Raw genomic sequence first — 60,948 nt, 5'->3', positions numbered from 1 at the left:
AAGGCACTTCACAAAAGAAGAGATATAAACAACCAACAACTACTTGAAAAGGTGCTCAACTTATTTGTCAAAATGGAAATGCAAACTGAAACCACAATGAACTACTACGATACACCCACCAGAAAGACTTTTTACATCAAATTTTGGTGATGTTGTAGACCAACTGGAACTCTTGTTGGTGGGAATGTAAAAGGGTACCACCACTTTGGGAAAAGGTCCGACGGTTTCTTTTAAAAATAAACAGGCACCAGCCCTGTGATCCAGGAATTCCACTCTATTTATTCAAGAGAAATAAAAACATATATTCACCAAAAAATGTGTACAAGGATATCCATAGCAGCTTCAAATCATGATAGCAAAAAGTTGATAGGTAAGTGATGGTATAATATCATGGAATGCTACTCAACAAAAAAAAGGAATTATACACAACATCATGGATGATCCTTCAAAACATCATGTTGTTGGAAAGAAGTCAAAAACAAAGAGTTCACAATGCATGATTCCATTTATATAAAGTTCTAAAATAAGTAAAACTAAGCTATGGTGAAAAAATCAGAATAGTAGTTGCCTCTGGAGATTGGTGGGGGGTGGGTATTGACTGGGGAGAAGAGGGGAAATTTTTCTGGAATGATGGTAACGTTCCACATCTTGCCAGAGATTTGAGTCACATAGATGGATACAATGTTAAAATTCTTGAATAGCATACTCAAGATCTGTGCATTTCAATCTATGTAAATTTTACCTAGAAAATCTATAAATATTGAACTCTGGTTAATTATATAAATGCTTAAGTGCTTCAAGGTGAAGTATACTGATGTCTTCAATTTACTCTGAAATGCATAAAAAATAGATTGATGGATGCATAAAGGAATACAGATATGTGGTGAAGCAAATATGGCCAAATGTTAATTGTGGATCTAGTGAGTGGATATAGGATTGCTCACAGTAAAACTCATTCAACCTTCCTGTATGTTAGAAAATTTTTGTAATAAAATGTTACAGAGAATATGAAGACTAGAGGATATCTGGGGAAGATAACTTTTTCTAAACTTAGAAAGCCATTTTATCCTATACTAGTGTTTCTCAGAGGGTGGTCTTTGCCTTACCCATGGAAGGAACTCACCTAATGAAGTTTAAGAACAAATGTTCTATATCCCTATCCCGCAGGATTTCACTCCACACCCAGAGCTTCAAATGCTACTTCATCACCAACTCCCAAATCTTGATCTTTCTTAAGCTCCAATTCCTTTTGGGCTGGGAATTGCCACCGGTCTCATAGGTAACTTCAACTTACCAAATCCCACATCGGACTCATTCTCCTACCATTTCCCAATCTCACTCTCCTCCCCTACCCATCATTCTGTCAGGAAAAGGCATCCTTCTGCCCATCTGAGCAAACCAGAGACCCTGGGGGTCATCCTAGACCCCTCTTTCACTTCCATTATTTCAGGTGTCATTACACTGGCTCACTGACTTGGCTTCTAAAACATCTGTCACATCACTCTTTGCACCATAAGCTGCCTTAGTTCAGCTATCATGCTGCTTTACCTTTTGAGCCTTCTCCATGACGGGAGGACCTCAAATTACTACAGGCAGCGACAAGGGCTGTGGGGGAGGCATTATGACAAATAGACAGAGGCTAAGTAATGTGCCCAAGGGCACACAGCTGGGAGGTGCCGAAGTGAGAATCTGAACGCAGTAATCTGGCTCCAGAGTCTGTTTAAACCATTACTCAGTATAAACAAAAACGGGGTTTTTCTTTTTTTGTGATGAGAGTCAGCTACACCTCTGTTACTAGAGTAACACTAGCTGCTGTAACAGATAAATCCCCAGGTCTCAAAAGTTTACTATAACAAAAATTCCTCCCATTATAATGCTCTATCTTCAAAGCAGTGATAGAAAACCCAGGCTCCTTCTGTGTGATTCTGCCATCTTCATCATTCTCCAGTGTATTTAGCCAGACGGCAAAAGAGCTCATAGGATTACGTGAGATGTTTTTACAGACCTGGTCTGGGAATGGCAAAGGTTACTTTTCACCAAGTGTGCCCCCAGCTGTGTGCCCTAGAGGAAAAGGAAATGGAGGTGGTTAAGTACCTAAGAGTTTTTGTCAAAATCTAATTGCTCTTAATTTTGATTTACTCAAGAAAGATTGAGCATCGATTCTATACTTCAATTTATGCTGGCATATTATGCTTTTCAAAAAATATATATCCATAGCCAGGCAGTGCACAAAATTTAGAATCTCCTCCTTCTCAAAAAGGCAAGAATATACAATTGGAGTCATATATTTACATATGTATATATATATATATATGTACAGATATAAACTTGGGAATTATTAAAACACAATACATAATCTACATCTTATTCACAAATTGGTTAAAAATCTTTTACATGTTCAAAAGTAAGCCAAAAACTAAAACAAACTCAACCCTACCCAAAATGGTGTCAAAATACTTGGAAGTACCCTCATTGATTCACATTTGGTATTACTAGAAATTAAATCAGATTTTCTAAATCCTTTTAGATTTTTAAAACTTAAAAAAAACTTAATAAAAAACAACAACAAAAAAACCCCTCCATGATGAAACCTTCTAGAGGAAAAAAAAATTCTCCAGAGAAGCTAAAAATGGGTTTTATATGGGTTATGTCCACCCCATTAGTATATATTTTAGGTAAGTGACATGGAATCGGCTCCTGGAGAAATGGAATTTCAGGTAATTTTTGCTTGTTTCCCTTTAAAATGACTTCTATAAAATATGGCAATGACTTTTTAAAGCTACCACTTATCAACCACCACATGGCAGGTTCTGCACAGAGTGCCCTCTGTGCATTATCTTATTTCAACCTCATACCCTTAAGTACTTACTAAAGCGGCTGGGCCTTTTTCCCATCATAAAATGGACACAGAGATAAAAATCAGAACAGTCTAAAGCCAAAAATGTACTGGTTTCTAATTTCTACCAACCTCAAGGTGAGCTACCAAAGGATAAGGAAAACAAAAATCTAGAAATAAGCCTATGACAACGTTTGGAAAATTGACCCGTTTTAATTTTTTAAAAACAAAAAACACAACACAACATCCAATTATTTTTACCATCTACAATTCAGTTATATCCAAACATTCTAAAACCAAACAGAGTGCCCTGGCCAGAAGCAGGGGCTGAAGACGTGACGCTGAAGACACACGAAGGTGAATGCTAGAGGTGACAGTCCCAGCTAGCTGCAGGTCACAGGTCTTCCAACACGCGCCAGTGCCTTTCGGCTCAGTTTGCTCACGTGTTTTACAGGAAGCTCTTTAAAATAATTTCATCCCAGACACCAGATTTTTTCAATAATACGCAGCTCCATAACATTTGTGTTTCCATCCAATTGACGGGAATAAAAAGCAATTTTTGTTTTTGTCTTGTTTTGGTAGCGCAGAGAGGTAAAACTATCCGCCAGATTCCTTTAGTAATGAGGAAAGGAGAGGTAAGAAAAGATCTGGGCTGTGCTGGGTGCTGGTTCCTACTGTCTCTTTAATGTTGACTTCTGAAGTGTTAAATCACACTCATGCCACTACAATGATTAGTACTAGTAATCTTTTTGCAGATGATAAAAAGGAAAAATACCCAATGGACATAAAAATGGTCAAAAAGATTTTACTGCAGGTCAATTTTTTCCCCCAAAAAAAGATACAAAATGAACATACAATTGGGATGGTAACTCCGTTAGACATTCCAATTCACCCAGTTGCTTGTTCGCCACAGAAGTAAGGAGAACAGGCATTAAGTTTGATTAGTAATGTTATAGTAGTAACCAGATGTGTTAATGGCAGCTTATTTGAGGTCCATCAATCCTTGGAATACGTGTAGGGAAGCACGGCTGTCGTTCTCTGACTGCCCACATCTGAACACATTCAGCTACCATGGAAACTACAAAGGAAGGAAAAATATATTTATTCCAAGATTCATGTACTGGGATTTTTAAGCGCCCTTTCTTCTGTAAAGCCCCGGAGTGGTGATAATGTGCTAGGGACTGCTGTGTTTGCCGGCATGAGCGCCCATCCTCTGAGGGTCCTGAGAAGGATAGTGGATTGGTCCTGGAGCCCTCATGAAAGGAGGGGGTGGTCCCATTGGGTGGAACATGTGTGGCCCAAAACCTGCAGATGGGAGAGGACAAATTTGTTAGGCTTGCAGTTTCCTTGACAACCTTTCAAACCTCTGAATCTTTCTAAGGTCAAAACCACCTACACAGAAACCAAGCTAGCTGACAAGGGGCTTCAGAAAATGTCAGTTCACAGACTTGCTTAGGAACGTCTACCTGTAGTACTTCCTTGGTTTTAGAAACCTGTCCCCTCACACCAGGTTAAAAGAAAACTCCACGGGACTCAAGGTATCTGCTAGTATGTCATCTGAACCTTTGCTATCTATCGAACACGCCACTCCTACTGGCCAGGATTCAATCAGGATTTGCGAGGGGAGGAAGATATCAGGCGGAGGCAAGACCCTGTCACCACCAACATCAACGCTTTATCCTAGAATGGAGGGTGTTCAAAAACCAGGACTTTGTTAAAGAGAATGGGGACTCTGCCACAGGAGAAATGGCCACTTGTGATTTACCTACATTTTTCACATTGTCACTAACAGCTTCTAGAGCAGCACGATACAAAGTGCTGGTCCTGGAACTGTTTATTACTGCCCCCCCACCCCCAAAGATAATGCCATATGTAACTTGAGCCAAAGTTTAACTTAATTACAAGACCAAGCACCCTGTTTAGTTCATCTGACACATTTTTTTAACAAAACTCTCTTAATGACTTTATATCCTGGCACAAGCTCTGTATCTTACAGACAGGTAATGAATGCTTTGTACAGTGACACACATGCACTTTAAGCAATGGCACTCTAGGACATTAGTTAGGATTTAGTTTAGAACAGGGGACAAACTGATGATAGATAACTATAATCCAGTAACTCCCATTCTGATTATATATATACTCAGATCTTTAGCTCTGGCGACTTTCCTCTCCTCGGCAGGCCAAGAAAAAAAAGATCAGGGACCCTAACAAATCAGGTTTACTTGCAGACTTCTATGGGGGAAATTAAAAGGCTTTGGACATGATAATGAGGTGTGAAGACAGGACTCTCACAAGGATTTTTCTGGGCTAAGTTAGACCTATCTGCTGAGAAGGACGATGGATGTTACCTGGGGGTGGGGGCGGGGCAATACCAGGGGGTGGTGGCAGTGCAATGTTCACCACAGCTGGAGGACCACTCGGGGGGAGGTTGAAGTAGTTGGCAGAGGCTTCTTCTTCTGCTGCAGGAGGAGGAGGAAGAGCTGGAGAACAGAAAAGAGCCAACAGTTGGAGGGAAGACAACAGTGCAACACTGTTTCCCCTCCTGTAAGTCCTGGGCTCCTACTGACAGAAAAGGGCTGCTGCAGGAGCCAGAGACCCAGCCAGCTGGTCTCTCCTCACACTGAGGAACATTAGGGCAGTGTGAGCATCTGAAGTCATCCAGCTACCGGGGGGGGGGGGGGGGGGGGGGCGGGTAGCAGAAAGTCTGCACTCACCTCCTGGCAGTCCTGGAACGGGCTCAAGCTTGATCCCAGAGTCTGTGGTTCCATCCTTCTCTTTTTCTTTTCCTCTGGCTGCTTGGGACCTGGGAGAGACATACACAAACACACAATGTCAGCACTTGGTCCCACCTTCTCTCACACGTCTGCTTCTCATTTTCTTAGTCAAGCAGAGATGCTTCGCTCCTTGCCTCCTCTTTGGCAAACACTCCTTCCCCATAAAGGCCACAGTGCAGAGTGGATAAAAGCAAATGTTTTAAAGCCAGAAAGACCTGGATCCAAAATCTGCTGGAAATGTTGTATGGACGAGAAGAGGCTACCTCTGTGTGTTTGGCATAGTGCTGACTTAGCACACCGGAAGCACTTGGTCTGGGGCGCTGCTTTTAGTGATCTCCTTCCTGCTTCCAAGCCGGAAACCTATCCTCCCTTTGAACTTTCAGGGCATTTCACCTGAGTCTCTCTTACACAATCATCACTTTCAAAAACTTGAATTAGCTTTTCTTCTCCATTGGACAACCGGCCTCTAGAGGGCAGAATCTAGGTCTAATGCATTTGTAAACTCTCAAATCCACTTTTCATACCCTGGCGTCACAGTTGGCCTATAATAGCTGGTCATAAAAAACACGAACCTTCAAAGGAGTAGATTACTACATCAAAACCCTGAATGAATTTCCAAAGCAGGATCTTCCCAACATCCACAAGATTGAAGTGTTAGAAAATGAAAAATTCTTTTTAACAGTCCTACTGATTTATATCTATTCACCAAAAACATACTAGTCCCCAGATAATGGAACACTTTCTTGAAAATCTCAATAAAAAAATGTTGAGTCTAATTCTCACCTTCCCCATTTCACGTTGAGTCTACGGCCATTGACAATCAACTTATTAAAAGACTTCTCTGCAGCCACTTCTGCAGCCTGCCTCGTGGCAAACTGGATGAATGCACACTGCTGTCTTTGCACGACAGTGATCGTCCGAATTTCCCCAAACTGGTAGAAGTGATTTCTGAAGGGATACAGGCAGAGAAACAGGAGAGTTAATGATATACTCCCAGGAGGCTGTGGTGGATTATTCACTCTTCCGCTGACTCACGAAGCAGGTGGCCCCATGGTTATCTGTCTAACCACCTGCAGGTAGACCCCCCAATACCCTGCCCTACTGTGGGTGCTACTTACTGAAAGAGAGTAAGAAAAATAATGAGTAAATAAAGGTTTACAAACATCTCAGAGGTTTTTCCCATGGAGGAAAAAGGGGTCCAGCAGGTTCCTTAGGGACCTAAGCCCTACATAAGGGTCTGGCAAACTATAGCCCCCATGGCCCATGAACCAAGAACATTCAAAACATTTTTTCAAGATTGTGAAACAACAACGATGACAATGACGACAAAATAAAAGGGAGGAGGAGGAGCACGGAAACGTCTGCCAACTGCAGGGATGGTCTAGCTCTCTCAGACCAGGTTTAATGGAGAAGGTTATGGAAGGCATGTTATATACTATAAGAGACTCTTCTTCATTTATCTCTTTGCAAGAGGTAATTTCCATCACTATCTATCCAGATGTTTCATCTAGCCAAGCAAAATACAAGTCAAGGATAATACAAATACACCAAATAGAAATCTCTTCAAAAGGTCAACAATTTAAACTGTAAGAGCTTTCTAACTGCCAAGTTCTCCCTCCTTGACATAATTAATCATACCTGGATATGTGCCATATTTTAAAAATTCTAATTGGCTATTATAGGTCAAATAGAATCTCACATAGGGGAGCCTGGGTGGCTCAGTCAGTTAAGCGTCTGACTCTTGATTTAGGCTTAGGTCGTGATCTCAAGGTCGTGAGATCGAGCCCCGTGTCAGTGATATGCTGAGCATGGAGCCTGCTTAAGATTCTCTCTCTCCCTCTCTGCCCCTCATCCCCCTGCTCCCTGCTCACGTGCCCTCTCTCCAAAAAAAAAAAAAAAAAAAAGAATCTCACGTAATCATTACTATACGCAAGGATCAAGCAAGCACTGTTGATGAACACTACCACTTTGGCTTCAGAAAAGATAATTTTATAAAAATTCTAGTTGGCACAATACTAACTATAGAGTGGCTAAAGAACAATGTACTTTGTACAGAATTATCATGCTTGCTGTGTTTTTGCTAAAAAAGTATTCCAGGACAGTTAAAAGCAGAAAGAGCTCATAAAATTTTATCTACAAACCTTAGATCAGTCTCAGTAATGGTATCACCCAGACCACCAACATACAGTGTGGTGATAGTCTTGTCCTCTGGTGGGTCCAGACGAGGCATTGTTGAAGCCCGCTTTAGAAGCTTATCTGCCACAGGGTCATTGATACCATAATATCGGTCTTTAATGTTCTGATCAGCAAGGGGGTCATCTGGATCTGTTGGCTTCTCATGTCTATGGTTCAGGAAAGAACAGCACATAAAGGTGAAACAAAGGAAAAGAATTTACAGGTATCACCCAACAGTAGCTACATACACATACCCGGAAATGCCTTCTGAACTAGAAACCATGGCCATACCAAAACATAAGTATCAAGACAGAGCTAATACCAAAGGATTTACTGTATCACACAAAGACTTGCCAGCCTCCTAAAAGCCATTTAAATGGCCGTCTAAGCACATGAAAAAGTGCTCAATATCGCTCGGCATCAGGGAAATCCAAATCAAAACCTCAATGAGATACCACCTCACACCAGTCAGAATGGCTAAAATTAACAAGTCAGGAAACGACAGATGTTGGCGGGGATGCGGAGAAAGGGGAACCCTCCTACACTGTTGGTGGGAATGCAAGCTGGTGCAGCCACTCTGGAAAACTGTATGGAGGTTCCTCAAAAAGTTGAAAATAGAGCTACCATATGATCCAGCAATTGCACTACTGGGTATTTACCCCAAAGATACAAAAGTAGGGATCCGAAGGGGTACGTGCACCCCGATGTTTATAGCAGCAATGTCCACAATAGCCAAACTGTGGAAAGAGCCAAGATGTCCATCGACAGATGAATGGATAAAGAAGATGTGGTGTATATATACAATGGAATATTATGCAGCCATCAAAAGGAATGAGATCTTGCCATTTGCAACGACGTGGATGGAACTGGAGGGTATTATGTTGAGTGAAATAAGTCAAATAGAGAAAGACATGTATCATATGATCTCACTGATATGAGGAATTCTTAATTGTAGGAAACAAACTGAGGGTTGCTGGAGTGGGGGGTGGGGTGGGAGGGATGGGGTGACTGGGTGATAGACACTGGGGAGGGTATGTGCTCTGGTAAGCGCTGTGAATTGTGCAAGACTGTTGAATCTCAGATCTGTACCTCTGAAACAAATAATGCAATATATGTTAAGAAAAAAAAAGAAGAAGAAGGTAGCGGGAGGGGAAGAATGAAGCGGGGGAAATCGGAGGGGTAGACGAACCATGAGAGACGATGGACTCTGAAAAACAAACAGGGTTCTAGAGGGGAGGGGGGTGGGAGGATGGGTTAGCCTGGTGGTGGGTATTGAGGAGGGCACATTCTGCATGGAGCACTGGGTGTTATGCACAAACAATGAATCATGGAACACTTCATCTAAAATTAATGATGTAGGGCGCCTGGGTGGCTCAGACGGTTAAGCGTCTGCCTTCGGCTCAGGTCATGATCCCAGGGTCCTGGGATTGAGTCCCGCATCGGGCTCTCTGCTCCTTGGGAGCCTGCTTCTCCCTCTGCCTCTCTCTCTCTCTCTGTCTCTCATGAATAAATAAATAAAAATAAAATCTTTAAAAAAAAATAAAATAAAATAAAATTAATGATGTAATGTATGGGGATTAACATAAGAAAAATAAATAAATAAATAAATAAATAAATAAATAAATAAATAAATAAAATCTTAAAAAAAAAGAAAAAAAAGAAAAGAAAATAAATGGCCGTCTAAGGTAACAGGGTTTTTTTAATCAAGAAATGCTTTTGGCACAATCCACTCCAAAACAAGAAGTAACCAAAACATGGTTCCCCTTCTCTCGGTCAATGGTTCTTAATGTATCTGAGGTCTTGCATGCCACTGAGAGTCTCATTAAAGCTAATGGACCAGCCCCAGAAAAAAGGATAGATAATTTTTTTTTTGTGGGTGTGGGGTTAACCAACCCCAAGTCAGGAACTCCTAGTCCAGGGGCGCCTGGGTGGCGCAGTTGCTAAGCGTCTGCCTTCGGCTCAGGTCATGATCCCAGGGTCCTGGGATCGAGCCCCGCATTGGGCTCCCTGCTCCGCGGGAAGCCTGCTACTCCCTCTCCCACTCCCCCTGCCTGTGTTCCTGCTCTCGCTATCTCTCTATGTCAAATAAATAAGTAAAATCTTAAAAAAAAAAAAAAAAAAAAAAAAACCAACTCCTAGTCCAGATGCTCGGCAGTCTTGACTGAAACATACTCACACACCCTTTAGAGGCCTGGCCTTCACTGGACTTCAACCATACATTGAGATTCAAGCTAGTTATACCATGACAGTGATGACTTACCTTTAGAGTCAACATCTGCATTATATGGCATAACAACTTAGTTTCCCAAGGCCTGGTTATGAGTAAAAGTCCCATTACAAATAAAAACAACAATTTCAACAAGCTCTTCTAAATGTAATAGCCCTAAGACATGACATCTATCATACTAGTTGTATAAACTTGTAGATTTTAAATCAGAAATAGTTTAAACTAGCACCTCCCATTTCTTAAATGACTAATTATCTGAAAGCCGATAATGAAAGTGCCAATTCAGTTCTTGCCTGTATGGACACTCCTCTCCTCTCTTACATTCTCCTTTTACCCAGAAGGAGCAAATGTGGGGTCGATTCCTCTTATAGTAGGGTGTGGTCCGGGCTAGCTTGAGCAACATGTCACTGGTGGAGGTGGCTTTCCCCAACATGCCAACCGGCCGCGTTCCATCAGAGTTAGAAATCTATAGAGGGATGACACATTCCAAAGATAAATTGTATAGACCCTGTGTCAAACCACTAGGATTCTACCAAATATAAAATTACATCAAGAAAGTGGCAGCATACTTCTCTCTCCATATTCTGTGTGTAGTACTCTTTGTTGACATCTGACTTTGGCATGTCATCCTTAAAAGACAATCCTGCATCACGAACCTGGATGGGCAGCCCTGGTACAAAGGAAAAGAGGAAAAAACCTCAAGATATATTTTAAAACAAATCCATACCAAACCTGCACATGGAATACAACATCATTATTCCCTTCTCCAGCTTCCTAGGTATTGGAGGCTTTATTTTTATTCAAAATCTTTATTACCATCAGGCCAAAACTACCACAGAGTATCCTATGAAACTGTCCAAATTCCTGACCTGTCATGAAAGTTGAAATCAATGTTTTAGAACATATTTTAGATGAACGACGTTTGGTTACAGTCAAACTTGACCTGTAATTAATAAATAATAGCTTAAATAATAAATAATAGCTTTTACTAGAACAGCATTTATTTAAATAAGTGTAAAAAGTGGGTTTTTTTTTTTTAAGTACGTATGTATGTTATTTATTTATTTGACAGAGAGAGAGAGAGCACGCACGCACGCACGTGCACAAGCAGGCAGAAGGAGAGGGAGAAGCAGGCTCCCAACTGAGCAGGGAGCCAGATGTGGAGCTCGATCCCAGGACCCCAGGATCATGACCTGAGCCAAAGGCAGACACTTAACTGACTGAGCCACCCAGATGCCCCAAAAGTGAGTTATTTTTTAAGCCTGTCTTATAGATCCTCTGGATAGTCACAAGCATGTAAGGATCACAGTATTCTAGAACCAGAACACTTCTTTTAACAAATATATAAATAATATTAAACAATATGTGACCAGGACTTCGATTAGCAGCTATCTTTCTGAACTTAACATATATATAAACTTATATTTTCCCTTTTATTGTATAGTAGAAATTCTTGTTGAAAAATTATTTTTCTCATTAACAAAAAGTCACTTTTAGTTAAAAAAAAAAAAAATCACTCTCAAAAGCAGTTACCCTTAAAATCGTAGCAGTTACAGTACACCAGTCCTAAAAACACAGTTGAGACAAAAATCTAAAATATAATTAGCCAATGCTTCTGGTAGGGATTGTGGGAAAGAGCTCTGAATCTTGAAAGAAGCCCAAGGCAAAGCAATTACCTATCATAGGAACGATGTCTTTCCCTCACTTTGGCTATAGGGATGTAAATGAGAGAGATTTGGGCTAGTTCTGATTAATCCCCAACTTTTCGTTAAGTTCTTCCTGTTACTCAGAAGAGCTCTAGAATGGCCTAGTATGATTCTCCTCTTCTAGGAAAAGTAGAGCACAGTAGGCCCTCCAAAGTGGGGTCAGAACCAGAGATAGGGTGAGAAATGGGAAAGAAAAAGATTGGTTTGTTGTCTAGGGCACGGGCACCTACATGCTTTCAGACACGTTAGACAGGGCAAACATACCGTACTCCAGGTCCAAGAGGCAGGTCTGACAGACATTCTTCAATTTACTGCAGGTTTGGCACACTTCAGTTTTCTTGAAACGCATGCGGACCCCGGGGCACCAACGAAACACCGTGAATGGTCTGGCACAGATCTGGGAAAACAAAATAAGAGCCAAAGAGTGTTAATAGTTCTGATCTGGACAATTAAGGCCAGGAGATTTAATAACAATGGGAGATTGAAAGAAAAGATCCTTGAATCTAGGGTTTAAAAGAGACCTTAGCAATTATGTAGTCTAAATACCATCTGATGTTTCAATCCCATTTATAACACCCTTCTCCAGGAGTTAAAAAATTCACATAGTACAGAAATGAAATATTAAAGAGTCGAAGTCCTCCCCACACTAGAGATAACCACCACCAATAATATGACCATTAATCTTTTTGAGGGGGCAATGGGGAGTGCCATATACTCCTTTAAGAATCTTATGCCAGGGGCGCCTGGGTGGCTCAGATGGTTAAGCGTCTGCCTTCGGCTCAGGTCATGATCCCAGGGTCCTGGGATAGAGCCCCACATCGGGCTCCTGGCTCAGCCGGGAGTCTGCTTCTCCCTCTCCCTCTGCCTCTCCCACTGCTCATGCTCTCTCTCTCTGTATCTCTGTGTCTCAAATGAATAAATAAAATCTTAAAAAAAAGAATCTTATGCCAGCTATGACCTTCCTCCTCTGCTAAAATCCTTATGTGCATTGTCAGACAACACTCAGTATATCCTCTCAGAGGGTTCAAAGCCCATCCACAGACACCAGGTTAAGAACCTTTACATTAAAGGGCTCACTTTCTTACCTCTCACACTGAACAGTTAACAGTCAATGAGTATATAAATGATATATGAAAGTCTGTGTAGCACTGACTTTTATTGGAGAACCTCAAAGCCCAGCAAGTTGAAAAGAAAAGAAAAATAAAATTAAATCATTATTCTTTAACAGACATACTTACTTTACATTCCTTCCCATACTTTTCTTTGGTCTGAAACAGAAAAAATAGAAAAGAGCAAGTTACAGAAAAACAAAAACTAGGTGTCTGCTCCTTCCATAAAGACAACCCAAGAAATGTGTCTGTAGATCCCCGGCATCCCAATAAGGTGGTGGTGATGGATCACTATTGGAGGTGCGAGAGAGGAGATATAGTCTACCAGCTACTATGAATCATAACCTCTTAAGAATCTTATGGCTCTAAGTTAATATGTATCTTTCCATTGCCACAATTCTTAGGCTCACTTCTGGCTCCCAAGTTCTCTCCCTAGGAATTAAAATTCCTAACAGTTTCCACAGTCCTCAAATCACGGAGGACATAGCTCTGGCCAGCCCATTTTACAAAAGTTAGTCAGGGGTAACTACTATAGACCCATCTTGTCAGATACTCTATATAGAGTCAATCAAGATCTCCGAGATCGATCACAACATAGCCCTATTCTAATTATTAAATGTTAATTACTGATTATTTTACCCTCATTTATAAGGATGGGGTTACCTTACACTAAAGAGACTAGAGGTGCAGTGGCCAAAAGGCATTTGATTAGGAGTCAGGACACTTAATCTAGTCCTGGTTCTCCTCCTACCTTGCTAAGGTTCCTGGAGTCAGCATATCTGAATTTAAATCCAAGCTCCACTCCTTACTTGCCATATTGAAAAGACCTAACTGTCTCTGCCTCTGGTTAACAGACCTGACTGTTAGATAAATAAATGCTCAACAAATATTAGCTGTTATATTAGGACTCCTACATCGCAGGACTGCTGCTGAGTTCCAAAGACAGAATAAGCATGACAGTCCTTTGCAAATCGTCCTATGCTTTGGGTTAGTAAAGGAGCATCAATACTTTGGCTTGGCTAAGAGAAGCAATTCACGGACAGCGTGCAAATACCACAACAATGACAGAACCTGAATAAACTCCCTTTTCACACGCGATCACTCACCATTCGGATATATGGGTTTTCTCCAAGACACGTCTGGCACAGAATGGGGAAGTCCTGGTGAAAATGGGAAATCTGGTTGAGAGCCAGGCTCCGAAGACCCTGCCATCTCTGCCACGCTCTTGGGGACGGGGGGGTGGGGGGGGGACAGGGTAGGGCAGGAACCCGACGTCCAGCACGGGCCGGGTCGCGTGAGGGGGCGCTGTCTGCACTTCCGGCAGGTGGCGGGAGGAAAGACCAGCTCGAAGTGAGTGGAGAGGGCAGGGGTGGGAAGCGGGCTGGTCCGGGACCCTGGCTAAGCCCCCTCCCTCCAAGCCCGGAGGAGGAGGGCCGCCCTCCAGCCTCCCGCTCTGGCGGAGCTAGGCCGCAGCGCCGGCTCCTGCCCGGAATTCCCTCGGCCGCTCCACAACCACGGCCCTGCCTGCCCGAAGGAGGCCCGTCTCCGCCGCCTCTCTCTGTCCTCCTCCGGCAGGCATACTCACCGCATCCTCCCAGTTCTGCCTGTTGTAGGTGTTGGAACCCAGAGAGGTCGCCATCTTGAGAGCGTCTGGAGGCACCGGTGGCTTCCGAGTTGGGAAAGAGGACCGCCACAATCCCGTCAGACCCCGAGGCTGGCTCCCCGCCCGTTGACGTCTTATTTATGCGTCGTGGGCGCCCTTGGGGGCGGTCCTTGTGCGTCGTGACGTCACCTGGAATTTCTTCGCTTGACAATTGGGAGTTAGTGGGTTGAAACCTGGTTCTCTCTTCGAGTTGGTCCCTGTTTGGGAAGAAAAGCCACAAGTACAGTTGATTTATTTTAAAATGGAGCAAAAAAATAAAGGAACAAGTAAGGAATGAGGGACTGGGATTAAAACAGCGTTTGCCCCCATGGAGCGCTTATTATGCCTAATGGTGAGCGAACGTCTTGCTGTGCCAGTATCTTAATTCTCACAATTTCTCTGTAAGGTTGCCAGCTTTAGCAAACAAAAACGCAGAACGTCTAGTTAAAGTTGAAGTTCAGATAAACAACAAACCATATTTTAGTATAAATATGTCCCAAACATATTTATACTAAAAAGTGACTCGTTTATTTGAAAGTCGAATTTAGCTGGATGTCCTATATTTTATCTGGTAACCACTACCCTCTAGGCAAGTATGATTGTCCCTTTTTTTTAACAGAAAAGGAAACAAGTTTAGAGAAATTAAGTAACTTCTTGTCGTGTAGCTAAAAATGAAGTCACAAATCCATATTGTTACATGTATCAGTAATTTGTTCCTTTCTATTACTGAGAATTCTAATGTACCAAGGGGATTTAAAAAAATCCATATTCCCAGTTGATAGACATTTGAGTTGTTCCAGATTTCGTGACTATAAATAAAGCCATTATAACATTCACATACATGTTGTATGGACATACGTTTTCATTTTAAATACAAGAGTGGGATTACTTGATCAAATGGTAAGTATTTATTTTCCTGGATGAGAAAGTTATTGGATTTATCTGAGCTTCTTCAATCTATGGTTTGTTACGTTTTTGAAAAAGATTTTATTTTTTCTTAGTGGCGGGGAGGAGTAGAGGGAGAGAGAATCTTAAGCAAGCTCCATGCCCAGCGCAGAGCTGGACGCAGGGCTCGATCTTACAGCCCTGCGATCAAGACCTGAGTTGAAGTCAAGAGTCAGACGCTTAACCAACTGAGCCACCCAGGCACCCCTTCTTTATTTTTTATTTTTAAGTAAACTTTATGCCCAGCCTGGGGCTCGAAACTGGAACCCCAAGATTGAGTCACATGCTCTACTGACTGAACCAGCCAGGTGCCCCTATGGTCTGTTATCTTTTGCAAATTCTTTTTTTTTTTTTTTATAGTTTTAAAAATTTTTATTTAAGTAATCTCTACACCCTACATGGGGCTCAAACTCACGACCCCGAGATCAAGTTGCATGCTCTTCTGACTGAGCCAGCCAGGTACCCGTTTTGCAAACTCTTAGACATCATTTCTTTAAATATTCTTCTGCCTAATTTCTTCTCCATCTGGGACTCCAATTATACATGTCAGTCATTGTTCCATAGATCTTGAATACTGTGTGGTTCCACTCTTTTTCCTCAGCTATGATGAGTCTACTGATGAGACCATAGAGGATATTCTTCATTTCTGATCCTGTGTTTTTTATTTCAATTTGTCCCTTTCTTATAGTTTCTGCCTCTCTGCTGAAATGTTCATACATATTATCCGTATTTTTTACTAGATTTTTCAACATGTTAATCAGAGTTTAAGTCCCCATCTGATAGTTCCAACATCTGGGGCATATCTGTATATGGTCTTACTTTGCCTATGAAAAATGAGTTGTTTTTTCTTGCTTCTTTGTGTAACTCAAATTTTTTATTTAATACCAGTCATTGCTATGTAACAGTAGACTGAAGTAGACAAGTATTAATGCTTGGAAATGGGCAGATCTGTTCAGTCAGGCTATTTGTGTGGGATTTGGTCAGTCCAGTCAGAAACTGAGCTGGGTTTGAGTTTTGTTGTTGCTATGGTTGCCTTCAGTGCATTACAGATTTTATATCCTCTAGCATTACTTTGTGCTTTAGGATGGGGCTGAAGAACTTTTCTCAAGCGTTCATATTTCATCCTTAGCTTTCAGCTGTCCTGCACACCTGAACCATAGTGGTAAGTCTCTATGGTCTTGCCTATCCCCCAGCAGCTGTTATTTGTTATTAGTTATTAGCTCCTTGCTAGGTTGGTAGTTGGGAATGGGTTGGGGGTTCTTTGTTTCAGTTCAGCCTCAGTCTTCAGTAGGTCCTTTGTGGCCAGGCCTTGGGAATGGATTTTTCTCAACATTCTTGCCCCTCCTGTCTGTGGCAGCCAAACCATGACTTGTGTTCATAGCCGGCCTTGTGGGGGAGAGTTTCCTGTCCTTCCCATAGTGGTAGAACTTTAATGGTATTGATTGGTATGGAATCCTGGGGCTCAGGACTGAGTCTTGTCCCCCACCCCCAAGAGTAGAGGTTTTTTCTTACCAGGTCCCAGCAGCAATGGGTCTTTACCTGTGCCCTGGGGAGACATGATTTTCTGTTGTTCCCTGAGTGGCTTAGGCCTTTTTTACTCCTTATGAGGGAAGAGCCTGGACAGGAGGAGGCAAGCTCTCCTGCCTTTCCCACAGTAGCAGCAGATCTCTCCCGCATGCCTCCAAACCAAGGAAGCTCTGTAGAGCTCCAGCATCCTCCTCTCCCTGCAGGTCTTTCTCATGAATACCTGGTGGAAGTTTTAGAAAGGGCTTGTGAGTGCATGCAAACTCCCTTAGTGTCTTAGGCTCCCAGGGATTTTATACTGTCTTGTTAGCCCAAGTTTGGCCTTTTTAACAGTTAAGATTTTCATTGATTTTCTCTTACCTGTCATATGATGGTCAACACTTCTTCCTCTCATGCTGTGCTACAGGTGAGTCAGTCTACAAGTCTGATCTCTCCTTGGAAGGGTCTGTCCCTCCTTGAAATTCAGGCTATTTGGCTGCTTTGCCACATCAGCTCTCTGACAGATACCATAAAAGTTATGATTTTATCATCTATCCACCTTTTCTTTTTGAGCAGGGAGTGAGTGACACTCTTTCCAGATATCTACATCATTGGCAGAAGTGAACTCCTGAGTGACCTCATTTTGAAATACAGTTTAAGAGGAACACTTTTATCACTTCTGTAAATGGAAAATTAATATCACATATTTAGATGTAGCCTTAAAAACAAGTACAGTAAAAATGAAACAGTATTTTTTAATAATCAGCTACCGTTGTCTGCCAAAGGCTCTGAACTGGATGCCTAGGTTTTAAAAAAAAGAGGAAGTGTTAGATGTTACAAATGTTGAGTATTGATACTTTTTCCTTAACAGAAAGATAGGGCTATAAAGCATGAGGAAACTATTTCCCCTGGCTGATTCCATGTTATTTAATGTTACTTTCATTTAATACTTGAAGTCATCTTGTGTAGATGCCTCACACTGTGAAATATATTTCAATATATATGTCCCTGATCACCAGAAAATGAGGATAAACAAAGTTAAGTATTGCCACTGAGCAAGAGACTCAGCTCTGAGTTTTGTCTAGGCTGCTCTTTCAGTGGAATAAAGGGGAGACAGATGACAAAGGGTCCTGAATTTGTCTCTGAAAGAGTCTGCAATCCAGTAACTGGGCTACATGCATACAAAACCCCATAAAGAAAGAGGTAAATGCCCTGGAGAGATACAGTGCTGTGGCTCAAGGTCATGTCTAGATGGAAGTAAGGGAGATGGGAAGGGAGAGCAGGGAAGTAATTCTGGAGGAGGTGCAGAAGGAAGGAGTATTCTAGGTAGAGAAAACACCAGAACAAGAAAGCTCAAGGCAAGTGAGATATTTGGCTTATGACAAAAAAGAGGCTTATGTATATTAAAAAAAAAAAAAAAAAAAAGGCACCTGGGGTGGCTCAGTTGGTTAAGCGTCTGCCTTTGGCTCAGGTCATGATCCCAGGGTCCCAGGATCGAGCCCTGCACTGGGCTCCCTGCTCAGAGGGGAGTCTGCTTCTCCCTCTGCCCCTCACCCCACTTGTGCTCTCTTCTCTCAAATAAATCTTTTTTAAAAATAAAGCTAAAAGATCAACAGCTACATACATAAGGGAAAGGGTGACATTAACTTATTTAACAAATATCGGGTGCCTACTATCTGTCAGGTATTCTAGCCTCTGCAGATAACAGCAACTTAAAAAAAAAAAAAAAGGCAAAATCCCTGCACTATAAGGCTTATATTCTAGTGTGATGTGTCAGAAAATAAAGTATATATTATACTGGTGTTTAGTGCTATGGAAAAAAAAGAACATAGCCAAGGAGGATAGAGAATTGCTTAAGGGAGGGCAGGTTTTTTTTTTTTTTAAGATTTGGAGAGAGACACACACAGAGATAGCGAGAAAGAGCATGAGCACAGAGGAGAGGGAGAAGCAGACTCCCGACTCCCGCTGAGCAGGGAGGAGAGGGCAGTTTTAACACTCCTATACAGGGTGGTCAGGGAAAGCCTCACTAAGAAGGAAATATTTGAGCAAAGGCCTGAGTGTGACGACGGTGTGCGTTATACAGGTATCTGGGAGTTTTCTAAGCAGATGGAACAGCTAGTGCAAAGGCCCCGAGAAGACGCCTGCCGGGGTAACTAAAGAATAGCAGACTCGTGTAGCCGCAGTGGATGGAGCATGGGGAAGTGATAGATGAATTCAGGGAAGCAGCAGCAGGGGGTGGGTTTCATATCACGTAGGACCTCGTTAGTCATTGTAAGGAGTTCGTATTTGGCTTTGCTCTTGAGCAAGCTAAAAAGCCTAGGAGTCTGAAGTGGGAAAATGCCTTATTCATTCTGGCTGCTGTGTTGAACGTTGACTCAAGGGTGGGGTGAGGGCCAGGGTGCTTTCCAGACCAGTTTGGATGCTACTGCAATAACCTCGGGGTCTACAGAGTCTATAGTGATTTGGCCCAGGATAGTAATGGTAGAGAGGGTGTGAGGTGGTCACAGTTTGAAGACAGAGCGGATAGGATTTGCTGACTTACTGCACGGGGCATGTAAAGAGTCAAGGTTGATGCCAAGGTTTTTGTTGTGAGCAACTGAAAGGATACAGTTGTCATTTAGCTAAGGATGAATGCAGGAGAGGCAGATGTGGTGAGAGAAAGCCCACTGTGGTTTTAAACTTTCAGAGACTATTCTAGAGTTGGTATGTAAATTTATTTGAGAGAGTGTGCACTCGGGGGAAGGGGCAGAGGGAGAGAGAGAGAGAGACTCTTAAACAGGCTCATGCTGTGCATGCTCTCACACAGGGCTTGATCTCATGCCCCTGAGATCATGACCTGAGCCGAAATCAAGTCGGTCGTGTAACTGACTGAGCCACCCAGGTGCCCCGGTATGTAAATTTGATAGATGATCTGAAAACGGTGAGATCACTAAGAGTGAGCAGAGAGAAAAGTGTAAGAAATGAGATCTGGCACACTCCTTATGGAAGAAAAGTTGCCATTAACGTAGAAGCAAAACCAGGAGCTTTGTGTTCTGGAAACCAAGTCAAGAAAGGTTTTCAAGAAGGGAGAGATCAGCTGCCAGATGTTACTGAGTGATTAAGCACATAAGGACTGAGAATCAGCCATGTATTTAAGTGTGGATTGCCGGAGAACTTGACGGGAGCAATTTTGGTGATAAGCTGGAGTGACAGCCTGAGTGGAACAGGTTCAGGTGAGAACAGGAGAGGAACTCAAAGGTTTTGAAGGAGTTTTGCTGTAAAGGGAGTAGAGATATGGGGTGGCAGCTGAAGGAGGGGTGTGAGGTCAGTTTCTAAGTGGAGAGAAATCCTAGCATGCTAATGGAAAGATGCAGGAGGGTGGAGGGAGAGCTGCAGAAGTGATACCCTTGAACAGGTGAGAGGATGCGACCAGCTGCGCTAGATGGTGGGGCCAGCGCCAGAAAGGAGTGTCAACAGATCATCTACAGGCCCAGGAGGGAAGGAGGAGTGCCAGGAGGAATGGGGGCGGGGGGAGGGGGCGCTTACCTGTCAGGCATGGGCCATTTTAGGTATCTGAAAAGGTATCTTTGGGAGCAATGACCCAGGATAAAAGCTGACAGAGACCTAACAACATAACATTTATGTAACAGTTCTGTGAATATGTTTATACAGAGCCCAAGCATCATCTACCTCTATGTTATAGTGAACTAACTTGATAGGAGGTTTCAGCTTAGTTCATTTAAAGAAATGGAAGAGGGAGCACACCCCACTGACTCTCCTACTAAGTCTCTTCACTCCAAGCCAGTCTTGACTCTGAGCCATGCTATTCCATTCAGTCCTCATGAAAGCAAATGAAAGACACACTCAAGCTTTGTCTGCTTTATTTCACTACATTAAGTTAAGCTATAAGGCAAAACAGGAACCTGTAAATTCATAAAGATCAAGGAGAGCCTCTCATTCCCAAAAGGGACCAAAAATGATGTTTCTTCACAAGTATGCATGACATTTATTTAGCTCATTACACCTATAAGCACTTTGAACAAAAGAAACCTCGGTGGGTTAATCAAACCACAAATACAAATTAACTTAGCTTTATATTTCCAAAACTGTAGTTTCTAGTGCTAATGACATCTCACTCACCTGCAGTGGTGCACACTGCCTATGCATTGACAATCTTGCACCTGATCTAATATAAAAATGCAACAGATAAAATTCCAAAGTCACCACCTGCAGGTGTTGAACCGTTTCTACTAATACACAGAATACTGGATTGCACTGAAATCTTGAGGAAACATTAAAACAATGGCTCTGTTATTTCTTCAAGTTAATTTGGCTTGTGAAGAAAAAAAAATTCTATGACCAAAAGTATTTTTGTGTTTCTGTGTCACATGGGGGTGATGAGACCCATTACTTCAACGTTATTACTTTGGGGAACAAATATTAGCTACATGCCGTAAACGCACAATATGCACGCAAACGTGTAAACACAGGAAGCCATTCTCTCCTTTGACGTTTGGGTCCTCCACTGGCAAATGGGGAGCAATGGCTTCAGAGTAGGCTCTAGCAGGTAGTGAAATAAAAACCAACACTCTGTGGGGTCACAAAAAATTAAACTATTTCTCTAGTCTTTGTCATTACACAAGCCCCTGCCACAACTCCTAAGAGGCTAAACCTTACTTATTATTGTCATAATATTAGAGATATGTGTATTTTTTTCTTATACTGCAGCATATATATTACTCTGTGGAGCATTGTTTCATAAAGTCAGCTTGACCTTTCGAGTACAATTTAGTGTCTTTCAAAGGCTTCCTAAATATTTTTATCTTCCAGAGGGAGCTAATAAGTTACTACGTCCTGTTTGTATTCTAGATTACTACATATCTTAATTTTTTTTAAACTAAAGGCTTGAACTTAAAAAACAAAACCAGGATAAACAGGAAATTTCTCTTTTCCCCAAAAATGTGTTGGCTGCTTGCTAACAATACATTTATAGAAAATGTGGTGTAGAAGGTGGTCTACTTGGTCAAGTCTCATTTTAGAAAACGTCACAGAAATTAAGGTTAGCAAGCCAACTCCAGGATACCAAAAGAAAACAGCATGTGTGCTGTCAGGCAAGTATTCTGGGGTACTAGATGAACTTTTTTATGGTTTACAGCAAAACAGCCTTATTCGACACACCATATGATAAAAGTCTTAAAACTCAGGAAGGGGAAAGGTTCTTTATCTTAATATCCAGTTTGGGATTCAAGAGATTGTAACTGCTACTTCCCCCTTCAAATCAATGGAAAGAACATCAGTTTGGATCATGCTAAAAATCTGACCTTTAAAATGTTTTCTGCATTCCAGAAGTGAACTTGTCTACCAAGTTTTCTTTGGCCTCTTTCCAGGTGCCAAGTATTTAGAACAACTTATTGAGTTAAAGAGGCAGAGCAGAGGGGAGGGGGAGGGAGTAAGACACAGAAGGGCTACCTATGGATGACAGCGTTAACCCCTGGATATTGTGGCAACATTTAAAATGAATGGAATTCGCCACCCCCTTGACATGACATGTGATTGCTTGCTTCTCCAATTCTTAAAGGAAAAAGTTCCATATTCTAATGAGAAAGAAATTTTAAGAGCACCCGATAAACAGGCATCCTGTATTTACTCAGAAGAGGGCAAATGGTAGCGACTTAAGAATCTCACGGGTTTTTCCAAACACCACAAAACTAAAGACAATGTGACAATTCTATTTTTCTGTCCAGTGGAAACCTTGGCACGATGGGAGCCATGGCGGCAAGTGAAGGGGTATGTTTAGACTGCTAGATTATATAGCTACACGGAACACAGATAGCAGCCAGTACAGAGACCGACGCTGGATCATTAACAGCAGGTTTGTTATCATTTTATCTGTGAGATTGTGATCCTTTTTGAGACCAGACTGGGAGACAGTATGGTCAGAGTTTCTCAGGTGGTAAATCTAATGCCACTCCAAAGAACAGCCATCCCCTATCTTGAGAGGGAACTATGCTGTTGTTACTCGACGTGCAGAGTTCAGTGAGGGAGACAGATTACTGGTATTAACAGAAGTGAGAGCGAGAGAACAGCAGTTAGCCTGTGTTCCTAAGGCCTTGCCAGTGCCCCCACCCTCCTAGGAATAGGATTCAGTAGTGCATGGGTACATCGTTACAGACAAGGCTTAATGAAGCAGCGGCTTCCACATTTTAATGTGGGCTCATGGTGTCCTTTGCCCCACCAGTGGCACCTTTAAGGAAGAAGTGGGCCCAAGCTGAGTTCCACATGCTGGGTGAGCCAGATGACTTCTGTGCCCTGGTCACTTTCTTCGATGGGACGGATGGGGGCTGCCAGGTTTTTAAAATCATGCTTCATCTTAAAGCACACGGTCACTTCACCCTCCTCACGTTGTGGTGTCACTTTGATGAAAATACCCACTTTGTTGGCCTTTCTGAAGGCTATAATGCTATGGAAAAAAATAAGTACAGTATTAGGCAGGTCACAGGTCAGCCAAGCCACTAAGACTTACATTTTATCTGATGACAAGGTAAGACCATCATCTCATTTATTAGCAATAAAGAGTTCTTTCAGCAAAATGTCAATCTATCTTTTTAGTATTACAAAAGTAAAATACAGTCCTAAAAAATTCAAATGGGAAGAAATAAGTCTTCCCTTATTTTCCCCTTCAGCACACAGAAAAACTACAAACACTTTGTTTTTAACCTACCAGATATTTTTCTATGAGTTTACACCTTTCTGCTTTTTTAACCAACACAAAAGGGACACACTATTTATTCTATTAACTTGTTTTTTTCCACTCAGTTTATCACAAACACTTTTCCATACTGGTATATGTCGATCTTCTCCATTCTACTTAATGGCTGCATAGTATTCTATTATAGATTTACCGTAATTGTATATACTGATGTTACTGCCAGTTTTCCTGTATAAACAATGGTGCTGTGAATATCCCTTTACATTTATCTTTGTGTGCATGTGGTAATGTTTCTATAGGATACAGACGGATATTAACTCAGAACTTTAGAGGACTTTCTGGAACACCGTAATTGAATTAGTGTTTTTGTAAATAAGCTCTGTAAATTAGAAATTTTTAGAATAGAAAAATAATCTCTTTAGTTGAGATTTCCATTTTGATTTTCTCTGACATGCACTTGAAGTTTGTGCTTTAATAACTTAGCTTCAAACAAAAAGTCAAAGTGCAATGAAACAGAATTTGATCTACTATTCAAACGATACTCTAAGGAAAGTTATTGGATTTAAACATTTACATAGTATTATATAGTATTAATTTCCAAATATCTGAAAGTCCTAAAAGTACAATGTGAAATATAATTAATTCAATTTTTTATTACTCTGTCATGTAATCTGACTAGAATTTGGTATCTCAGATGATCTTTCCAGCCGCTGACCTTGGTTTAACAAATTTCTATACCAAATTAATGTCATTTAAGGATCCACATAAAGCAAGGATTACAGAGAATGCATTTTGTATTGTATTAACTCAATAATGCATTTGTACTGTAGTAAATAACTAAACCCTTGATCTGTAGGATTCATTAAAAAAAAAAAAAAAAAAAAAAAACTCAGGGAGCGCCTGGGTGGTTCAGTCGTTAAGCATCCGCCTTCGGCTCAGTCATGATCCTGGGGTCCTGGGATCGAGCCCCGCATCGGGCTCCCTGCTCAGCAGGAAGCCTGCTTCTCCCTCTCCCATTCCCCCTGCTTGTGTTCCCTCTCTCGCTGTGTCTGTCAAATAAATAAAATCTTAAAAAAAAAAAACAAAAAAAACCCCTCAGTTATAAATAGTAAGAAGGCAAAAGTTAATGTCTTTCTAGCCTAATTTCCCAGGCAACCACTGATATCTGGGAAGCTTTAAAAAAAAAAAAAAAATGCAGATTTCTGGTGTACCCCTAGACCTGCCAAAGAGAAATCTCTGGGGTAGGGCCTGGAACTCTATAGAACAAAACAAAACACCTGCCCTGGTGCTTTCTGAATTAACTCAAGTTTGGCAATCACTGCACTAAACTCATCTTTGCCCTTTGTTTTTCCCACCCATCCCATGTTATTTCTTCTTTCCAATGTCTTGCTGAGGGAGCTTTGGATCATTCTGTTAAAAAGACCTTACATGTTCCTTGTGTCAGTATATGAAGCTATTCTTTTCAGCTCCAAGCCTACCTTCTATATCTTGCTTTGTGACACAGGATTCTGCTGTCCATGTCTCTCTGCTTTGTAGGCTGGCTCCCTGTCAGGCTCATGTCAAATGGAGGGACTCTAAAGGAGACTAGAAACCTGGAGAGGGAAGGGGCTTACTCCTGCCTATGAGCTGCCCGTGAGCTGCCCATGTGTGTGTGGTTCCTGTGGGCCTCACTCCAGCAATGCTTCTTCACCCAAGAAGGGGCAGTACCCATTGCAGTTTGTTTGTTTGTTTATTTATTTAACAATTTTATTTATTTATTTGACAGAGAGAGACACAGCGAGAGAGGGAACACAAGCAGGGGGAGTGGGACAGGAAGAAGCAGGCTCCCCACAGAGCAGGGAGCCCAATGCGGGGCTCGATCCCAGGACCCTGGGATCATGACCTGAGCCGAAGGCAGACACTTAACAACTACGCCACCCAGGCGCGCCCCCCCCCCGCCCCCCCCCCGCCCGTTGCAGTTTTAGACTGGATCCTGACTGATGTATCCTCATCCAGGGAGAGGTTTGGTTTTTTACTTCTCAGTTATTAGGTAAGAGCGAGTCAAATCTATTACTCAAGGGGCAGGTGGGGAGGGGTAAGTGGATAAATCCAATGATAAAACTATAGAGAGAGAATATTGTATCCTGTCCACAACTATTAAAAATAATGCTCTTGAAAATTTTTATTAACAGGGGAAAATATTTACTATTTAAAATGAAACAAGGATTAGAAACTGCTTACAGAATGATCCCAACAATGGAAGAAATATATGGAAGGATAAAGACCAAAAGGTTAATGCTGCTTATCTCTGGTGGTGGGATTTTATTTTCCTTCTTCATAGTTTTATATATATTCTGCAAATTTCTACAATAAGTATTTTTATAAACAAGAAGAAAAAAAGCATCTTAAAAAATCAAGATAAAAAAACTGGGATCTGTAAGTGGGCCTCCTATATTAGCCAACTGTGGTATGTTGGGGGGATCACTAAGAGATCCACTCACTCAGGATCATCCTGAAAGTCCTGGGGTTCTGCCAACTCATCATACTCCGCTGCTGCATCCTTGCCAGCTAAAATGAGCTCTTTGGGCGGCACCACCACCTGGACAGCAAAACAGAGAGGGCTGCCTCAGAATGGGTCAGTGTGTTGTAGGACATTCATTCAACAAAATACAAGACAGCAGTACACCAACCTAAACATAGAGACGTTTCAAGTTTCAAGAAACAGAGTATTACTTCACTTTTACAGAGTTTAAAAACTTACTATTTAGGAACACAGACATTTCTAGTGAAAGTACAAGAACAAAGAACAGTTAAGCATTCTTCAGACTAAGCCTTATGTTGTTACTAGGCCTCAACTTTGCTAAGTCAGAGGTCAGCAGAGAACAATGTCAACCACATTTATAATTATGGATATGAATGAGGCTGGGAGGTATAAAGAGAAAGATAGCAAGTCTACAAACTGGGTGTACATGTCAGGCACTTATTTCTGTCTCACGGGAACAGGTTATTAGTGTTAATAAAAAAAGCAAGGACAGATGAGTGTCATCTCTCTTGGAAAGTGATGCTAATAAGTGAAATCATTAAAAAGGAAAAAAGAAAAAGGGGATAAAGAAATTCTCTACTAATAAGCATTCTCTGAATAACAGCTAATGAAAGATAAAGGCATCATTTCTATCAATTTTTGTTGTATCACGCTGAATTATGAGTCAATAATAGATTGCCCATTGAGTAAAGTTCTTGATCTAAAATTTCAAGTACTAGATGAATCGCCAAATAGCAAAACGAAAAAAGGCCGCATTTTATTCATTCAACTAACATTTACTGAAAGTCAAAATCACCTATTTTAATATTTAGTGCTACGCACGCTGTATGTAAGTGAAGGGCATCTAGAGGAGGCATACCAGCGTTTAAAAGGACATGTTATATCCTAGGAGTCTTGAAGCCTGAGTATGTGTTAGACAGAGAGGTGTGGGTATGTACGTATGTCAGGGAATGGCATTCTAGGAAGAAAGAATAGCGTCTGCAATTCTCTAGCATGAAAGCTCGTAAGCACTGCATCTGCTTGGATTATATACATTAATATGTATGATTTGGAGAATGCTAGATTTGGGGATCTGGGGGAAGGCCATCCTGCAAGAACAGAGGGGGACCACTGAGAACCTCTCATGCTATGCCGAGGAATTTGGATTTCCTCCCTAAGTCAGAGAGATGCCAAATGATCAGTATGCCATGATCAAAGTTAGATTTTAGAAAGATCACTCTGGTGGCCAAGACAGACGATAGGCTGGAATGGAAGTGGGGGTAGATTCCAAACAGGTCAACAAGGATGTTACTGGCACAGTCCAGGTAAGAAAGGATGAGACCTTCAAACAGGGCAGTGGCAGTGTGATTGTGCATAAAGTAAAAAAAAACTCAGGAGAGGAAATCAAAAGAACATGATGACTGCTTGGATGCGGAAATGGAAGACAGCGTGGAGTCCTTTAAGCCAGGTCAACAGGCCCCTCCAGGAAAAGTCAGGGTCTCTCAGGATGAGGCAAAACGCTCCTACCTTGGCAGTGCTGTTGATATTATCCGGGTCCCCCTCCTCGCACTCCAGCAGTGTCACGTGGGTAAGGTTCTCCACTGGATTCGTAAGCGTCAGGAGGACCTGGCTCTCCTGGGGAACAGGACAAGCCTCTCTCAGACATGTTCCACTACTGCCACCTAGGTCCACTTTCTTAGTTGCTGTACCAAGCATTTCACAAAATCACTCCCGAGCAGTAACACCCACCTACACCTCTACATCACTACATTCTTAAAGTGCTCACGGATTCCTATTCTATTATTTATAGATTAGGCTATATATGCTCTGGAGTTCCTGAAATTACCTGAGGAAATAGGGCAGATCCCACAGAAAGGGCCAGGTACTAGATTCAGAAATTCTGAGGAACGTACATTATCCAAGTGATTAAAGTTTACAACTCTTGCTCCATCCAGTCCTCCACGTAAGGACTCCTGAGCAATAACTTAGTATGCTTAGTCTGAAAGTCCTCACAAATAAAGTATGAGAGCCACAGGGTAGCCAGACATAGAAAAAGATCATTCATCAGAACTCTAAAAGACTTTTAAGATTTCTTGACCCATAATTTGCCCTTGTTTGGTACTTTGAGATTAGTGAAATCTTTCAGATGAACGTGGACTCCATAAATGTCTTCATAAGCAGCATGAAAGGAAAGAACAAAAGGGACTGTTGCAGAATATTCTACAACTCATGGAGGGGATGAGGGGACATAGATAAGGAACTCAAGGAAGAGAGGGGCTGTGATAAAGAAAAAAATCCTGTTCATTCATGGTATCTGATACACGCACAGACATGGGATGTGGAGAGTCTCCTGGCTGGAGAAGAGCTAAAGATGTCTGTGGGGTAAAACATCTTCTTTCTTTCCCCACCCATGATTCCATCTTTATATAATGTGCACACTGCTCCTTTTAAATGTATGTCAAAGATGCTGTTGCCAAAAATCCCAGCTTAAAGAAGTTAAAAATCCCAATCCCTTTATGATTTCAAATTTTCTTTTCTATCCCTTGCTCCTGAATCTCATTCTAAATACACACAGCCACCCACATACACATACACACACATCTCTGATCAATCCTTTGTCTTCCAGTTAATAAGCAAAGTACTAACCTTCATGTAGCGAAGGTTGGGAATTGACATGATTCTTACTTCTGGGATATAATTGCTATGTGTGAATAAAAAAATACATTAATGTTCATTGAAGTCGCTTAAAATTATTGTTACTTTTTTTTAAAGTGATTTCAGTGAAGATTTCTTCAAGTTAATTAGAACACGTCAGAGAAAAAGAATTTTAAAGAATCATACCACCATAGTAAGAACTTAAGACCTGAAACCAACTGGTAACGAGTTCTTTCTGAAATCGTTATGTACACTTCTATTTAGAGCCTATATATCTGTGTGCATCATGGTAGGTATCTTCCTTATACATTTGCTAGATATATTTTTTGATATTTTATTCATTTCTGTAAATCTAAAAGGCAACTGGTTAAAGGACCCACAACTGACTTAGTAACACACTGCAGAGGTGGAAACACACTACCACATACTTACCACTTTTATAAAGCACTATGTGCCAGGCAATGTTTTAAACACTTTACATTTAACTTATGGAATTTTCACTGTGACTGCATGAGACAGGTGTTATTATCATCACTCCCATTACAGAGATGAAGAAACTCGGCTTGGGAGAAGTAACTTGCTGGTGAGTGGCCAGGATTCAAACTCAAGGCTCCAGGGTCCTTCCCCTTAACCACTGTTCTGCTGCCTCTCTAAGCAAGACAACAGAATACTATACTCACACGTGCTTAGTCTGAACTCAGAATCACCCAGGGTCAAATCTCAGCTTAGTGTTTATACACTTATTCTTTCCTCCAAAGTCAACAGACCAGCATTTCTCAACATTTTTGACTGCTGGAAGGACTTATTTTTAATTGCTGCACAATATTCTACAACCTGAGTGTACCTCAATTTAATCAACTATTTGTTAATGGTTCATCAGCTTGACACTGAAATTGTTTTTAGCTTTTTCCCATTAAAATGTTACAAAACACATCCTTACATAGGTATCTTTAGATATTGGTGGTTTTGTTTCAACAGAATAGATTCCTGAAATAGTACTGCTGGTTTAGTCTATGTAATTTTGTCTTGATATTCCAGACCACTCTCCAAAAAGACTCTAGCAATCCACAAGCCTACCAACAATGTATGCAAATATGTTTCCCCACATTCTCACGAGCACTAAATGCTCTTTATTATTTTAAACTTTTCCTATTAAGTCTCAGAGTCTTTCCATGTATTCACTGACCATTTGAAATTCCTCTTCTATAAGCTGCCAGTTCAAATCCTTTGTCCTACTCACATTTTTATCTTTCCAATCTGTGGGAATTATGTCTTCCAGGGACATTAAACTTTTATCTGTCATGGAGTAGCAAATATTCTTTCCTGCTCTATTGTCTGTCTTAGGATTCTGTTGTCAAATATATGTGTATATATATGTATATATATATACATATACATATATACATACATACATATATATATATATGTTACAAGTCATGTTTGTTGTTTTTTTTTTTTTTGCTAAGGGCCAGCTATTTTCTTCTTTAGTGGTTTCTGGGTTTCCTGCCTTACTTAGTTCCCTCTAAGCACTTCTTGCCCTGAAGTCAAGACAATATTTTCCTAATTTTTCAAAATATTTTTGTTTGATAGGTGGTTTTCGTATACAAAATTCCCTTCTATTGACAAGTCCCAGTGAATTAACACTAATAATCACTTTTATCCCACTCAATGACTGTTATCAGAACATAAGATGAACACTGCTGCAGGGGTACTCTTTGATTTGCTATGCTTGGTTATTTTTTACTTTAATATTTTGGATCATTACCAAAATCAGGTTCTTTATAATTTGTAGTCAATGACCAGTGACTCTCTGTCCAATAATCAACTAACAATCACTGCCCCAGACCACATCATCACAGTGTCCCTTGATGCAAACAGCCTGGATTCTAGGTTTATTTGTTTTAAACTTCATGGTATATAACTTGAAACCTAAACAGAAGAAATAGCAAGATTATTCTGATGTAGTTTTTCTTTTCTTTTGTTTTTAAGCCCAGAGTAAATACATTTTGTGTTGAAAAAGTCAAAGAACAGTAACTAAAAACACTGATCCCAAAATACTCACACAGCAACCAGTTGGATTTTGAATTTGATAGATGTTGGATTAAATTCTGGCTTGCTCAAATTGTGTTCACATTTCTAAAAAGAAAAAATTATAGTACGTATCAGAGGAAAACAAGAACAAACCCTGCTGGATCCACAGAGCTGCTAAATTCGGAAGGATAGCATTGACTCGAGTTTTGCGGTTTTATTCTGCTACAATACCACACGTTTTGAAATACTGTGTATGCCACTGATTGCCAAAATTTGCAAAGATGATTTGGACTTCTCTGGACGTAAGCAAGAACACTAACAGGTATTATTATACTTTTGCGGAGCTTAATAACTACTGAAATAAAATGACACATACTGAGTACATACTAGGTGTGTTGAACCATGTGCTCCTTAATTTAAGTGGATTTAAACAACACATCGATTTTGTAAGGTTAGTGTAGGTACCCAAACTATTATTGTCCCCATTTTACACATGATAAAAATGGGTCACAAGAAGGGTAAGTCATCTGTACAACTCCACAGAGCCAGTAAGAATTAAAACTGGGTCAGGGCGCCTGGGTGGCTCAGTTAGTTGAGCATCCGACTCTTGGTTTTGGCTCAGGTCATGATCTTGGGATCATGAGACTGAGCCCCGAGTCAGGCTCCGCGCTCAGCCGGGAGTCTGAGATTCTCTCTCTCTGCCCCCCACTCACGCGCTCGTGCTCTCTCTAAAATAAATAATCTTTTTTTTTTTTTAAAGATTTATTTATTTATTTGAGAGAGCGAGAATGAGAGAGTACATGAGAGGGGAGAGGGTTAGAGGGAGAAGCAGGTTCCTTGCTGAGCAGGGAGCCCGATGCGGGACTCGATCCAGGGACTCCAGGATCATGACCTGAGCCGAAGGCAGTCGCTTAACCAACTGAGCCACCCAGGCGCCCCTAAAATAAATAATCTTAAAAAAAAAAAAAAAAGAATCAAAGCTGGGATTTAAATCTAAGTAGTGTGATTTCAGATCCCATGCTTTAAAATACAGTAACAATTTTTTACTTTCTTGAATGGATACTACATATACCTGGTTAAAAGAAATCTCTTAACAGTACAAAACAGGAACAGTGTAAAGGTACTTGTCCCCTTGTCCTCCTCCCCAGAGCCCAACCGGTATCTCATGTGTTTTCTCACAAATAGCCTGTGCACATACAAGTATACACACACATCGCCTTTTTCACAATAACATAAAAGGGAGTATTTTATATACTCTTCTGCCCTTTGCTTTTTTACTTATCTTAGAATTCCATACCAGCACACAGAGAGCTACCTCTGTATCTTACTGTAATCATTTCCGTAAAACTTATTCAACCATACCCAAATTGATGGATATCTGGGATGTTTCCCTGATTTTGCTACTATAAATAATGCAGCAATCAGTTAAGTATTCTTATAGATCAGTCATTTCCCGTATGTGTTAACTTTTGCTAATCTGGTTAACTATCAAATGGTATCTCACTGTAGTTTTAACAGACATTTCTCTGATTATTGTAGCAGTATCTTTCATGTTTATTGGCTGCTGGGATTTCCTCTGCCGTGACTTCTATGATACTGTTTACTGGGTATTCGTATACTGACTGGAGTATATTTTCCTTACTAATTTGCCAAAGTTCTTTACATGTTCTGGATACTAATCCCTTAATTACATATCTTACAAATTACTTTTCTCAGGCTATGGCCTATCTTTTCATTACGACAGGTTTTCTTTGGAGTGCAGGTGCAAGTTTTAATGTGTCAAATATATAATATTGTCCTCTATAGTTCGTGCTGATTTGTCTTATTTATGGAATACTCCCCTACCCAGAAGTCAAAGATTTTGTTTCCTTCTAGAAGTTTCGCTCTTCATATGTGCTCATTAAAGTTTCTAATGTTCCAGGGTGCCTGGGTGGCTCAGTCGGTTACGCAACTGCCTTCGGCTCAGGTCATGACCTCAGGGTCCTGGGAATGAACCTCGCATCGGGCTCCCTGCTCAGTGGGGAGTCTGCTTCTCCCCCTCTCCCTCTGCCCCTTCCTCCTGCTCATGCACTCTTCTAATAAATAATAATTATCTTAAAAAAAGTTTTTAATGTTCCTGAAGTTGACTTTTGTGTATGGTGTGAGACAGAGACCCAATTTTATTTTCATGTAATTATTTGACCTAGCAAAATTTAATAGGCTATTCTTTCCCCAATGATCTGCAATGCTGTATTTAGTAAATACCAAGTTTCCTCACACCCATGAGTCTGTTTCTGCTTTCTCTATTCTGTTCCAAGTCTATTAATCTATATATATGCATACTGAAAAAAATTTTTGTTTATACACACATTTTAATTTTCCTTCCCTCCCTCCCTTCCTTACACAAAAAGTTGTGTACTTGCCACACACCCTGCTTTTTGCATTTAAAAATATATCCCATATTAGTACATTCTTTTTTAGAGTTATAGTACTCACTGTGTGGATGTACCATAATCTGCATATTTTGGTTTGTATTTGTGGAGGCCTATCTACCCTGAAGACAGATGGATCAATAGGAAACTGCTTATTTACTTTTGGTAAATATGGTGAATTATACAGTCAACATGAATCTTGTGTAAAGTTTTATTAATTTACATATTAAAATTTATTATCATTAATCTTAAAGGAATCGACTTTTGGTTTTATTGCTCTTTTGTATTTTATTTTATTTTTTTCATTTATTTATTTTTTTTAAAGATTTTATTTATTTGACAGAGAGAGACAGCGAAAGAGGGAACACAAGCAGCGGGAGTGGGAGAGGGAGAAGCAGGCCTCGCGCTGAGCAGGGAGCCCGATGCGGGGCTTGATCGCAGGACCCTGGGATCATGACCCGAGCAGAAGGCAGACACTTAACTGACTGAGCCACCCAGGCGCCCAAATCTTTTGTATTTTACAGTGGTTCTTAATTCATTAGTATCCTCTTCCTTCAAGTTTCTTTGTACTTACTTTGCTGTTCTTTTCCTAACTTCTTAAAATATCTCCTGAAATTACTGATCTTTTATTTCTTCTTTTCTAATATATAGATTTACTTCTAAGCACAGCCTTAGTAATATCCTGTAAGTTTTGCTCTACAGGAATGACTGATTCCTAACTTAGCTGCATTATGATCAAATAATATATTCTAATAATGTCATCTTTTGAAAAATGTTAAGACTAACTTTATGACCAGTATACAGTTAATTTTTATAAGTGTTCTGTGTGTATTAGTAAAGAATATATATTCTGCAGATATTGGGTACATGTTTATTTTCTCGGTTACCAAGAGAAGCATGCTGAATTTCCCCCAAATTCTCGAATGTTTATGTATTTTGAGTCTACGTTATTTAGTGCATACAATTATAGAACTGTTACATCCTCTTTGTGAATTATTTCTTCATGAATTATCCCTCCATTTAAAAATTTAGTATTTACACAATCTATCTTCCCCAGCTATCTTCACTTCCAACCTTTCTGAATTCTGTTTGTGTTTCTTGTGATTAGCATGTAATGGGTAGGCATTTTGTTGGTTTTCTTATTTAGTTGTTTAACAAGCATTTAGTTCACTGGCATTTATATAAATACTGAGATATTTGGCTGTAAATCTATCTCACTACATACTTTCTATTTGAACCACCAGTTTTTTTTTTTGTTTTTTTTTTTAAAGATTTTATTTATTTATTTGAGACAGAGAGAATGAGAGACAGAGAGCATGAGAGGGAGGAGGGTCAGAGGGAGAAGCACACTCCCTGCCGAGCAGGGAGCCCGATGCGGGACTCGATCCCAGGACTCCAGGATCATGACCTGAACCGAAGGCAGTCGCTTAACCAACTGAGCCACCCAGGAGCCCTGAACCACCAGTTTTTTGTCCTTTTCCCTCTTTTCTTTTTGTACATAGCCTTTATCAAGCTGAGAACGCTCTGTATTCCTGTTTTTGAGAGTTCCCCCCCTCCTTTTTTTTAATCATGAACGGGTGTTGGATTTTGTCAAATGCCTTTTCTGCACCTATCAATATGATCATGTGTGTTTTTTTGGTTTTTTTTTTTAGTCTGTTGTTCACAGTATTTCTTTATTACCCTTTTAATTTTCATAGGCGCTCAAGTGATGCCCCCTTTTTCATTTCTGACTAGTAAAATGTGCCCTCTTTTTTTCCAAGAGAGGCTTATCCATTTTATTGGTCTTCAAAGAACCAACTTTTGGTTTTGTTGATTTTTCTCAATTGAGTTCCTATTTTCAATTTCATTGATTTCTGCTTGAATTTTTTTTTTTTTTAGATTTATTTATTTTAGAGTGAGTGAGTGAGTAGGGGGGGAGGGAGGGAGGGGGAGGGGTAGAGGGAAAGAATCCTGAAGCAGCTTCAAGATTCAAGCAGAAATGTGTTGTTTAATCTGCACATACTTGAGAACTTTCTAGTTTTCTAGAACACTTTCTACCTTTCTCCCATGGTGGTCTGAGAGTAGAAACTGTATGATTTCTATTCTTTTAAATTTACGGGGTTTTTTTTTGTTTTTTTATGGCCCAGAATGTAGACTGCCTTGGTGAATGCACGAGGTGAGCTTGAGAAAAATGTGTATTCTGTTAGATGAAGCAGTCTACAAATGTCAATTTTATCTAGTGATTGATGGTGTTGAGTTCACCTATGTCCTTACTGATTTTCTACCTGCTGGATCTGTCCATTTCTGAGAAGGGGGTAATGAAGTCTCTAACTACGAGAGTGAATTCATCTATTTTCTCTCTCAACTACTGCAGCTCTATCAGTTTTTGCCTCACATAGTTTGACACTATTGTTAGGCATATACACGTTAAGAACTGTTATGTCTTCCCGGAAAATTAACCCCTTTAGCATGATATGATGCCCTTCTTTATCTCTGTTAACTTTCTTTACTTTGAAATCTGCTCTGTCTGAACCTAATACAGCTACTCTTCTTGCTCTCCAGTGAGTAGTGTTAGCATGGTATATCTGTTTCCATCTGCTTACTTTTAATCTATATGTGTCTTTTTACTTAAAAAGTGGGTTTTTCCTTCCTTTTTATTTAAAGTATTTGTTAAGTACAGTTGACACACAATGTGACATGAGCTTCAGGTGTACAACATAGTGATTCAACATCCCTATATGCTATGCTCACAAGTGTAGCTACCATCTGTCACAACACTATTACAGTATCATTAATTATATTCCTATGCTGAGCCTTTTATTCCTGTCCATAACTAGAAGCCTGTATCTCTTCCTTCTTTCTTAGAAAGCTTTTGCATTATAGCAATTTTCTAACATATGCAAAATACAGAACAGTATTAGAAATTCCTAGGTACACGTGACCCAGCTTCAACAATTAGCAACTTGTTAGCAACAATGGCCAATCTTGTTTCATCTATACTCTCACCCATTCACCATGCCTATTTTGAAACAAACATCAGACATCATGTCATTTCATCCATAATATTCTGGTATACATCTCTAAAAGATGAAGATATTTTAAAAAATAACATTATTATTATCCCTAAAAACATGAAAAGTTCTTGTAATAGCATCAAAAATCCAGCTAGTGTTTAACTTTCTCCAAAGGTTTCATAAATGTTTCTTCCCTTCCTCCCTCCCTCCCTCGCCCCTTTCTTCTTAGGTTTTATTTGAATTGGGATTTAAATGAAGTCTTACACACTGTGTTTGGTTGATATGCCGCTCAGGTCTCTTCTAATCTACAGCTGTGTTGTTAATGGTAGCCACTAGTCACATGTGGTTAATAAATTAATAAAAATGAAAGACTTAGCACCTCAGCCACACTGTCACATTTCAAGTGCTCAACAGCAACACTTGGTGAGTGGCTACCATGTTGGACTGTGCATATACAGAACATTCCCATCATCAGAGAAAGTTCTGCTGAATAGCATTGATCTAAAAGGTTTCTTTTCCATTTTCTTTTGGTTTTCTTTTACAGTGTATTTATTGAAGAAACTCAGTTGTTTTATAAATTCATAGAGGCTGGATTTTGCTGATGTTTCTTCTTTCTTGCTTTCTTTTAAATTATTATTATTATTATTATTTTAAGATTTTATTTATTTATTTGACAGAGAGAGTGAAAGAGCACAAGCAGGGGGAGCAGCAGAGGGAGAGGAAGAAGCAGGCCCCCTTCCAAGCAGGGAGCCTGACGCGGGACTCGATCCCAGGACCCTGGGATTATGACCTGAGCTAAAGGCAGATGCTTAACCATCTGAGCCACCCAGGCGCCCCCCTCTTTTAAATTATTTTATTACTCCTCTTTGTTTCCTCTCTACCAGCTTAAAAGTTATATATTCTTTCACTACTCTTTTAGGGGTCAGTGCTCTGAACTTATTAACCTTCAGGTACCTCAGTTTCCACATCTATAGAACAGGGGTAACAACAGTACCTTCATCTCATAGTTGGGAGGATTTTTATCTTGAAAGCATTTAAAATGGTGCCTGGACACCAAGTACATTCTCTATAAGCATATTTTATATTTACTACATTCCAGAAGTTTCGGTATTGGCCAGATACCAATGTTTAAATTATTTCTGCTTTTCTCTGGTACAAATGACAATTGTACAGAATGGAATAATTACCCGACAGCGCAGGGACCGTTTGATCAGAAGATGTTTGTGACGAGGATAGAGCTGTGAAGCACAGACTGGCTGGAAGTCAGGCTGCAAGAGGCGCTGCTGAAGGGTGGTCACTAGCATGAAAGGCAGAACCCAGGCTTAGTTTACAATGATTCACTCAAAATCAGACTTATGAGATAATCACATGAAACAATACTTCCTTTGTGAATAGTTCTTCAAAAACTACAAAAGAGAAATTTGATATTTTAAAGTTCTTCAAATGATTGTATCTATTTCATTTGTTACTTGATTTATTTTATTACTAACAACCATGATGCCTTAAATATCTCAAAACTCAGGGCGTATCAGTAACAAAAGCAAAATTAGATGTAAAATAGAAACAAAGCAAAATCATATAAAAAGATTACCCTCTGTTAAATTTACTGGTCTTATATAGTAATCTTCAGGTAGCGGCTCCACTTCGTCTACAGCCTGAGCTGGCTCAATCTTTATCTCTTTCTGGTCCTCTCCTTCTTTAAGGCTAAAAGATAAAAAGCACTAATTTCTCAAAGGTCCACCTGTTCATCTTCAAAGTCTATGATATCAATAACTGACGTATTCTTCTATTGTAGAACATTCTTTCTCTGTTCAGGTCTTTTCTAAGCATGACAATCTTCTTCCCCAGTAGCAACTGTTTAATGTCACATTCCTTCAATATTCATTTTGATACCTGCTTTTCTCCTCAAAGCCATTTAATGTCCAAACTTACGACAGTCCAGCAAGGGTACTGATGGTTGCACCAGCTCGTGGTCGCTGAAGCCTGGTTCCAAGACCGTATTTGTCCTAAATAGAGTTCAGAAATTCCAATTATAAATCCCATTTTTATACATCCTATTTACCAAAAGAAAGACTTTTGGGTGGGACAGCATGAGAAGCTCAGGGAAATAAGCAAAAAAAAAAGCTAATTTGAAAGCTCCTTTTAAAGAAAGTAATTTGTAGCCCCACATCATCTTATTTTTAAAATAATAGCAAAAGCACCAAACATGGAGACTGAAATACATTAGTAGAGTAAAACTGAACTAAATGTGATTTTTTTAAAAAACTATTAATCTAAAAATATCTAAGCTATGACTTAGACCAGAACTATGTGGAGTGTCTAAGGCAAATGATGAATGTCTTCTTGGAACACCCAGTGATCATCTGCTAACTTCTTCAAGGTTAGCAAGAATCATAAAAGAGAACTTACCACTACATGAATAGTGTGTTGCTGTAGGCCCCCAAATAGCAGCAGGTTGCAACAGAGACAAAAAAATGCAGCATAAGACAGAAGCAAACTCATACAGCAGGCAGGTTATAAGGGAAGCTGGAAGAATAATGCCTTTAATTCAAATTTCTCTCCTACATACACTAGTGCATATGCTTATTATACCACTGGGCTATTCTGAAAATTTCATTTAGACTTCATTAAAGTCTCTGGTAAATGTAGATGCTTTGCATATTTTAATGTTTTTATTAAGTTCTAAACTAAATATTTTTATATGGACCTCACCAATCCTTAGGGTTTCAATGGCTTAACTAATTCTCATGCAGAAGCAGTATGACAAGTTACATTTCCTCAACTGTCAATCTACCCCACAGGATTGTTGTGAGGATTAAATATGTGAAAAGTCCTTATTAGAACAGTGTCTGACACATCACTGCCCTTCAAAAAATGTTACTTATTCAATGTCAACCTGCTCGACCCCAAGCAAGCATACAGAAAAGAAATTGTTCTATGAGAGCAAATAAAACTTGGGGGACAATAACAAAAGCTCCAAATCCTAATCTTTTGCTTCTGGATTGGTAGTACACAAACTAGCAGAGAATGACTTCCTTAAAGAATTCCTATCAATGACACTGGCACATATTACTATTTATTTAACCACGCAAAAGGCACCGTGTAAGAGTCAGCGTTCTTCACCCTGGAGAACTATAGGAAGGTACCAGAAATAATCATTTGAGCTGGGAACCCATTACTATAGAATGTCAAAGGTGGCCTACCTAGGTAATATGAATAAAATCTAACAATCGCCCATCTTCTCTGACTTTTCCGATTAAGAGTTCTGTGGTACCTACAAAATTAAACATTAGCCCTGGGGAATAATCAGAAAAGAGAGGGCAGTGATGCAAAAAGGAACACAAGTGTCCTTAAAACTCAAAGAACTCAAATAGAGTAAATGATATGGCAAAAACCTAACTGCTGGGCTTAAAAACCTATGATTTGAGAAACTTTCCTCTGCTACCTATCATTCAGAAATCTAAGGTCAGTGGCCACCTTCTGAAATGATCACTGTTCTCAAGGCACACAGGTCTTGTTCAATGAACTGCACACTCCTTTTTGTACCAAGTCCTCACCGAAAAAGCCAAAGGCATATAGTTTCTACGCCGTGCCAGTTTCTTGCGATCTCGCTCAACCTTCTCTTTCTGAGCAAGCTGCTGGTAATATTCAATCAATTTGTTCATCTGTAAGAAATCAAAGATGCAGTAATTGTTTTCATGAAAAAGCTAACAGGAAATATGTAAAATTAATCAATAACACTAACTGGACACATAATGAACAGAGAAGACAAATGACTACGGTAGGCAAATTTGCCCTTTTCTTCAAAGAGAGTTTCTCTTCATTACATTTCTCTGAATTATTTGCAATATTAAAATGGAACCTTTAAGTTTAACAATGGGAAGAAATGGGCAATGAAAAGGCTAGGAAATTTCATGCCCTCTTTTCACTCCTCTTTTACTTCATTACTTATTTCCCCTTACAACTACTCCCATTTTTTCTGCACGGCCACAGGCCTATCTACTTCTAAGAATGTGACATCTTGTACTGTCTTCTCCCCCACTCATATATTTTCATTTTTAAAGTATGTCTTAATCCTAAAAGCAGTACATGTTAATTGTGAAAACTTCAAGCAATATTAAACATAAAGAATAAAAAGCAATACTTCTCTTATGTCTCTTGTGCCCAAGTCCACTTTTGCCCTCACTAAAGGTATCTGCAATTATCAGCTTAGATATCTTTCTTACACACTACAGACGTGGGTATGAGATTACATTTTGCACGCATTAAAACAAAAACCCTATGTATAGATATACAGCTTTTATATGTCTGAAAATAAGTATTTTTCCATATAGCGGAAAAACTTATTATTTTATAACTTATTTCACTAAAAACAAACACATACTGTTTTCTTTTTCTGATTCACAGCCTGACTACAGAACTAAAGCTACAGCTAGGTTTCTCTATTAACTTAAGCCAGACTAGAAAATACAGCCATTGTGACTTAAATGTCTTATAAGAAGCCCTTTCTGTGTAACAGACACCAAAATACATATCAAAGATTTCTGGCATATGCCATATCCACTGATAAAATGGAAGATCTTCAGTCTTTTTCTCCATCTTTTCTTAGTTCATCCTCTCTCTGATGACGCTTTACTTACCCGTTGCGTGTGAGGATTTTCAGGTTCCTGCCAACCACCACTAGCTGCAAAACAAAAGGACATTAAACAAATTTTCATAACTTGGTATTTTTATTTTCATAAAAACAGGTCATCTGCAGGCCACAAAATGAAACTTAAAAATCATAGAACTTTTTTTTTTTTTTTAAAGATTTTATTTATTTATTTGACAGAGAGAGACACAATGAGAAAGGGAACACAAGCAGGGGGAGTGTGAGGGAGAAGCAGGCTTCCCACCAAGCAGGGAGCCCGATGCAGGGCTCGATCCCAGGACCCCAGGATCATGACCTGAGCCGAAGGCAGATGCTTAACAACTGAGCCACCCAGGTGCCCCAAAATCATAGAACTTCTAAGAAATAGTCCTATGAGTTATATAGACCAAAACATTCAGAATGAAATTTTCATTAAAAATAATGATGGTGACAGGGGCACGTGGGTGGCTCAGTTGGTTAAGCGACTGCCTTCGGCTCAGGTCATGATCCTGGAGTCCCGGGATCGAGTCCTGCATTGGGCTCCCTGCTCGGCGAAGAGCCTGCTTCTCCCTCTAACCCTCCCCCCTCATGTACGCTCTCTCTCGCTCATTCTCGCTTTCTCAAATAAATAAATAATCTTAAAAAAAAAAAAAATGATGGTGATAAAGATAACCACCCCCACCACAACTAACACATGCACAGCTTCTGTGCCAAGCATCTGAAATGCATTACGTTTCATTTTATACAATAACCCTCTGACATGGGGATTCTTATTATCAGTCTCATGAAATTGAGGCTCAAAGAGGTTAAATAACTTGCCCAAAGTCACACAGATAGTAAGTGGTAAAGCTGGGATTCAAACTCAAGCAGTCTGACTCTTAAGAACCTGATCTTATCTAGAATACTGTGCAATTTCTATGTTGTATGACCTTGATTCAGAGAAGAATTTCTTACATAAGAAACAAACAGCACAAATCACAATGGAAAAGATTATTCCAGAAAGCTAAAACCATAATGAATACAGCTGACTCTTGAACAACATGGGTTTGAACTGTGAGGGTCCACTTATAGGCGAATTTTTTTCAATAAATACAATAAAGCACTGTAACTATTTTTTCTTTTCTAGCTTACTATATTTTAAGACTACATATATACAATACATAAAATATACAAAATATATGTTCATCAACTATTTATGTTATCAGTGTGGCTTCCAGTCAACAGTAAGCTATTAGTAGTTAAGTTTTTGGGAAGTCAGAAGTTACCTGCAGATTCTCGACTGCACAGTGAGGGGGGTCAACACCTCTAACCTCTGCATTTGTTCAAGGGTCAACTGTATATCTCAATAAAGCTAACAAAAAAAAAGGGAAAAAGTAAACTATAATGAGATACTATTTTACAAACATCAGTTTGGAAAAATTTGAAAGAAAGTCCCACAGTACTACAGCAGCCAAGGATCTGGAGCAGCGGGTAGTCTACTCTTATTACTAGTGGGAGCAAAAACTGGTAAGCCATTTTGGAGAGCTAAAGATGTAGACAAAACAAGCAATTTTATTTTCAGTTATGCAGAGAAGCCTTTAGTCTTGGACTTAGGAAATACAGACAAGAATGTTTCTAATAGCACTGTTGTCAAAAGCAAAAAAATGAAGGCCTAAATAAATGTCCATCAAGAAGAGACTGAATAAGTAAACTGTGGTAAGTCATGCATAAATCAGCTATGTATCAGGAACATAATGCCAATAGAGAAAAGCTGTAGTAGGATACATATACAGTATATTTCCATTTGTTTCATATTGAAAAAACATTGTTAGTGGCTACATACATATGTGGAGAAGTATAAAGACATGCATGGATACCGATAAACACTGGATTCAGGACTGGTATGATTACTTCTCTGGGAGGCTGAGGAAGGGGGATCTAGTGGGGATAGGCTACACAAGGAGCTTAAACTGTTTTGGTTATGTTTAATTTCTGAAGCTGGGTGATAAATTTCTGAAGCTGGGTGATAAATACATGAATGTGTATTATCTGTATAAGTAAAAATAACCTTTTTTCAAAACAAAAAGGACGCTTGTTGAAAGTGACACCACACCTTCTTGCAAGAAACGACAACAATATCCTTTAGTATGATATTCATATTTTAAAGGTTGCCTTACTTATTAAGACAATCGTGAAAAATAATTATGTGAAAGAAATGTTTTAGCTGTAATACTTCGAAAAATCTAGATGTTTTACCTAACTGCTTTAGAACTGGTAATTTATTCTGAAGAGCAATTTGGGAGACATAACGATCTCATTTCCTTGCACATTACAGACACAATGGCTTACTTATAAATAAACAAATAGTTCTAAAGTGGTTTCAGAGTTTCTCAGACACCAATGACATCATGAAAGAAAAAATTATCTGTACTCTTTAAGAGCTCCCACTATTCAATTATTATTGTCAAGATACCCTAGAGGAGACAGACTTCTAGAAGTAAACACAGGTTTTAAGCTCTGAAATATAAATTCTCCAACATTAATGGCTCATAATCTAAAAAGCATAAAACATTCTCTTAAGAGTAACACTGAGAAATCTATTTGAACTTCTGGGCTTTGTTTCTTTACCTTGACAACAAGAGACAAAATACAAACATAGAAAAATACACTTCAAAAAAAATACACTTCAACTCACTGAGGCATACATACTCTGCCACTTTGAGGTTGTTTTTCATATTTAACTTACATTCATAAGCAAATTCAAACAACTTACTTGCTACACTGATACTAAAATACACAAATATTTACTGACAATCTAAAGATGCTATAGACTCTTTCTAATAAAAATCACATTTCAGGAAATATCTATCCACCAATGAGCAACAACCAAGAGCTCAAGCATTCTAAACCAAAGAGCAAACACAACAGAATCAAGGATTAAATTTTTATTTATTTTTTTAAAAAGATTTTATTTATTTATTTGACAGAGAGAGAGCGAGAGCAGGAACACAAGCAGGGGGAGTGGGAGAGGGAGAAGCAGGGGGAGTGGGAGAGGGAGAAGCAGGCTTCCCGCCAAGCAGGGAGCCCGATGCAGGGCTCCATCCCAGGACCCTGGGATCATGACCTGAGCCGAAGGCAGATGCTTAACGACTGAGCTACCCAGCTCCCCATGACCCCAGGATTACGACCTGAGCCGAAGGCAGATGCCCAACGACTGAGCCACCCAGCACCCCAAGAATTAAATTTTTAAGAAGAGAGTTGAATCTAAAGAAACCTGATCCATATTTACTTCCAAATTGTGTAATCATCTATAAGAAGTTTTTACTTAAAGTCCATCTTCATTTTAGTTATGTCAACTGACATAATGAGTTCATTATGGGCTTCGTCATAGACTAGCAAGCTGCAATTTTAAAGATTTTATTTATTTATTTGAGAGAGAGAGAGAACGCACAAGCAGGAGGGAGGCGGAGAGGGAGAAGCAGACACCCCACTGAGCAGGGAGCCCAATGTGGGGCTTGATCCCAGGACCCCAGGATCATGATCTGAGCTGCAGGCAGACACCCAACAGAGCCACTCAGGCGGCCCCCAAGATGGGAATTCTTACCAAGTCTAAAAAGTTTCAGAAAACTGAATAAAATTTCTGAAAGATAAAAGATATGGGGAGTTAGCAATGCAACTATTTTTATAAAAAATAAATAGCAACTCAAGATTTTGAACTGACTACACAGAGTTTCTACTCTCTGATGTTAACCATGGAGTACCGGAAATGTAAAAATAAAGGAAGTTTCCCAGTCAACAAAGCCAAAAGACAACCGACAGAATGGGAGAAGGTATTTGCAAATGACATATGAGATAAAGGGCTAGTATCCAAAATCTATAAAGAACTTATCAAACTCAACACCCAAGGAACAAATAACCCAATCAAGAAATGGGGAGAAGACATGAACAGACATTTCTGCAAAAAAGACATACAAATGGCCAACAGACACATGAAAAAGTGCTCAACACCTTGGCATCAGGGAAATACAAATCAAAACCACAATGAGATACCACCTCACACCAGTCAGAATGGCTAAAATTAACAAGTCAGGAAATGACAGATGTTGGCGAGGATGCGGAGAAAGGGGAACCTTCCTACACCGTTGGTGGGAATGCAAGCTGGTGCAGCCATTCTAGAAAACAGTATGGAGGTTCCTCAAAAAGTCGAAAATAGAGCTACCCTATGACCCAGCAATTGCACTACTGGGTATTTACCCCAAAGATACAAATGTAGTGATCCGAAGGGGCATGTGCACCCCAATGTTTATAGCAGCAATGTCCACAATAGCCAAACTATGGAGAGAGCCTAGATGTCCATCGACAGATGAATGGATAAAGATGTGGTATATACGTACAATGGAATATTAGGCAGCATCAGAAAATGAAATCTTGCCATTTGCAACGACATGGATAGAACTAGAGGGTATTAAAAAAAAAAAGAACTAGAGGGTATTATGCTAAGTGAAATAAGTCAATCAGAGAAAGACAAGTATCATATGATCTCACTGATATGTAGAATTTGAGAAACAAGGCAGAGGATCATAGGGGAAGAGAGGAAAAACATGAAACAAGACAAAATCAGAGAGGGAGACAAACCGTAAGAGACTTTTAATCTCGAGAAACAAACTGAGGGCTGCTGGAGTGGAGGGCGGTGGGAGGGACGCGGTGGCTGGGTGATGGACATTGGGGAGGGTATGTGCTATGGTGAGTGCTGTGAATTGTATTAAGACTGATGAATCAGACTTGTACCCCTGAAACAAATAATACATTATATGTTTAAAAAAAAAATAATAACCAACATAATATTAAAGAAGGACAAAGCTGGAGAATTCACCCTAGATAGTTATTAAGATCTATTTTTAAACTTTTTATTTTTATGTATTTTAATTTTATTATTTTTTATCATGAATATGCTTCTAACATACAGTGTTAGATGCAGTTGTACAATATAGTGATTCAACAATTAAAAAAAAAAACCCAAAACAATTCTATACATTACTCAGTGCTTATCACAGTCAGTGTACTCTTTTTTTTTCGTTGTGGGACTTTTTAAAAACTTAATTACTTTTTAAATTCCAGTATAACCAATGTACAGTGTTATATTCGTTGCAGGTGTACAATATAGTGTTTCAACAATTCTATGCATTACTCAGTGCTCAAATAAGTGTACTCTTAATCCTCTTTGCCTATTTCCCCCATCCCCCCACTTACCTGCTCTCTGGTAACCATCAGTTTGTTCTCTATAGTTAAGAGTCTGTTTTTCTTTGTCTCTTCTTTTCTTTGTTCGTTTTGTTTCTTAAATTTTTTATTTAAAAAATAAATAAAGGAAGTTCCCTTTAATAAAGGTAAGTGCAATCTCCACCCTGAAATGCTCAAATGATGGAAAGGTAGTTAGTGCCTTAGGTGGTCTTTAGGTCAAAACACACACACAGTTTTTCTGTTTTACTGCTAAACATTTTATGTAAATACATGTGTCTTTGAGCATGTGTTTAATGCTCCAGCATATATGGATATGGAAATGCTGGGCAGAAGGATAAAAGCCGTTTATTTTCAATAAACGGTGAAGGGGTTTTTAAGAGTACACTATTACGATGAACACTGAGTAATGTACAGAATTGTTGAGTCACTGTATTGTACACTTGAAATGAATGTAACACTGTATGTTAACTCTACTAGAATTAAAATAAATAAATAAAATGCCATTTATTTTGTTAAAATAAAAACAAATATAAATAGGGGCACTTTGGAGCACCTGGGCGGCTCAATCAGTTAAGCGTCCAACTCTTGATCTCAGCTTGAGTCTTGATCTTAGGGTTGTGAGTTCAAGCCCCAAGTATGGGGGGAAAAAAAAGGGGGGGGTGTCTGGGTGGTGTAGTCAGTTAAGTTTCTTACTCTTGGTTTCGGCTCAGGTTGTGATCTCAATCGTGAGATCGAGCCCCAAGTTGGGCTCCACACTCAGCATGGAGTCTGCTTGAGATTCTCTCTCCCTTTGCCCCTCCCACTCGTGGTCTCTTTCTCTCTCAAATAAATAAATTAAATCTTTAAAATAAAAAAAAAATAGGGGTCCCTGGCAGGCTCAGTGAAGGAGGAGCATGTGACTCAATCTCGGGGCTGTGAGTTCAAGCCCCATGATGGGTGTAGAGCTCACTTAAATAAATATACTTTAAAAATAAATAAATATAAATAAATAAAATTTTAATAATTATCAAACTGCTCTCCAAGGTGGTAGTAGATGAAAGAACTATTTTGCCATATTCTTGCCAACACATGATATTACCAGATCTAAAAAATTTGCCAAATAAATGAAGTTTTAATTTGCATTAATCATACAAGGCAATTTATGGATACTCAAAGAAAGAGTCAAAATAAAAGGAAAGGGCTAATGAATGCAAGGCCACACAAGGTGGATGGAAGAGCTGTGGAACCAAAGAGGGCTGTCTCAAGAGAAGATTCTCAAAGACCTGGTGCCCACTTAACTGTGAAAAAGATTTTTGCTGGTGGCATTAAAGAAGACACTGAAGAACATCACCTAAGAGATTATTTTGAACAGTATGGGAAAATTGAAGTGATTGAGATCATGACTGACCAAGACAGAGGTTTTGCTTTTGTTTTTTTTTTTTTTTTTTAAAGATTTTATTTATTTATTTGAGACAGAGAGAATGAGAGACAGAGAGCATGAGAGGGAGGAGGGTCAGAGGGAGAAGCAGACTCCCTGCCGAGCAGGGAGCCCGATGCGGGACTTGATCCCGGGACTCCAGGATCATGACCTGAGCCGAAGGCAGTCGCTTAACCAACTGAGCCACCCAGGCGCCCCAGAGGTTTTGCTTTTGTAACATTTGATGACCATGACTCTGTAGACAGGATTGTCATTCAAAAATCCCATACAGTGAATGGCCACAACTGGGAAGTAAGGAAAGCCCTATCTAAGCAAGAGATGGCTACTGCTTCATCCAGCCAAAGAGGTCGAAGTGGTTCTGGAAACTTGGTGGTGGTCGTGGAGGTGGTTTTGGTGGGAATGACAACTTTGGTCGTGGAGGGAACTTCAGTGGTCAAGGGGGCCTTGGTGGCAGTCGAGGTGGTGGTGGCTATGGTGGCAGTGGGGATGGCTATAACGGATTTGGTAATGATGGAAGCAACTTTGGAGGTGGCGGAAGCTCTAATGATTTTGGCAATTACGACAATCAATCCTCAAATTTTGGACCCATGAAAGGAGGAAATTTTGGAGGCAGAAGCTCCGGCCCCTATGGTGGTGGAGGCCAATACTTTGCCAAACCACGAAACCAAGGTGGCTGTGGTGGTTCCAGCAGCAGCAGTAGCTACAGCAGCGGCAGAAGGTTCTAATCACTGCCAGGAAACAAAGCTTAGCAGGAGAGGAGAGCCAGAGAAGTGACAGGGAAGCTACAGGTTACAGCAGATTTGTGAACTCAGCTAAGCACAGTGGTGGCAGGGCCTCGCTGCTACAAAGAAGACATGTTTTAGACAATACTCATGTGTATGGGCAAAAAACTCGAGGACTGTATTTGTGACTAATTGTGTAACAGGTTATTTTAGTTCTGTGGAAAGTGTAAAGCATTCCAACAAAAGGTTTTAATGTAGTTTTTTTTTTTTTTGCACCCATGCTGTTGATTGCTAAATGTAATAGTTTGATCATGACGCTGATCAGACTATAAGACGCTAAATGTGTCTTTAAAAAAAAAAAAATAAAGGGCTAAAAAATGTCAGGGGAGAGAAACACAAACTTGAGTTGTAACTTTATGGAAGGTTAAGGTCCTTCCATGGAATCTGCAAGGTTTGGAGGAGTTTGGAGTCAAGATAAAGATCATTTTAACCTGACTGTGGGCCCTTCCATGTACACATTTTGGTTATTGATCATTTTTATTTCCACTTCTGAGAGCTGCTCTTCTTATCCTTTGCCTAGTTTTTCTCTGGGGCTTCTTCCTTGATTTACAAGCATTCTTCATTTTTGCTTATTTATCTTTAGTCTGTTATATATGACCCAAATATTTTTCTTAGTTTGTCACTTTTATCTTTTAAATTTGTTCATGGTGTCTTTCATCATCAGGAGTATTTATGTTTTATGAAGAGCATTAACATTTTGATTCTAAAAAAGTGTCGGATTTACCAATGCTATTTTACCAACTCTAAGAAAACTCAATAGTTTACCCAGTCTTAGATGAAACATTATAGTCCATAAATGTGAGAATTTGGAAACACAGAAGATTTACCTCTGAATTTAGCTCCTGCCTTCCAACAGGTAACAGAAATAATCATCTGTGGGCAATTTTAACACTACCAATTTCACAAAATCTCATGCTGAAGTCCGCCTGACTCACCCACAGATTTGTCTGCCATGCCTACATCTCTAGATGTCCAGCGACAAAATCCACAGGCCAGGTAGTAGGCTTTCTTCATGGTGGTCTTGGCAGGGTCATCTGGAAGTTGTGTGGAGATGCTTGTTGCCCGAGTAGAGAGAGTGTGCATACAGCCGGGACAGTCAAAGCAGTTGGCACACCTATAATACAACACCACTGTTATTCATTTGACAAATATTTATCAAGCAACTGCTATGTGCCACACACTGTTCTAGGTGTTAGGAACTCAAGAGGGAACTATAAGGGAGGACTGTCTCTCAACTAAAAAGAAATAAAAAACATATTAAAATCTTGTTTTAAAATTTAAAAGATATTACATGTTCATTTCATTTTTTAAAAAATGCAATCATCACCAAAGTTCCTGAAGAATTAGAGCCTGACAGAATCCTACTCCAGAGAAAATCACTATTAAACAGCCTGGATTTAACAATTTCAGACTCTGTTTAGGCTTGTACAGACCACAAAGATTTCTGAGGAAGAGAGAGGTCACCGCTTATGCCTTTAGACAGGACAGAGCAGCTGCACAATGACAACTCAAGAGGCAATACTACAATAGGCTGTGAAACTGGGTCTGGAAAACAACTGCTTGTTTGCTGTGCCAGAGAGCTGACACAGAAACCAAACGATGCTATCAAACTGCAACAGTTCAGGAGCAGTGCCTTTTCGGGGCTTTCTGTTCTCTCCTTAGGCACTACTCTTCCTAATGCTCAGCCAACATTTCCCCTTCGGGGGCCCCTGTGCCTTGTTGCTTGTAACTTTTTCACCATCTGAGATTATTAAGATTTCACTCCTAGTCCTGGACTTACTCTGAAACTCTGTTCTACAACTCTAATTACCTGCGATATTTTGCCATAACATCCTCATATAAGGATAATAATGGTATCTACCCACTGTTCACTGCTCACTGATACTTTGAGGATTAAATGATGAAATCAATGTGTGGACAGCACACAAAGAAACAGTGTCTGGCTTATTAGGAACTATTTCTCGGGTTCAGGAAAGAAAAGTCATGGTGGTTCACATCCATGGAGGTGTAAGGATATGATTGGTAGCAAAGGACTTACACACTAAGCTAAAAACCAAATGGCACCCAGTGACAATGAGCACACCTATTACCCAGATCTTGGTTTTTAATACCATTTTCCAATAAAAGGAACCAGGGCTCCTTGGAGAAATGGCTAATTCAAGGACTGAGGCAGAGTCCTGGGATGAGCCTGGAGTATCTTGAAGGACCAAAAAATAAGAAAATGCTCAAATGAATGCACAGCCCCCCCCAACCCACGCAACAATGGGGGTATGTCAAAGGGATATAGAAGTCTACCAAAAGAGCTCCCGATGGCCAAAGCTGGAACAACGTGAGCAAAAAAATAAAGTGGTACTGGATTATATCCTAAGGTATAAAATCAATATTCACGCTTTAAATAAATGATTAAATAAATAAATAGGGGAGGAGAAAAATCTGCCTTTCAAAAGAATTCCAAATAATTTAAGTAGAGAACCCTCATGGAGGGGGAACATAACTCCCCACTATTTAAGTGTCGGCTGTAAGAGTGTTTTCTTTCCAAAGAGTACAGTATAAAAAAAGAGAAAAAATTCTATATTGGAGAAACCTGACAAACACTAGCTCAAGCCAGGTCATCAAGGCTAACATCAACAGTGATAAGTTCCATTGACAGTATGTACCCTTGGTGGGATGTAATGAAAGATGCACTTTACCTCTGTTGTCTTCCTCCCCATAACACATTCCCCCAGCTGACGAGAAAAACATCAGATAAATTCCAATTGAGGGACATTATACAAAATATCTTACCAGTACTCCTCAAAACTTTCAAGGTCCTCAAAACCAAGGAAAGTTTAAGAAAATGTCACACCAAGAGAAGCCTAAAGAGACATGAGTATTAAATATAACATGGGTATCCTAAATAGAATCCAGGAACAGAAAAAGGAGATTAGGGAAAAACTGAGGAAATCTGAATAAAATGAAGCATTTATTTAATAATAAAGTATCAATGTTCATTAATTGAGACAAATATACTATACTAATACAAGATGTTAACAATAGGGGAGACTATGTATGAAGTACACAGAACTCTCTATACCGTCTTCACAATAATTCTTAAGTCTAAAACTGTTCTAAAATAGAAAATTAATTTTAAAAAATCAAAGGACATTTCATCTTTGGCAAAGGTGATGCTAAAAAATGAAAACCAGCTAGTTAAAAATGTGAGTTATTTTCCATGTGTTTTCTTGCCAGCTATTAAAAAAATAGTTGAGGAAAACAGAAAAAAAAATGGATCCCAATCTTACCTATTCTTTTTTAGTTTGGCTTCAGCCGATGGCATATTTTCTAAGCAACTGGGACAATAATGGGAGTCCACCTAGAAAGGAACAAGAAATCAAAAATCAGAGGAAAAGGCACTCAGTCTAGCTTGTATATACATCTATTCCAAATAGTGAATTCTAAAACATACTGCAGCAGAAAGTGAGAAACCACTGATATGCCAAAGAACCTAAACTGTTTTCAGCTTAGGGTTTATTCTTTTTTTTTTAAAGATTTTATTTATTTATTTGAGAGAGAGAGAGAGTGAGAGAGAGCATGAGAGGGGAGAAGGTCAGAGAGAGGAGCAGACTCCCCACTGAGTGGGGAGCCCGATGTGGGACTCGATCCTGGGACTCCAGGATCACGACCTGAGCTGAAGGCAGTTGCTTAACCAACTGAGCCACCCAGGCGCCCTAGGGTTTATTCTTCAACCATGTTTTTTCTTATCCTCTGTATTTCCTAAAACCCTTCCATTTTTCCTTTCTGATCTTACCTGTTCCATCAGGATTTTATGTAATAATGTGTTAAAAGTTGTCTATGGAAAAGAAGAACTCTATGATAATCTAATGAACAGACTAATAAATAAAATAACCCAATTTGTGAAGCTGTGATCAAATACCCTTCTATCCTTTTATACTGTTTTAACTTGACCACACTTAAGTTGTTAAGGGAGACTTTAAAAGTTTTCTCATTACTGAAGTATTACATGTTCACAAAAGCATAAATTAACATTTACAAAATCAGCTTTAGCCAACTGGTTAGAGATTTTTAAATAGCAAATTAAACTACTAAACTAGCAAGATAGTCTTACTGTATTTAACTCAAAAACACAGAAGAAAATTAAATTCACTGTATTTTTTTTAAAATATTTTATTTATTTATTTGAGAGAGACAGAGATAGTGAGAGAGAGCTCGAGCAGGAAGGAGGGGGAGAAGCAGACACCCCGCGGAGCAGGGAACCCGATGCAGGGCTCGATCCTAGGACCCTGGGATCATGACCTGGGCCGAAGGCAGAGGCTTAACCATCTGAGCCACCCAGGCGCCCCGTAAATTCACTGTATTTTTTAAGCTCTGAATAATTATTTTCTTTAATGTAGGTAGATCCTATTTGACAGTTCTAGAACTCTAATCACCTACAGATGTAAAGACAGATTTAAATGAATATAAATACTATGACAGAAACTGGCTTCTTTTTTCATCATCTGCTATACACAGGACCACCTTTGAAAAAATAAAGTCGCTGCTCAAATAATCTCCAGGAACATAAAACACAGTATTGCTAACTAATATCTGCACTTACTCATCATAAAAGGCAAACTATAATTTGTTCCTTCTTGTGGCTCTTTTCAAATTCTGCCTGTCCCTTCATGTGCAGCTCCAATCCCATGTTCTCCATTAGAACTTTCTGGATTCCTCCAGCCCTCCCTAGCCCCATCCTTCCCCAAACCCTAAACGATCTCCACTTCACAGGTGGAGGTACACATGAGTCTGTAAAAGATGCAGTAAGACAGAATGTCCTAGCTCAAGATATCCTTAGAAATCATGGAGACTGAGCTCTCTAATGACCATCAAGTGGGAATCTATTCCAACATATTCTGGAGGTGGAGGTGGAGCTGGAGCTGGAACAGGAAAGCATAAAAAAGACAAAGGACCTGCTAAACAGATACAGAGAAAATGCTAATGGAGAAAAAAAATACAAGAAATATCGTGTATATTATATGGCATTGATTTTTCTCTTGTATTACTTAACTGCTTTCTGTGACTATTCTTAATATTATGAAAAATACACCCAATAAAATTGTTAATAATAATGTGTAAAACAGCTTATAGTATAGGACACGTTTTCATATGCATTTTTAACAGTCCAGGGATTTTCAATGTTCTCTGAATCATGTTTCAAATCCTGATTTGAAAGGCTGCTGTTGAGTTTCAAATCTTGGTCCTCCCTGCCACCCCCAAAGTTTTGGCTGTGTGACCTAGGGCAAACACTGTGTTGCTTTAATTACAGTTTTGTTGTTTTTTTTTTAAATAATATCCATTCTATTGGCCTGTAGGATGATTAAAGGAGTTTACATAAACCACGTGGCATATAGAAAGTTCTGAATAAGCAGCAACTGTTACCAGCAGCTTTTCCTTAACTAGACTGAGTCACTCAACAGCAGGATTTATGTTTTTCTCGTCTTTTAAAACCCAAAGCTTACGGAATGAACAACAAGATGTGCCAAGTGCTGTAGAAGTTTGGGGATTTTCTTATTTGTTTTTTTGTTTGTTTCTTTTATGGGGTGGGGCGTTTTACGTTCTGAGCAATCCGACTTCCAACGCCCACTTGTGCCTGCGAAGGACAGCACCATACCCTCTGGAGAAGCGCCATGAGCTTCTTAGACCAGACCTTATTCTAAGAGCTTTTCACCCAACTCGCCCCAACCCGATCTCTTCCCTGCTGCAGGCCTTGGCCTGAGCCAGAAAACACAGCAACGCCCAGTTTTTGGCCAAAGTAGGGGCAGAACTTCCAGGATGGGAGGGGCATGAATGAGAATGCCTGTGGGCTCCACCCTACAATCAGTTACGGATCTCGCCCCTCAAGTGGCCTGAATAATCCACCCCACATCTTCCTCCCCAACCCACCCAATTACCAAACACCCCAGGAGACCGCCAGGGTCCCTAAAGTCAGGTTTGTCCAATCCGAGAGCGCTCTAGAACCAAAAGATCCGCTCAGCCCCACCCAAGGCCGTCCTTCTTTCCAAATGACAAATTATAAGCAAATTAAATTAACAGCAAATCTGAGTGACGGAAGACATAACCAATCGGCAAGCCAGGAAAATGACTACCCGCCAGTCGCGGTGACTAGGACGAACCCTTCCCCCCCTCCCCCAACATATACACATTCTTCACGGGCCGGCTGCATTACCTCGTGAGACACACATTCCAGCGACCGCAGCTCGCTACAATAGCGGCAGAAATAAAGCTGCGACAGCGGGGCCCGAACCTTCTTTTCTCCCTGGACTAGGTAGAGAACCCGCTCCGATTGCAGCAAGGACGCCATCTTGGAGGGGGAGGAGTCAACGACGCTCTCGTCGCGTCACGTGATCCAAGAGCCTGCGTTTGCCTCGCCGCTTTTCCTACGTCTTTCGTCGGAGACTTTGCGTAGGGTTTCCGACCCAGCGGGGTCTGACGCGGGCCGAAAGTCACAGTGCGCGTGCGCAGCTGGGGATCCCTGCTTTCTTCCCCAACGTTTCAGTGAGCGTTTGTTGCCTGCACGAAGTCTGACTTTTCTATCATTAAGTACGCAATCACAGATCACAACCAGACAGGCCAGTGCTCTCCTTTTCTTTGTTTCTTCCAGAAAGAGAGGCTGCTCTTCTGTTTTATTTACAACTGCCTCTCCTGCCCTCACCTTCCAGGCCGACTTCCAGAAGGCAGATGGGTACCCCTTGACCAACATTTCTTCATTTCCTCCTCCCCCCGGCCCTTGGCAACAACCATTCTCTCTGCTTCTATGAGTTTGACTATTTTAGAATCCATATACAAGTGAGATAATGCAATATTATCTCTCTGGGTCTGGCTTATTTCGCTTAGCATACTGTCCTCCAGGTTCATCCTGTTGCTACAAATGGCAGGAGATATATATGTATATATTTATGTTTGTATTATATTTATATTTCAGTTATTGTGTAAATATTTATATATCACATTTTCTTTATTCCTCTGCTGATATTTACATTGTTTCCATCTCTTGGCTATTGTGAATAATGCTGAAATGATCATGGGAGTGCAGCTATCTCTTTTAAGATTCTGATTTCATTTCTTTTGGCTATAGACCCAGAAGTGGAACTACTGAATCATAAGAGAGTTCTATTTTTAATTTTTTGAGGAACCTCCATATTGCTTTCTGTAGAGGCTGTACCAGTTTACATTCCCTCAACCGTGTACAACAGTTCTCTTTTCTCCATATCCTCGACAACACTTGTTATCTTTTATCTGATGATGGCCATTTTAACAAGTGTGAGGTGATGGCTCATTGTGGTTTTGATTTGCATTTCCCTGATGATTAGTGACGTTGAGCACCTTTTCATATATCTGGTGGTCATTTGTGTTTTCTTTAGAGACCTATCTATTCAGGTCCTTTGCCCATTTTTAAAGTGGGGTACTTATTTATTTATTTTGCTATTTATTTTGGATATTAACCCCTTATCAAATACATGATTTGCAAATATTTTCTTCCATTCTGTAGGTTGCCTTTTCATTCTGTTGATTGTTTCTTTTGCTATGCGAAAAGTTTTTTTTATTTTTTTAAGATTTTATTTTATTTATTTGACAGAGAGCGAGAGAGCACAAACCGGGGGAGCGGCAGAGGGAGAGGGAGAAGCAGGCTCCCCAAGCCGGATGCAGGGCTCCATCCCAGGATCCTGGTTCATGACCTGAGCCGAAGGCAGACCCTTAATTGACTGAGCCACCCAGGCGCTCCTGCTATGCAAAAGGTTTTTAATTTGATGGAATCCCACTTGTCTATGTTTGCTCTTGTTGCCCAGAGCCTACAGGTAGAGAAAGGCTACAGACTTGAGCTGACTCCACATGAAACATACCTTTTGGAGCACTGCTTCTGAACAATTCAATTCAATGGACAATTATCTGGTCCCTATGTGGCAGGTACTGGGGAGGGAATCAGAGATAAATGAGACAGTTCCTGCCCTAGGCCCTAGGGCAGTGTTTCTCAAGTGTGGCGGTGGATCACCTACACAGAGAATTACCATTATAAATGCAGATTCCAGGCCCTTATCAAGACCCAAATTAAGGGACGCCTGGGTGGCTAGGTCGTTAGCGTCTGCCTTCTGCTCAGGTCATGATCCCAGGGTCCTGGGACAGAGTCCCGCATCAGGCTCCTTGCTCGGCAAGCAGCCTGCTTCTCTCTCTGCCCGCCGCTCCCTCTGCCTGCCCCTCTCCCTGCTTGGGCTTGCTCTCTCTCTCTCTCTGACAAATAAATAAATAAAATCTTTAAAAAAAAATAAAAAGACCCAAATTAGAATTTTTGGGGGTGAGGCCCAGAAATCTAAATCTCTATTAAGCTTCCAGATGAGTCTCATGCCCACAAAATTGGAGAACCACTGTTTTTTCATAATCACTTGTTTAACTTTCTGTATTTGGCCCCAGGCCTGAGCATGGCAGGCCTTGTCTCTGCTGCTTTCTGAGCATTGGTAGCACTGCCTTGCAGGTTATCAGATGTTTTCTGCCCCCTGTGCTATGGAATATGGGAAGTCTCCAATGGCAGAAAACTAAGGCATCCTGCCTATCTCTTGCCAGGCCTCTCTCCCCACCTTCAGGGGCTGGATTCTATTCTCCATGATTCTGGTTCCACAGAGCCCTACCTGTCAGACTCTGAAAATTAGTCCTCACTTTGGAGATCCATGTTCCAGGGCCAACTCCAGTCCCCGGGCCCAGGGTCCTCCCCAGACCTTTTTACTTTGAAGTATATGATTACTACATGAATACCTCCTTGGGATCCCTCTGGGAATCCACTTGGCAAACCTGGAGGTGTGAAAGAGTGAACATTTTATGGGACAATCATTGACCAATGTAGGGTGGGAACCTGTGAATAAATGCCTCTCTCTTCTTTCTCCTAGACATTCTCAATGTATCTTTAGAGGGTACCAGCAGGATCAAGCCCTAGTTGCATGTGGTGGTGACCAGCTTGGATAACGTGCCCTTGTACTGACCTTCATTTCAACTGGTTGACTTTTCCCAGCTCCCTGCCTGCAAGCTCTGATGTCTAAGGGGAGTTGAAGTTAAGACAAACCCACGAGTGTAGCTGCCAGGTAACTGGTAACCACACTTAATACTTATTGGCAGGGAGCCCTCATGAAAAGACCAGACCAGTTTATACTCTCACCATTAGTATCTGAAACTCCCATTTCCTCATTGTTTTGCGAATATGGAATATTATCAAATATGGGTAAATAATTTTATGCTTTCTAGCTATGGGATCTTGAAAAAGCCATTTTCACTCCGAGTCTTGTTTCAAAACCCACAGAATGGAAAAATAATCCCTGTTTTGAGGTAAATAGCAAATCACCGTGGCTGAGAAAGCACTCTATAAGCTGTGAAGGACTAGGCACATGTAAGAAACGGTCCCTGATTATTCCAAATATGAAAAACGCAAAAGGGTTTTCCTTTCTCTAAAGAATCCTTAGGAGTAAATTCACAATAACGACTAAAAAAAACTGGAGTTAGTCACACTTTGGTCAGATGAGATCTTGCAGAGAGGGCCTGAAATTGAGCCCCCACATCAAAGGCTCAGGGTCCTCTGCAACGTAAGAATCCTGGAGGGCTAGTCTGAACCGGTGCTGGCCATCGGCCTGGGTCACCCTTCTCCTTTGGGTTTCCTGCTAGAAAAGTGCATTAACCACAGGTTTCCCTGCATTGAATCTGCACACTCACCTAAAAGCCATAGTAAGTGAACAGAGGGAGAAGAAAAAAGTCCCCTGTTTCTTCAAACCCCTCCTGGCCCCCCCGAAGGGCACTGCCTGGGAAATGTGGTGGTGGTGCTTATTTCCCCAGCGGAAACATAGCAGAGGGCTGCAGCTCTGTCTTCATTCTGGGGTCGTGGCCACAGACTCAACACGGAATTGTTTTTCCAGAGCTTCTTACCTTGCTCCGTTTCCCTGCCTCCTCTATTGTAGCTATAGTCTTACTCTCACCTAGCTGCCCCAGCCAAAAACCTGGGGACTTCCTGGGTGGCTGTTGCCTTTCAATCCTACCTCCTGCATAGCCCAGCCACCTGCGTCTCTTCATTCTCATTGCCCACTGCCTTCATTCGGTTTCACCAGTTTTCTCTTGAGTGTGTCGCAGCCTCCTGACTGCTCCTCGGTTTGCTCTCCACACTGAGCCAGAGCGATGTTTCTGAAAGGCATATTTTGATCTTGATCCTTTTCTGTTGTTCAGCTTTCTCCAGTGGCTCTCCAACACATACAGGAGACACCCCCAAACTCTTGGGATAGCATATAAGGCCCCCCAGGCCCTGGGGCCTGCCTATCTCTTCAGCCTCATCTTCCAAACACCTCCTCCTTAGACTCAAGGCCTATCTAACTCTTGCCGAGCCACCAACAGAAATGTGCAGTTCATGTAAGCCATCATGCCTCTGTATGTGCAGTTCCCTCCGCCAGATAAAACCTTCATCTGCCTGCCGGTTCAAGGCTCATTTCATCAGTGAAACCTTGTCTGAACCTACAAAGAGGGACTTGGACACACTCGCCTTTGTCCCACAGCTGTGTCCTGTTAGAGCAACTGACATACTGCATTGTCTTTGTTTTCTTAGCAAATCTGTCTTCCCTTCCAGACCATGGCCTGGCAAAGGGCCTGGCCCAGAAAAGGGACTCAATAAATTCTGTTTGATGACATACATCTGGGACTATTTATTACATGCAGAAATTGCTAAATCTGCTCACATTGCCTGATAGGTTATTGTTCGCAAGTCATCTAACATACATATACATGCAGCAGTTGCTATCCCTATGAACTCAGTCTTACAGGTGAGGAAACAGGCTCAAAGAAGTTAAGGACCTTGCCCAAGGTCACGCCAGTGGGAAGTGGATGAACCCAGCTCACCTAACTCCACACTCCACCATCTTACAGATTACCCTATAGCTCATGGGTTGGCAGACTTGTTCTGTAAAGGGCCAGATCACAAATATTTGGGGCTTTGCAGGCCAAGAGGTAAAATCAAGGATATTATGTAGCTATATAACAAGAGAGAAAACTTCTGGTCCTCTCTCTGTATTGCCCATTGCAGGATGATGGGCACACATTGCCCCAAGTTGGAGACCTTCTCCCAGCAAAGAGGGAGAATGGCTAGTGGCAAGGGGGTGGGGTAAAGGGGTACAGGAGAGAGAGATTGCCATCCTGCTCAGTTTAACTTTCTTCCCCAGTGACCTGTGTCTGGGCGCCCTTCTCTCCTCCCAAGAGAGCCTGGCCATCTCAACTGGGATAGACTGAGATTCCTCTGCTCAGTGACTGGCAGTCACCAGTAGCAGAATCCCCAGTATAGGTAGCTACCAGCACGGGCCCTGGGCAGCAGTAAGGCACAGGCCTTCCTGGCCTGGGAGGCAGGCCTTGGAAACAGTGAGGGAAAGAGGGGCACAGGAGGACGACTGGCGTGGTTGCCAAGGCTTACAGTGTCAGCCTGCCCCAGTGGTGCCTGCAGACTTCCCAGAAACAGGCAGCAGGCAGGGGTTGGAGTTTGCTGTCTCCCGCCTATAATAGCATCCTGGTATAGTAGACTGGATGACTGAGAATCATCACATACCAGAAAGATCCCACTTTAATCCCTGCATCTTTCAGATGGTGAAATGAGATCCAGAGAGTTAAAGAGAAATATGCCCCAGGTTTTCTGATTCCTGGTACAGTATTCCATTTTCTTTTCTCTCTCTCTCTCTTTTTTTTTTTTTTTAAAGATTTTATTTATTTGAGATAGAGCGAGAGTGGGAGAGGGAAAGAGGAAAAATGAGAGAGAGCACAAGCAGCAGGAGTGGGTGGGGAAGGGGCAGAAGGAGAAGGAGAAGCAGGGAGCCTGAGGCAGGGCTCGATCCCAGGACCCCGGGATCATGACCTGAGCTGAAGGCAGACGCTTAACTGACTGAGCCACCCAGGCGCCCCAGTATTATGTTTTCTCATTTCATAAATGAACTTCCTGGCTTCATGCTGCATCTGTTAATTCCTATCCGCAGCTGAGTAAGAAACCAGCTGCTCCTCTAACAACACTTAAAAAACAAGAAGGGGCGCCTAGGTGGCTCAGTCGGTTAAGCGTCTGCCCCAGGCTTCCCAGGGAGCCTGCTTCTCCCTCTCCCTCTGCCCCTCCCCACTGCTTGTGTGTGTCCTCTCTCTCCTGCTCTCTCTCTCTGTCTCTCTCTCTCTCCCTCTCAAATAAGTAAAATCTTAAAAAAAAAAAATAAGGAAGAAAGAAAGCAAATGTAAGAGTAAGTGGGATGCTAATGGATAGTCTGTTCAATTTTGCCTGGGAAGTTTGCTGGGATGGCATCCTTCCCATTTGAGGCATGTGAGTTTCACATCTCTAAAGTGCTCTCCCCTTGGCTTCCACGGGACTTTCCCAAGCACACCTCAAGCCAAAGCAAAGCCTGTCCTCCACCCTCTCCCTTCTCTGGTCTTAGTAGACCAATGGAAAGCTGCTGTCAGTTCTGTGGCCCCATGGAACACTTCCTCTGTGCTCTCCTGAGGATGCGGAGACATGAGCTGGGTGTCCTCTTTCAGCTAGAGGATGCACAGGGCGACCTCGGGCTAACCACTGCAGCTGTTACCCAACTGCTGCTGGTGCTTAAGACAGACCTCTGGCCCCTGAAGTGCTGGCTCATAAGGAACAGACAACTCACGGCCATGCACTCCACTCATTTCCTCCTCCCGCT

The 60,948-nt window shown here is 40.7% G+C and overlaps 2 protein-coding genes across 2 annotated transcripts; both read right to left on the bottom strand.

Annotated features, from left to right (window-relative positions):
• Positions 1-259: 259 nt before the first annotated feature.
• Positions 260-14,661, bottom strand: RBM22 (RNA binding motif protein 22). The gene is made up of 11 exons (XM_064596657.1): positions 14,416-14,661; positions 13,937-13,990; positions 12,960-12,989; positions 11,986-12,118; positions 10,585-10,685; positions 10,309-10,481; positions 7,755-7,955; positions 6,397-6,561; positions 5,554-5,642; positions 5,188-5,319; positions 260-4,141 (listed from the first exon to the last, which is right to left on the bottom strand). Exons 1-11 carry the CDS (start codon positions 14,467-14,469, stop codon positions 4,011-4,013), a joined length of 1,263 nt encoding a protein of 420 aa, XP_064452727.1. The 5' UTR covers positions 14,470-14,661; the 3' UTR covers positions 260-4,010.
• Positions 14,662-20,763: 6,102 nt separating this feature from the next.
• DCTN4 (dynactin subunit 4) lies at positions 20,764-54,614 on the bottom strand. Its single transcript, XM_045902614.2, has 13 exons — positions 54,447-54,614; positions 51,526-51,596; positions 49,180-49,358; positions 40,839-40,882; positions 39,756-39,863; positions 38,131-38,204; positions 37,790-37,902; positions 37,386-37,495; positions 30,826-30,899; positions 28,755-28,809; positions 27,636-27,743; positions 26,089-26,186; positions 20,764-23,359 (listed from the first exon to the last, which is right to left on the bottom strand). The coding sequence occupies exons 1-13, from the start codon at positions 54,579-54,581 to the stop codon at positions 23,146-23,148; spliced, it is 1,383 nt and encodes a 460-aa protein (XP_045758570.1). The 5' UTR covers positions 54,582-54,614; the 3' UTR covers positions 20,764-23,145.
• Positions 54,615-60,948: the final 6,334 nt, after the last annotated feature.

This window comes from Mirounga angustirostris, unplaced genomic scaffold (genome assembly GCF_029215605.1).
Source record: "Mirounga angustirostris isolate CCGP_5_RB_7025 unplaced genomic scaffold, mMirAng1.0.hap1 SCAF_7, whole genome shotgun sequence".
Classification (NCBI taxonomy): domain Eukaryota; kingdom Metazoa; phylum Chordata; class Mammalia; order Carnivora; family Phocidae; genus Mirounga; species Mirounga angustirostris.
Note: the sequence above shows the minus strand (reverse complement) of the source record. Positions and strands in the feature narration are given on the sequence as shown.

Excerpts from the sequence above, each read along its gene's own strand:
- RBM22 (XM_064596657.1), bottom strand. The coding sequence starts at position 14,469 with ATGGCGACCTCTCTGGGTTCCAACACCTACAACAGGCAGAACTGGGAG. Across the intron at positions 5,643-6,396 it reads CTCAACGTGAAATGGGGAAG|GTCCCAAGCAGCCAGAGGAA; the intron begins GTGAGAATTAGA and ends TGTCTCTCCCAG. Across the intron at positions 4,142-5,187 it reads TGCCCCGCCCCCACCCCCAG|GTTTTGGGCCACACATGTTC; the intron begins GTAACATCCATC and ends TCCCATCTGCAG.
- DCTN4 (XM_045902614.2), bottom strand. The coding sequence starts at position 54,581 with ATGGCGTCCTTGCTGCAATCGGAGCGGGTTCTCTACCTAGTCCAGGGA. Across the intron at positions 27,744-28,754 it reads CCAACCTTCGCTACATGAAG|GAGAGCCAGGTCCTCCTGAC; the intron begins GTTAGTACTTTG and ends CCTGTTCCCCAG. Across the intron at positions 26,187-27,635 it reads ATATCAACAGCACTGCCAAG|GTGGTGGTGCCGCCCAAAGA; the intron begins GTAGGAGCGTTT and ends TTTGCTGTCCAG.